This window comes from Miscanthus floridulus, chromosome 8, assembly GCF_019320115.1.
Source record: "Miscanthus floridulus cultivar M001 chromosome 8, ASM1932011v1, whole genome shotgun sequence".
Taxonomy (NCBI): domain Eukaryota; kingdom Viridiplantae; phylum Streptophyta; class Magnoliopsida; order Poales; family Poaceae; genus Miscanthus; species Miscanthus floridulus.
Window position 1 is genome coordinate 163,543,028 of NC_089587.1, and position 71,614 is coordinate 163,614,641.

Sequence of the window (71,614 nt, forward strand, 5' to 3'; positions counted from 1 at the left end):
CGGTGTTTACATTTGAAGCTTCAATACAGGAAAAAAAAAGGTTATCTTGCTACAAGATTTTTCCCTTCTCCACTTGAAATGATAAAGTTGAAAGCTGGCCATAGGTTTCGTGTTCTGTTCTATTATTTGGCTATGAATTTTCAGTGAAGTACATGGGGATGCAAATGTGATTGTGACTGCCTGTGATAACTACAGGTCCTAGAGATTACATATTGGATTTGTTTCCCATTATTGCATTGTTAGATCAAATCTCTTTTATGGACATTGAGTTTGTTCGTACCTCATAGTGCAAAGATATGGGAAACAGAGATTCAACAACTTGATTATTTTCCTTGATTATTTTCCTTATCTTCTCAGTGAAAATATATTTCATCACAATCTCTTATGTTTCCTTATCTATGACATAAAATGAGCGCATTATGAAAATATATTTTATAACATATCTAATGATACTAATTTAATGTCATAAATCTTGATGAGTTATTCTAAAAATTTGGTCAAAGTTTTAAAAGTTTGACTTAAGACAACTCCAAAAATCTATTTATTCATGGACAGAGAGAATAAAGCTTAATGGAGGCGGGCATTGCAACCGCCTCCAATCAAAGGTCACCGTTAATGGTGACCAACGGAGGAGATTACTTATGGACCGGCTCGCCGAGCCCATCCACGGGCCGCCGTCGCCTCATCCGCTCGCCAGAACTTGGACCGCGCGCACCGTTGGGAACCGGCCTCCTGCCGCCGAATCGAGTTGCCCACCGCGCGGATCTGGAGGTGGAGGGGGAGGGAGAGCGGCCCACCACCGAGATCTGGACGCCCTCCGTTGGGCTCCATGCCTGCTTGCCGGATCTGGCCTATCGCGGTCGCCGTCGCCGAGAGGCCTTCTCGCGGTTGCCGGATCTGGCTGTTGCTCGGGTGGGGGAGGAACGCGCTGCCTGGGACGTCCACCACCAAGGCGTGCGTCCGCACTCGCACCGTCGAGGCCGCCCGCCTGCTGAGGAAGGGAGAGGGGCAGCTGAGGGAGGGGGAGGGGCTGTGGCTGGCTGAGGGAGGGTGAGGGCCTGCTAAGGGAGGGAGAGACAGCTGAGGGAGGGAGAAGTGAGAGAAAGTTGGAGAGTGAGGTGGAACCCTAACTTCTGTTTATATATAAGCTCGATAGGTGGATTGGATACGGGCTTTTGCTGGGCCTCGTGTATATTTTCCGAGGCGGACCTTTTAAGAGGCCCACCTTGTATAAATCTATTTTAGGAGGCGGTTATTTATTTACTGCCACCATAAATCAATTTTACGAGGCGGGCAAGTTTAACTGCCTCTGTAAATGAAAACAACCACCTCCATTAATCGTCAGTCATTTTACAAGGCGGTTGGATTGTGTGACCGCCTCCGTTAATAAAATGGCACCGCCTCGCAAAATCATTTTTGTAATACTGCTAAGAACTTGTTTGATCCTTAACAATTACTCCCTCCGTCCTATAATACAACGCATTCTAATTTTTTTTAAACAACTTAAGTGATACTCAAATGATACATGTACCTATATACTAAACCCAATTAAAGAGTTTCTCAGCAAATCATTGTTTTGTTTTTAACAGACTATGCCAAATTTGAGCATGGATACAACGGAGAATGTTTTATATTTGAGTAGGAATTTTGAAACTCATAATACATTGTATTTCAGGAGAGTGGGAGTAGCTGCTAAAAATTAACTGTAGTTAGGGATGAAAACGGTCGGGAACGGTCGGGAAAATGTCTTAACCATTCCTGCTCCTATATTTTTTTGCCGGGAATGGGAAGGTCGGACGGGAAAACGAAACCGGTATTACGAGATATCGGGAACGGAATATTTCGAACGGGAACATGTCGATTACGATCGGAAAGCAATAACACAAAACGGGAACATCAATATAACCACTTAAAAGTTTCTTGTTCGATGTTGAACCCGTGATGCTGTTTCTCTGTTCTGAACTCAATCCTGCAGATTGAGAGCAGCTACAGAATACAGATCAATTGTTGTTCAGCTGCATTGATTTTCAGCCCTTCAGTTCAGTTTATAAAACAGCCGCATAGCAGCTTGCTTTCTGTTTTCGCTTTGCAGCAGTTGTTGCTACATCTGTTCCCTGCAGCAGGATTATTTTTTCAGCAACTCATTTCAGCAGGTAGCAGCAACTGAGCACGGCAGCTGACCCTCAACCAAACTGAGCACGGCTGGGCCTGTGGCACCGGCGAACGGGAGGTTTCGTGGGCTGCATCAATCAGTGGGGGTTGAATATGAGGTTTAGGTGTACAAAATACGGAAATACCATCGGGAATTTTTTTGTCCGAATACGGGAACCATGAATACGGTCGGAAAAATTCATTAACTGATTCCGTTCCCGTTCCTGTCTAAAATACGGTGTCGGTTTCCCGTTTCCTGTTTTTCCTGCAAAAATGGTATGCGATCGGTTAATGCGGTATATGGTGTCGGTCGGTTCGGGAATTTCCCGTCCCGTTTTCATCCATAACTGTAGTTTTGTTTGAATCACCAGCTAGTAGTTTGACTAGTATCTTAATTACTCTGAACTAGTTAATAGCTCTAAGCCAACCTCTCCATTAGTATGATTAGGTCCACATGACACCCTCACATGATCTTGGAATGTATGTAAGAGCCTAGCTCTTAATTAAGAATTAGTTTTTCTCTCTCTTCTATTAAAATATAAAAAAAATGCTTAGGCCAGTTTTAGTGGGGTTTTCAACCCACTCATATTTTAGAAATAGTATAGAAAAATTTCATCCTCATGAAACTTTTTCTACTCCCATAAAACTTTTACCATCTCCATGAAAAATTTTATCTCTATGAAACTTTTTCTACTCCCATAAAACTTTTACCATATCTCTTATCATCAATACAGTGCCATGTCAACATATTTAATACTCATGAAACTCTATAAAATGTTAGCCGGGTTGTTGGAGCCCTAACACCGCGCGTGTACACGAAGTACGAAGTGTGGGTAGGTGGCTGAAGCGTTCGTCGACCAATGGATTTGCGTGCCATGACTCCACGAGGGATGTAGAGTAACACATACTAGGAAGAATCGATACAGCATTAATTAGGCTACAACTGAAAATGAGAAGGATTAACTCATGGCCTTAGTTTGTGCAGCAGAAGGAAATACTCCGTTTGTGTAACACAGAGTATGGAAAAACGGAGGGAGTATCACTCCCTTGTGGAGCAGGATATCGATGGTCCCAATTTTTGCTGAAACCTACAGCTGTGTTAGATTGTTAGGCCACATTTTAGATTTATAACATTACCCATGTTGTCATATTTCAACGTGTATGGAAATTTTGTTAACCATGGATGCTGAACTTGTAATCTAGGCCTAAGGTGGCGTTTGGTTTAGGGGATGAGACAGTCCTGATGTTTGGTTAGAAGACATCGAGGACGGAGTCATCTCCTGAGGACATGTTCATCCCTGGCATTTTGATGTTAGTGCAGAATTCAAAATGAGGCCCAATGTATAAGAACAATTATTTAAAAACAATCTATTTTTTTGTTATGCTATAAATAGTATAACTTCTTGATTACATTTTGCCAGAAAATATATGAATTTCTTAATTACTCCCACTATCCTAAAATATAAGGCATTCAAGTATTTTCAAACAAAATAAGGAGTCTAGCAAAAAAAAACCACCTTGCTCCACACTAATTAGGATGGAATAGTTCAATTGTTACTTTTCTTTGCTAAGGGCCGGCTATTTTGGGTGATGCCAATTGTTACTTTATGGCAGGAAGTACTGAGATTAAACTTGTTTTGTTTACCACCGATAATTAGGATACCAATTGTTACATTATGCCATTTGCCATAAAGTAACAATTGGCATCCTAATTATCGCCCGGTTAGCAAGCAGCAAAGTGATGCTTTGCCCTCTTCTTTTTCATTCTCGACGAACATAAAACAAGGGTGACCTTATCTCACAACCAACGGTAACGCTGGGTCAGGATGTCCATCCGTCCCCGCGCCGTCCGGACGTGTCTCCCAGATGCCCAGTGGACCAGCCCAATGGCTCCCTCAAATTCCCCCGTCCGTTTCTAATAAAAAAAATTATCCGCTCGTTGCTCCTATCCGCTCGTCGCTCCTATCCGCTCACCTGCCGCCTTCGAGGAGCAGCGTTCGGCCACCGGACTGTCGGCCGGCCCTGCCTGCCAGGCGCGATGCTCAGCCACCGGACCGCCGGCCCTACCTGCCAGGCACGACACGTGGCTGCCTCTGAGCCGCGGCTGCCCTCTGTCTCCCTGCCCACGTCGCCTGGCTGATGCCTTGCTGCCGCACTCGCGCAGCCGTTGCCGCCAGGCCACCGCCTACAAGCGTCGCCGGGCGATGTCTCCGGCGAACTCCACACATCGACGACGTTCCATTCTCCCAAGCAGGAGATGTTGTGATGTGCTGAAAACGCATGTTGTAAGCGTATGTTTCATGTGTTTCAAGTGTTTCATAGGTATATTGCATCATGCGGATATTGCAAAAGTAGATCGAGAAGTTGCATATGTTGTAATGGTTGTACACGTATGTTGCAAAGGTTTGCTTCCAATGTTTCATATGTGTTTTCAGATGTATGTTGCAAGTGTGTTTATCTGGATGTTCCATATGTTTCACACATATGTTGCAAGTATTTTATTTGGATATTGCATATATTTTGCAATTGTTTTCACGTGTTTTTCTAGGTGTTTTCTGCAAGTGTTTCAGAAACATGTTTCAAGTAGTTCATCTGCCTCAGACGTATGCTGCAAGTGTTGCATCTCGATGTTTCAAAAGCAAACCAGGTGTGCCTCGATGTCTTCTCCTCTGAGCATCGGCTGGGCATCCGCCGCCCCCTACTCTTCCCGATGTTGGTGACGTTCGGGGCAGCGTGGGAAACTTACGCTAGAAGCGGATGGGAAGGGCACATGCGGTCCCCATGTGGCATGCGCGTGCCGAAAATGGAGGGGGCGCAGGCGGAAAGCGGGATGGGGCTCAGGTGTCCGGACGGCGAGGCGCGTGTGGGGGGGGGGGGGAGGCTCCTACGTGCGCGCGAACGCGTGCAAATGGAGCAGGATGCACGGCCCCACAATCAAATACAAAGATTGGACCATCCTATAAAAAACTAAGACAACACCGTCGCATCCTATCTTGCCCCAAACCAAATACAACCTTAGTGCATATATTTTGCATGAGTTGAGGTCTCTTTTTTCTCCTATTTTGCTTTTTGATATCATGCTTTATCAGCCGGGTGCTGCATTTGTAACGTAATGAATGGTTAGTACATACTTTCTCTGTTCCAAATTATAAATCGCTTTGACTTTTTTGATTCATTCTTTTTACTATGTATCTAGACATATTATTATATCTAGATATCGAAATGATAGTAAAATGGATGTACCAAAAAAATCAAAGCGAGTTATAATTTTGAACGGAGGAAGTAACCGCATAAATGAATGGTTATTAAAATCGTAATTATGCATATATCAGAATAAGTTTTTTTCTGAAAAAAACATTTCAACGTGCAAATATCTGTTCTTTTTAGTATTTTTTAGAAATGTTCTCATATTCATAATTTTCCTGGGCCAAAATTGGGCCCATGGGACAACAGGGTGCACCAGCAGTTGTAGAACTCCCAGAGTCGCAATCTTTGGCCGTACTAATTTGCAAATGGCACCCTAGACCTTTCAAACTAGGAAAATTTTGCTGCAGGACACCGTAAAAAACGTAATATGCCGATGAACACTGCAACGAGTGGAATTTGCCCAGTGCCATTACAAATTTAAGGTTCTTTGCCGTGACACACCGCAACCAATATTTTATTTATTTCTCAGATTCGCGGTGAGAGAAGGCGGAAGAAATGACATTTTTGCCCTCCTCTTCAACCTTCGACCGTTTGCTTATTTTTGCCGTAACACATCGCCGTCGCCTTTTCTTCTCCGGCGACGCCCACGACCACAACGCCGGGCATCTCCACCACGTCTCCGGTGGACGGCGGCCTTCTGCGAGGGGCGGACGAGGTAGAGGAGAGCACATAGAAAGCACCAGGGGAGGTCCTCTTAGGTGGAAACGGCTTGGGAAAGCGCTGGTGTCGGGTTGAGGCGGACGGTAGTGGCGGAGCTCTGTGGAACTCGACTACGCGGACATGGATCGATGACGAGGGGTGGGGTTGTGGCCTCTTTGTGCCACTGCGATGCCAACACAGGAGAAAAACAGGCAGGGGGTGACAGGATTTGGTAGATCGGAGCTCGACCTTGGGTCAGCAATGGCAGCGGCGGCGGCGGCTTTGGGCGCTGGAGAGATGGAGGAGGCACGGGGATGGCGGAGTGGTGGCGGCATACTTTTGCGGAGCACGGGTGCCCTTTATAGAGGGAGAGAGAGGAGAGGGCGGTCGCGGAGGGCTCAAGCACGCCGTCAATGGCGGACTCGGTGCGTGTGAGAACGGGTCGCGCTGCGTTGCAGCATCGTCAGCCGTTGTACAGCGACGCCACCACCACGTTACTGGAGACGAGCAGCTGTGGTGGAGATGCCCGGCGTTGCGGTCGCGGGTGTCACTAGAGAAGAAAAGACGGCGGCGATGTGTTACAGCAAAAATAAGCGAACGGCCAAAGGTTGAAGATGAGAGCAAAAAAAAGTCATTTCTCATGCCTTCTCTCTCCATGAATCTAATAAATGAATAAAATATTAGCTACGGCAGGACGAAAAAAAACCCAATTTGTAATGGTACTATGAAAATTCCGCTGGTTGCGGTTTCATCAGCGTATTTATACTTGGCCATCGGGCCGGCCCGTGCCAGGCACGGCCCGGAGGATGTCGGGCCGGCACAGCACGTGGGCCTCCCGGGCCGTGCCCAGCCGGGCGTCGTGCCTGACCAAGGGCCCAGGCATGGCTTGCTGGGCCGTTTTTCGAGCCGGGCCGACACGAGAAGGCACGGCCTGCCAAGCGTGCCAGGCTGGCCCGAGGCCCACAAAGAAGGGAAGGGGAGAGCAGGAGGCAGGGCGCTGTGGCAGGCGGCCGCCGCCGCCGGCGCGCTCGCCCTGGAGGTGGGGCCGCGCGGGGACGCCACGCGCGGGAGGAAGACGGTTGCGCGTGCTTGAAGCCTTGAACCCTAGATCCGCCACCGGGGAGCACGCCCACCCTCGATCCACTGCCTAGGACGCCACCACCCTAGATCCGCCGCCGGGGACCGCCACATGCCTCCTCGCGCGTGGATCTCGTCGTCCTCCGCCTCCTCGTGCCGGATCTCGCGAAGCCGCCGGATCCGGATCTCGTCGGGGCTGCGAGCTCGGTGGATGCGCCGCCTGCTCCTGGCTGCACCGCCACCGTGGTTGGAGGGAGACGGGGCCGCGCTCGCTGCCGTGGTCGAGCCGCGCGCGCCGTGGTTGGAGGGAGAGGGAGGAGGGGCGCCGCCATGGTGGGAGCGAGGAGGGTCGTCGGCATGGTTGGAGGGAGAGGGAGGGCCACCGAGGGAGGGAGGGAGAGAGGAGGTAGGGAGCCGAGGAGGCGGCGGCCGCATGGGGACTAGGGAGGTGACTGGGGCAAGGTCGCGAGGATAGGGTTCGGCCTTCGGGCGTGGCCGCGTCCGCGTGGGGACTTGGGAGGGGGCTGCGCTGCGCGGGCCGACTGGTGGCCTGGTGCTCTTAGCAGGTTGGCTGGTCGGGCCGTGCTGGCCCATAGGCTTGGGGGTCAGCCCAAGCACGGCCTGAGTAACGGGCCGGGCCAGCCCGGGCCCGAGTTTCATCGGGCCGTGTCGGGTTCGTGTCGGACTTTTTTTTCATGCTTCGTGTCGTGCCGTCGTGCTTAGTGCTGCATGGAAGTATAAGCGTATTACGTTTTTTTTCCTACGGCAAGATTTCCCTTCAAACTAATCGGAACCTCCCGTCCTCTCCGGCCCTCCCGTCCGGCATCCCCCTCCAAAAACCCTACGCCTTGGTCGCCTCGCCGGCGGCCAGCGATCCTAGGAATTCTACGAAGAGATTCATGTCCCTATCCTATCCCCGATTAGCTTCTCCCCGCGCCTTCTCTATCAGGTGATCTTTCCTACCTCTAACGCTTCTCCATCTCCGGCATAACTGCATATAGGCCGCTCGATTTTTTTCCATGCCGCGTGATTCTATATGCCGATTTGTGCTCCTGGAGTCCGCAATTCCTTACTCCAGTGGGTTATTCGATTTGTGACGCTGGCCGAAATTATATGCTTCATTTTGATTTTGAGGGCTTTATATGATTTAGCTAGGCTAGATAGCAAATGCAAGAAGGGACTGAAATGCTCAAACCTCAAATTGCATTGGTGTGTGCACGAATATTCTGATTTCTCATGGGGAGCTTACACAGTGCAGGTTTTGTTTTCGGGGCAAAATTCCTCGCTGAGTCGGTCGAATTTTGTATGTGATACTGAGGATTTGACCAGGCTATTTAGTTGGCTAGGCTGAAGCTCAGAGGATGTAAAACTATGAACTGCACAAAAGGAGGATTAGTGATCATTGAAGATCATGTTTTTCTAAATAATTGGTACAATTCATCCCACACATACACTATGGGCATTGAAGATTGTGCTATAAACTCCAGTGTAAGAATGTCTGACTCTGACCAAGGGAATGGGGGAAAAAACAAATTGTGTTATGAGCTTAATTGAGCCCTATGCTGAAAATAGCCCAGGTCAGCATATCGAAAGGTTGCAAACCTGCAATGCCAAATTAGACTTGAGTTTTGATACGCTTCCCACCAAGCTAGCCTAGTGGCTAAAGATGGCAGTTGAAAGCAAGTAGCATGGTTACAATCATATCAAACATTCTGAATGTCATGTGCATGTAACAGTGTAGTGTTTAATGTGACCCTTTTGTTTTCTAACTGTTAAAGCTTCTACACTTGTGGTGCAAAAAATCTGAATGATTGATAATGGGGGACCAATTGGTGAAGCAGGATCAACTAAAGTTCTTTTCTCTCCCCCACCCCTAAAAAAAGCTGCTAGCTTCGGGCCACTTTTCATGATTCAGAAATAATCAATGGAGAACCATGTACCATATTACATTACAACTTTTACACGTTCTCTCAGTTCATGTGCACATAGAATTAGCTAGCACACTGCTTAGGATGGACTTTGGGGCACAACTGCACAAGAGAAGCTCTATTTATCTGTAACATACCAAATATGTATACAACTGATTGGTTAAGAACTCTGAATGCTTCCAAGCTCTGACTGATATTTTCTGTTTTCATCCTACATTGATAAGTCTGAGTGTCTGACAGGATTGGGGTGAACTTACACTATGCATATCATAGGCACAATTAGTGCCTAGGAAAAAGTAGTAAATGCATGGATGTGTCCCCGTTGGACACTGCATCCACACATGATTAGATAATGTTATGTCACCATTGTAGGCAGATCATCTGTACTTTTTGACAATTACAGGCATTTAATCCATTTCTGGGTTTCCAAGTTGTCTATTTTTAACATGTTTAAAGAAAGTAGCCATATGGCTTTCAGAAACTTTCTAGAGATATGAGGTATGAGTTTGGTATTTTTTCTCCAATACACAGTTCATTTAATAATCCTTTGTTAATTGTCCCTTTCTTGGATATAGTGGCGATAAATGCAACGGATTTAAAAACTCATCTGTTGTTAGGGAAGTTCAATCATAAAGTTCGTCCATCGCAATGATTTCCCTCTCAAATGTTGACTGCTAACTCCAACAACGTGGAATTCACGGGAGATGTTAGGAGGGTACCTAAGTTTTGATACCTGTTGCACAACAAACAGCACTGTATGACTTCAAACTGCTAAGCAAGGATCTGTTTGTGGTCCCATGAATGAGCGTTTGGTTCTTTGCCTCTTTGGGCTACTAAACTAGTTAAACCAGCCATAAAAAAAACATTTGAGCTATGCCTCAAAAGCTATCTCAGTGCGCAACCTCCTGCTTATAAGTTGCATTCCTCTTACCAGAAACCAATATGGGATTGTCCCAACTCCCCAAAACTATGACCGTGTAAATGGGTTATGAACATAACAACTGAAGCTAGTAGGTGAGCTAATACAAATTTATAATTTCAAAAGTTGTTAGCTTTTGAAATGACTTCAGGGGCCCTACTTGCGAGTTAGGCATGTGTCCTCTTCAAAGTGTTGGGTAAATGATGTTAATATGGAGCATCTCGACTATTGGTTATAACATTAGCATCATTAGCTGGTTTGAGGAGGTAAAGTGATCTCTGGTCGTGTATACAAGTGAAGTGCAATGTGAACTATCAGATTTTAACCATGCCAATCTAGGTTGCAGGTTCAACTACTTTTCAGTTTTCAGACTGTTGCTAAAAGGTGCTGTTGCTATCTAAGGGTATGAATTGGATTTTTTATGTTTAAAGTTATGAATTTAGCATAGTTGCAGAAAACCAAAAAATCATTGCTACTGAACATTTGGGAAGAAAATGACATTTGTTCTTCTGTAAAAAAATAAAAAGGTCTCTTGTTTTACGTGGGGTCAGGAATCAGGATTCACGAACACTGCTATTGAATTATTATCCTGATATGGTTCATTCAAAGATAAGGTATTGGACAAATCCCTTAACTGAAAAGGTTCTTCGAAAAAAATCCTTTAACTGAAAAATACTAAGCTAACATATGCTGCTCTGCTGTAGGAATTTCTGAAGCACTAAATGTATTGCATCAACTCCACTCTCAAATTTAAGTGAAAAAAAATCCTATCGCAGTCCTTTGTATCCTGGATGTCTATGAAATTCAGGTGTTTGCCTCTGCAATTTGTGCTTGGCATGGTTGGTTTTATACTTTTATCACTGCATTGATGCTTTATTTTTGGGTTTGGTACTCTTTAGTTCTGCATGATTGATAGCATGCATGTTGCATTTAAGATATGATCACTCTTATGTTCTTTTGTTATTGCAAGCTGATATCATATATGACCCAAGCAAGATGCATCAGTTCTCAACACTGAGATGTGGACATGTGGTTTGTATACGTTGCCGATGCATATCTCAAAATTAGGAGTTATTGTATTGTAAATGCTCTATCTGGCTGAATATGTTAACAGACCTAGGCTCTCCTTTCAACTAGAAAGTCTGTTACATTAAAGGGCGTACCCAGTACAGAGAGCTCCTGCTCTGTGCGGGGTCTGGGGAAGGGTGTCAGTGGCAAGCCCTACCCTCGCCTGTGCAATGCGAGGAGACCGCGACTCGAACCCGGGACCTTCCGGTCACAGGCGGTAAGACTCTACCGCTTGCACCAGGCCCGCCCTTCAAAAAGTCTGTTACATTCTAAAAGAAAAAAGATCATGACGGAACAATCAAAATGATAGCATGTATATACCACTAACATAGCTATAATTAATCTTTTTGTTATTTATCCTTTGAAGAATTGAAGTGTCCCCATTCACTTATATATGTTGGACCTTTATCATGTTCGTGATGTCAGGAAAATTAGGACAATAGGACATGCATGAATCATGAAGAAGTAATATAAATTCAAACGATACAAGGGTTAGTTATAGAGGAAAGTCCTCGCATTCTGTGCACCAGTATGATCTAGGTGTTAAGCTTGAGCCGGCAAGGCGTTTGTGTAAAACAGTTAGCAAGGTTATCGTTACTGGTTTTTGGAGCTGTTTAGGCGGCTCTAGAGCTGTAAAAATCTTTTAGTCCTGAATTACTTTTTTTTGTGAAATTGGTCCTGAATTACTGTGTAGTGACTCGCCTGCAATTAGTGATCTAAAGCCATCATTAGGCAATGAGCAACCAATCATGCTTTGCACTTCAGTTTTGGCAAGTTTGGTCTGTTCATGGGTGCACTACTACTTCCCGCATGCAAACTTGCCTTGTGACCGCAATACCGCATAGATGTACAACCATATGACCTTGAAAATTATCTTATTGCTGACATAGATGGCAAGATGGTTGCGTATGCTCCAACCACCTTTTCGTTCTTAATCTCTGTTAAATAGAAGTATCTCAAATTCTCAATGTCCCCTTCTTTTCGTGAGTGAAACACCATTTTTCACATAGATGCAAAGGTAGGTTTCCGATAAATCAACAATCTGCTGGTCATATTTCTACATCAGTCTGTTCATCCACAAGTAGCAAGCAATGATCCACAGCAAATTAATCAAATTAAACCACCAAATGCTTGAGGAAGTTAGTTGATCTTTAGCTAATAAGTGGCTGTGTTCGTTCACACACATATGACACATGTCATGGTTACCAGACACAAGCTCAAGCTTTTAACCCGGCCATTGCATGATAGTTAATTACATGGTAATGATTTAGGATAGACTGGATTAAGTTCGATGCCTATCAGGCCATCTGAATCATACAAAATGCAACTTGCAACCACTTACGTAGATATCACCATCACAGTTATTAATTAAATGGCCTGATAGGCATAGAACCTATCGTGAGCTCTACTTTCTAGCTAGGGTTCTAATTATTTGGCAAACTCACTTCGTCGTAGTCATCTAACGACAAAAACACCTCATCTAAGCATGAAAGCTCTGTGCCCTCATCATGGAAGCTCACTTGTGAACTGCAACTTGATTCGAACACTCTACATATCACCCAGCTGTTGGACTCCTGCAAAAGGATCATTGATTGGTTTGTGCACCCCGTCAGTCGTCACACATATATAAGCTGCTGGCTGCCAAGAAGCAATATAATACGCTACAGCGAGATCACTCACCGTGCTTGAGTGAAGTCTCTTCCTCTGGGATTTCCTAGTGGAGCTTGAGCTACTTGGGGTGCTGCTACCGCTGACATTGTATCCTCCATCTTGAAGGTGGTACTCATGCATGATCCAGTTTGTTTTGAAACCTTTGAAAGGCTCCCCAGTGCAGAAGATGAGCGTCTTCTTCATGCCGACAATACAGCCACTGCTTGTTACTGTTTCATCGGCACCAACGGGGTTCCAGTACCCATTCGGAGAGGTTCTGCTTTGTGCGGCATGGCTAAAGAAATACCACTGGTTTCCAGCTTGCAGCGCCGTTCCTTGGAAGAAGATCATTAACTGTTGTAAGCACACGATTTCACCATGCATAACAATAGAGAGATGGCTGAGAGTGCAAACCATTCAATTCCCACGGATCGTAGCGGTGCAGAAGTATCGTCGGGACGATGTCAGGGCGGCATGGGAGGTTGGCCACTTTGCGACGGAGGAAATGGACGACGAGATCTTCATCTGAAGGGAAGAAATGGAAACCAGGAGGTAGGTTGGTAGCTCCTCCCATGCTAGCTGCGTGCAGTGCAACTTCCATTCGCTGGCAGCGACGATGACGAAGAGGGTGAAATGAGACGAGGTGAATATGAGGGAGGTAGTTCATGGCGGTCATAGAGTGGTGCTTTTATAGGGAGCATATGGGTGTGGGCTAGCTTAGGCTTAGCTCAGTGAGAGGGAGGGAGAGACGTGCAAGTCAAGGAGTGTTGAGAGGTTTTGGAGGCGGCTGCAGCTAACACAAGGAAAGAAATTCGTGGTTCGCCTTCCTCCCCCCTTTATTTCTTTCTTTCGTGGATGGAGCTAATGATACTAGGAGGAGACATTATATTCGTCGGATCATGATGGAGTCCTATGTATCTGCCCTGATGTGCAGTGTGCAGTAGAATGTAAATTGTATTAATTTTGAACTGAACCAATCATTACACTCTAAACAAAAAAAAAGATTATTAGGTCAAGAGGTTTATACATTCAAAATATGGTTAGGTTCTAATGATTATGATTTTTGCAAGGCCGGTCATAGAGAACTAGCTAGTAGCAGGAGTAGCTAGGCATCATGTTTGCAGTAAGTCTAGTGGCAACACCACCCTTCAATTTGTTCTCCTGAGAAGAGTAAATCTAGATATTGCAGTTCAGTTAATAATGCATGCTAGCTTTGGCTTTCTCTTTCCGGTTTGGTAGCCTAGCTTGATAAGTTCGTATTAGTCATCCAACTTTCTAATCTGCTGGTGAACCTCATCAGCATGCTGTTAGACTAGCTACGCGCAATGCAGCAATGGTCACATAAAGTGCCGGCACCCCAATATATAGGTACCCTGTAGGCCTGTACATGCTGCGGCTCTGCTGGTGAAGAGTGACGAGTGCCCTCTTCCCCATGTCATGCATTCGTCACCCTTGTCGATCGATCAAGCCATGCTCCTCCACGGTTCTTGACCACAGCATTATTATTATTATGACATAGGTAGATAGATAGATAGCACCCACAAAGGCTGCACAGCACAGTTTGTGTGGACTTGTGAGTTATTAGTACTACAAGAGCATCACTTGGTGAAGAAGCAAAACCCAGCGATTAGTACATCAATCATTTCAAATAATTCCATGTGTATCAACTGGGCTAAATTATATTCCTGTCTTTGCAGGCACTATATATCATCATCATTGCAAACTACAAGCACAAAACAAGATCTGTCTCTTGGATCATGTGAACAAGTTGCGCCACAAGTGGTAATAAGACGACCCCTCCTCCTCCTTCCTCTCTTGGCAACAAAAACAAGCCATCCCATTCTACAGAGATGAAGGGATCATGAGTGGAAGGGAGAAACAAAAGAGCAGAGAGATAGATATCAGAATGGAAGGCCATGCCATTCTTCTTCTTCAGTAATAGTATAGGCCAAATACATACATAATCAACTACCAGAACTGCTCTAATGGCCTGTTATCGAGATGCTTATCCTCATGAGGATGCCGAGCGTAATCATGGACACCGAATCTTCCAGCAAACTATGCATGCTAGCTCCCAGCAGAAAAAGATCTGGCTCCACCACTCCATTCCATTTTCCTTGGTGCACAATCACCAGTCTGCTGCCCCCACACCCACAGTGTCTCCAGGCACCACCCTGCTCCTTTTCCCTCGCGCTCTCGCTTTTGCCTTGCCTTGCCTTGCCTTTTGGGTGTCCCAACTCTCATGCATGCTCGCTCTCTGCTTCTTTATGGCAGGGCAGGCCATCAAAGGGAGAAAGATTAGGCTCAAGTCCACCACCAGAAGCCGTGCCGGTAGTACACGTGAGGGAAGGCCACCTAATCCCGGGACCCACCTGTCATGTGGGGGGAGTGGAGGGGGGCTTCTTTGGCGCCATCCCCATGGTGACGTGCCCATGACGCAGTTGGTCGTTCAATCTGTCGCAAGGTTGGATGGATCCTTGGAACGAAGAGAACGTGGATGGCAGATGCCCACGCGCGGCTGCACACCGTTTGCTTTTGCAGCTCGATCTGGAGATGTCGGGTGCATGCGGTGCGGCATATTATTTACAACATGATCCTGATCAAGATGATGTGCCAGCACGGACTCATGCTTTTTTTTTGGTGTGTGTGTTTGCATTGCAAGCCTGAAGATGTCGATCTCGTCGCATTTGATGATTGGTGACGTTATTGTGTTTTACTGAATGCAGCAGGAGGTTTCGGGGCGGATTTATTTAAGAAACAAGGCAGTGGCAGGGCAGCCGTTATGGGGGAGGACCGGAGAAGAGTCTGTGCATCTACAGTGCAGGAGCCCAATGATGAAGCACTCGTAACTTGCTGGCTCTGCCTTTCCTTTGCAGGGGATGGCTCCTGGCTGGGTTCATCTTCATCCCGGGAGCACTTTTGCAGGGATTGGGCTCATGCTCATTTCATCTCTGCGCCTGGACGCCTGGTGTCCGGTGAGCGTGCGTGCACACCGACACATGGGAATGAATATAAGAGGAATAGACACGGAGTGGCAGGCGTCCACGTTCCCCCCTCTCTCTCTCGGCATATGTATGGTCTCGCGGATACCGGCACGTTCTGTCTCAGCGCCGCGCGGGATAAGGCCAAGCCATGGTGCCGTGGTTGCTGGCCGCAGGCGCTGTGGATGCACCACAGACGCCAGGGGAGAGGAACGCCATGGCCGCTGGGTGGGTCGCCCACTCGTGCGCGCGCTGCTGGCCTCTACCGGCGTCAGGCGAAGAAGGTGAGCCGTGAGCGAGGGCAATGCCAATGCAGCAGCCCGGTTGGTGGCTGGCAGCGCCGCAGACTCACTCGCCTGGGGCGGGGCGGCGGGGCCTGGGTGAAGTGAAACCAACGGTGGGGAGTGAATGGGACGGAGAATGGCCGCGCCAACCCCCTTTTCCTCCTCGTGTCTGTCTTCATGGCTAGTTACTGCGTGTCTACATCACCTGTGACGATTGCTCCTCCCTGTACTCTTCCATTTCCTTCACAGTTTTTTTTATTAAAAAAAACAAAAGACACATCAACTCTTTGTTTGTTTCCTTTTTCATGTCACCAAGTTGTGCTTTTATATGCACTTCTCTTTTTCTCTCTCATGTTGTTACAAAAGTATCTATGTGATTTGTATAATGATGAATGGATGATGATCTGGTTAATCTTGATGGTGACTTGGTGAGAAGATTACCTCTAACTGGCCGTGGAATGTGGATTGCATGATTCTGTTGCCCTGTCAACACAGCACAGTGCCGCCCAATATATAACAGCCATCATCGCTCAATGTGTTCCTTCATCCATCCAGGCCCCTTCTTATCCAATTGCTGCGGCGTTTATGTGTGTACATCATTGCTTACATTTGTTGTAACTGTAGGATCATCTAAGAGTAGATCTAGCGGGTGAAACCCTTCTATTTGATATAGAACATATAAATCCGTCCTAGAACATAAACTAGAGAGAGGATGAGAGAGGGGAGGTGTTACCGACCATCAGTGGGCTTGGCGGAGGAGCTGGCCATGGCGTCGGTGAAGAAAGCGCTGTCGAGTTGGGGTCGATGGAGAGGGGCGACGCAGTCCAGTGACGACGGCGGCCAGGCGGCGGCGAGTTGAGGAGGACGGTGGCGGCGCTTCCTGCCGCTGCTACGCTCCCTTAGATCGGATTAGGGTTGTGTCGGTGGGGTACTGTGGCTGCGGTCAACCTCGTACTGCGAGCCGTCGACCCCCACCTCTTTATATAGCGCAGTGCGACGAGGGTCTACCAACCATATAGGGTTGGACGCCCTCGATCAGGGCGCGGGATCAAGGCCCAAGTTGGCCGTTGGGCCAATCTTGGTGGAGAGATCAACCTAACAACATTCTCTCCATGTGCCCCACTTCCATATTCTCTGCTGCTGCTGCTGCAACCAGTGCAAGTGTCCATCAACCTTCAACCCGGTTGGATGGCAACTTGCAGGCTTGCAGGAGTCACATTCGGCGCACGCTCAAACTGAGTGCCCGCCAGCAGCAAGTGGCAACTGTTGCATAGAACACGACAGATGCTTTACAGACCCCCTCTTCCAGCGCTCCAACACAAACACAAACGGCCTCTAGCTTGAAAGAAAGAGGCCGTCAAAATCTTTGAGCAATAGAACTCTTCAACCACAGCCCATATATTTTCTGCGCAGCAAATATGCAAGACAAGTTATCCATTCAGTGAACCATTCACACAAGATCTGGATGCTCAGAACTATTTCCCTCGATTTGTACAATAGATAAATCAGCTCACAGGGTGCCACGGCCACAAACTTAACTAAATCAGAATCTCTCTGAACCTTCTAACATAGAATCATCATTCTCAAGAATCAGTGTTTTTTTTCTTAAGGAAAGGGAAAGATCAGCCCAAGGGCGGGCCTGGTGCAAGCGGTAGAGTCTTACCGCCTGTGACCGGAAGGTCCCGGGTTCGAGTCGCGGTCTCCTTCGCATTGCACAGGCGAGGGTAAGGCTTGCCACTGACACCCTTCCCCAGACCCCAGCATAGGAGGGAGCTCTCTGCACTGGATACGCCCTTTTTTTAAAGAGAAAGATCAGCCGACAGCACAGTGCAGACGAATATATATTAGAGTCAAGGAACTCAAACTGCAATCGATCAAACTCTTGCAGCTTCTGCTGTGGTTGAAGCCTGACGGATTATGCCATGACTCAAGAGTTGGAACATTGAATCAACTGCAGGTCATTCTCTAGGTAAACCTCGTTGAGCACTTGAGCTCTCGAACTGAAGGTTCAAAAACTCTGCACGAACAGAAGCCCTGGACTCTGGAGCTATTTTTGCAGTCTCACAAGGTTTAACAGAGTGTATGACAATGAATGAGGATGCTGATGGCAACGCAGTGGACCTCGTCTACCATCGTCATACCAGAGTGAGTGTTCTGGCAACACCAGAGCAATGCTTTATACATGGGCGGTTTTCTCTCAAATGTCAGCAAAAATTGAAGCTGGTGTTCGGTAGGATCCTCTGCTATGCTCATATGGTCGAGAAGCTTGCCCAACATCTCATATATCTCGTTTGCATCGCAATGAGACATGTCATCAGCAATAAATACATGCTTTGCACTCCGCACCTCAATCCAACTATAAGCCTGATCCTTCTTAAGGTCCTTCTCCTTCATGAGCCCCCTGACTCGACGTGCATCATCCCACTGTCCTGCAGCTGCATAGATGTTTGACAACATGACATACCGACCACTGTTCCCGGGCTCTAACTTGAAGAGAAACTCTGCCACTTCCTCTGCAAGCTCGATATTTCCATGAAGGCGACATGCACCTAGGAGAGCTCCCCAGGACCCAGCTGTACCAGGACCGATCCTGGATGGCAAATCTTTGATGAACTCAGTTGCTTCTTCCAGCTGCCGATTCCGACCAAGAGCATCAATGAAGGCAGCATAGTGTTCAGCCCTTGGTTCAATACCATGGTCCTCCATTGATTCGAGAATGAGGCGTCCATTAGATACTAGACCCGGAATGGCTGCAGGCCGTGAGGACAGCCAGGAAAGTGACATGGGTTGGACGGACTCCAGCTACCAGCATCTCCTCAAAAATAGGCAAGTGACTGCTTTCCCAGGCCATTATGCGAGAACCCGGTGACCATGGAGTTCCAAGAGATAAAGTCCCTCTCAGGCATCCGGTGGAACACTGCCATGGCAGCCGTCACGTCCCCACACTTAAAGTACATGTCAACGAGTGCATTGTGGATGAAAATGTTGAAAGGGTCAGAACCAATGCTCCGTCGCAAGATGAAGCAGTGCAATTCCTTCCCCCGTGTGACAAGCCCAAGTTTGGCACATGCGCCCAAAGCTGACACCAACGCAAAAGGCGTTGGAGATGCTCCGTCGGCCAGCATCCGTTCAAACAGCTCAAGAGCGGTGTCCTCCTCTCCATTCTGCTCATGCCCAGAAATCAGTGCTGTCCATGCAACCCTATCTTTATCTGGCATCATATCGAACACCTGCACTGCCTCATCGAGCTTCTTCACTTGGCAGTACCCAGAAATCATCGACGTCCAAGTGACATTGTCTCGGATGCTGACCTGATTGAACAAATGTCTCGCATCCTCCACCCTCCCAGCCTTGCTGTAGGCGTTCACCATGGCATTGGCCAAGATGACGGTCAACTCCATCCCTGATACCACCACCGCGCCATGCATTTCCCGCAGCGGCCTCGCAGCTCTGATTCCCGCACATGCAGTCGCCACGCTGACCACCGTGAACCGATCCATGGCCAACCCTGGCCCCAAGAACCTGTCCCTGGCCAGCCGGGCAACCACGCGGAGCGCCTCCACCTGCCGCCCGTGGTGCACGAGGGACGACATGAGGGTGTTATAGGAGACGAGGTTGCGTGAGTAGGCCGGCATTGTGTCGAACAGGTGGAGGGCGCCGGGGAGGGTGCCCGGCCTGCGTAAGAGCGCGGCGAGAAGCGTGTTGTAGGAGTGCGCGTTCTTGTGTGGAAGGTCGTCGAAGGCCGCGACCGCAGCGGCCGGCGACGGGAGCGGGGAGTAGAGCGCGACGAGGCGATTGGACAGGCAGCGTATGGCTGGTGAGCGCCGTCTTGACGAGGTGCGCGTGCACTGCGCGGCCGAGACGGAGCACGTCCCCCGTGGAGATGGCCCGCTCCAGGAGCGGAATCAACTCCGGGAAGGCGAGGGCGCTTCCGCCGGCGGCGGCTGGAGGAGGTGCTGGGAGGCATGGCGGCGGGTGGACGGCGAGCGGCGGGAGAAGGCGGCGCATGCGTTCCGGACGCGACGAACGGCCAGCATATGCGCTCACAGACGCTGAAGCTATTTTACTGGGCCGTGTATGATAGCGGGCCTTTGGGCGAATGAAGCAGGCCAAGTCAGTACGTGAAGGCGAGCAAGCTCCCGAAGGCCGTAGCGTTCTTCTGTCTGTCGCCTTGCGAGTTGCGAGTTGCGATTCTAGAACTGTCCTTGGCTCGCCTCACCTCGCCACCCGCGGCCGCCCGCGCGTACCCCTGCCCGGCGAAAACCCTAACCTGCCCGGCGCCCGCGGCCGTGGATAGATAGATCGGTGACGAGCGGGGAACTCGTTGTAGGAGCAGAGGAGGGGTAGGGGATGGTGTTCGGTCAGGTGGTGATCGGCCCGCCGGGCTCCGGCAAGACCACCTACTGCAACGGCATGTCGCAGTTCCTCTCCCTCCTCGGCAGGTACGTACGCCGCCTAGTTCCTCACTATTGCTTCGGTTGTCCCTCACAAACTTCTCTAGCTAAGTGGAAGTGGAATGCGCTTGGCCTTGACTTTGCTGTTTACTGCATATATTACTTACCTGGAGACCCGCTGCGTGATTGCCTGATTGGATTAGTAAGTAGTAACTACGGAAGTCAGTAATAGTGCCTTCCTCTGCTAAGGTTGATCGTGAATGTTAACTGGTACCATATTGCTGGTACCAGAAATTGTGCTGAGACGTTTAAACTTCACCCTTGGTTTTGTTTTGGTTTTGGAGTGAAGTTGAAATTGATAGTTTGCTCACACGGATTGCTTCGTTTATGTGTTTTCTTGTTGTTGTTGCAGGAAAGTTGCGGTTGTCAATTTGGATCCTGCAAATGACGCATTGCCGTATCCTTGACTCTTTGAGCACCACCTTTTTCATCTGTACTTCACTCCCTTATATGTCTTAATGTCTTATAACATAGTCTCTCTCCTTGATGTTTTCTGGTTGCAATTGAATTTTTTTCTTGACAGTGATAAATAGATATGAGTGTGCCATCAACATTGAGGCCCTCATAAAACTCAGTGATGTCATGGCTGAGCATTCGCTTGGCCCAAATGGAGGTTGCTCCTGGTCCTCTTGCTAGTTCATTAACCTTCCTGCTTCTGTTCTAAGAATGTGGTTTCTTTCTCTGTGGTGTTAAAATCTATGTCAGGGCTTGTGTATTGCATGGATTACTTGGAGAAGAATATTGATTGGCTTGAAGAAAAACTGAAGCCTCTTATTGAAGGTGAGTAACGAATACCTCTCTGAAGTATGCAGATATCTTCAGTGGCAATATCTGTAACAATGGTCATATCCCAAACTGCAGAGCATCTGATGGAAAAAATTTAAATTGCTAATATCAATAAACTTGTTATTTTACACAGGGCTTTCTTTGTGCTTGGATCGAACCAATTATATACTAATACTAATAGACTAATCATCCAACTGGAATTAGAATTAGCTTTTTATGAACCCTGTTCTGTTATCCTGAGGATTGCACCTCAATTTGTTTAAAAGTATTTCTGCTGTTTATTGTGCTATTTCTTAGTGTTCAAAGTCATAGACTCATAGTAGGTGAGCACTGAACATTGTAAACAGTCATACTGCTGAAATTGTACTTCTTTTACCCATTATTGACTGGAAAACTTAACATTTTTGCAGATCACTATCTGTTATTTGATTTTCCTGGCCAAGTGGAACTTTTCTTCCTTCACTCAAATGCAAGAAGTGTTATTAATAAACTCATCAAAAAGATGGACTTGAGGGTATGAGTGTGCTCTTCGTCCTATTTAGATCATTCTAATGCTAATGAACTAGATTGTTCAGTGTTTTTTTTTTCTGTATTCTGCAGCTGACTGCTATTCACCTTATCGATGCCCATTTATGCTGTGATCCTGGAAAGTATGTCAGTGCTTTGCTTCTTTCACTATCAACGATGCTACACTTGGAATTGCCACATATCAATGTCTTGTCAAAGATTGACCTCATTGAGAACTATGGAAATTTAGGTATTTGGTGCTTTCGATCTTCCTATCATTTGAACATTTATTGTTGCTCATGGAATTGGATGTCCACACCATCTTTTATTGATCAATACTCCTATGTATTTACTATAGTATTTATTCATCTTCTTGATTGGCAGGATTCAACCTTGATTTCTACACTGATGTCCAAGATCTTTCTTATTTGCAATATCATCTTGAGCAGGATCCTCGCTCAGCCAAGTACAGGTGAATTTCTGAACACAAATGTTACAGCAACAGCTAGTAGTACGTGTACTTCAATTTGCTCAAAAATTGAACTTGATAAATTTTACATGAATTATTAATATGTCTCCAATTCACTTGACCAAATATTGAAACAAATGCAGTGCCCACTTTCTAGTTCTTGCTCCCTTGTGAGTTCAGGTTTAGCTACCATCTAATGTACCTAGATAAAAATCTTGCAGTCACCCTGTTCCACAAGAGATTTACTACTCTCTCCGTTCCAAATTATAAAACGTTTTGGCATTTGTAGATACATTAATTTTATTATGTATCTAGACATAGTGTATATCTAAGTGTGTAGCAAAAGCTATGTATCTAGAAAAGCCAAAATGTCTTATAAATTGAAACGGAGGAAGTAAGTTTTATTTCAGCAAAGGCGGAAATCTAGAACTGGGTTCAAGATATGTGAGCAAATGCTGAAATCTAGGTTGCTACAACAATAACAACAACAACAACAACAATAAAGCCTTTAAGTCCCAAACAAGTTGGGGTAGGCTAGAGTTGAAACCCAGCAGAAACAATCAAGGTTCAGGCACGTGAATAGCTGTCTTCCAAGCACTCCTATCTAAGGCTAAGTCTTTGGGTATATTCCATCCTTTCAAGTCTCCTTTTATGCCTCTACCCAAGTCAACTTCGGTCTTCCTCTGCCTCTCTTCACGTTACTATCCTGGCTTATGATTCCACTACGCACCGGTGCCTCTGGAGGTCTCCATTGGACATGTCCAAACCATCTCAACCGGTGTTGGACAAGCTTTTCTTCAATTGGTGCTACCCCTCTAATCTATCACGTATATCATCGTTCCGAACTCGATCCCTTCTTGTATGACCGCAAATCCAACGCAACATACGCATTTCCGCGACACTTCTAGGTTGCTAGTGGATAATTATTCATTCATTGCAAATCAATGACTACAGTTCTTGTCCACCAATAGGACCTTCAGATTCTGTAACCTCTAAACAGCTCACAGTATATGCCAATGTCATTGGTCATATGCTAAGATTTCTATTATCTGTTTTCAATGCGGAGCTTTTACATTGTCTGATTATAACCTTTTTGAGTGAACCTGCTAACAGGAAACTGACTAAGGAGCTCTGTGATGTGATTGATGATTTTGGTTTAGTCAATTTTTCAACTTTGGACATCCAGGTCTGTATTTGAAAGACTATTAAAAAATTTCTCATTGTTTTAGTTCTTACAAGCTTTTGTGGCCTCTAGGACAAGGAAAGTGTTGGCAATCTTGTGAAGCTGATTGACAAGAGCAACGGATATATATTTTCTTCTATTGACAGTAGCGCTGTTGAGTTCAGCAAAATTGCAGCGGCGCCTCTTGATTGGGACTATTACAGATATCCTTTACTTGTTCTTTTAATAATTTTCGCAAACAAGTCTTTTACCGCCTGTAATTTCTGTGTTATCTTCAATGGCCCAGATGCACACTATCAAACCACCTGCTTGCATAGGTATAATATACTGACAATATGGACTAAGCATTAGATTTCCTTTGCATATCATGTATTTGCATGCCATTAAATTTTGCAGCAAGCATGTGGTGACTGGATCGCAAGTCAAACTATGCGGAATTGCAGCCAAGTATGCTGAATTATTGTCAGCTTACTGTTTCTGTGTTGGGTTGTGAAATCTGCAGTAGTATTTCTCTGTTACATATGCCTTAGAATATATGCTGTTGCACTTGGTCTTGTGCACCAATATCTTGCAAATTGCCTTTCTTTCCTTGACGTGTGGATACAACAGCAGAAGTGCAGGAGAAGTACATGAAAGATGATGAGTTCGTGCAACAGACAAGCAGGATGCAATGAGGCTGTCGGTGGCATCCCAACTTTTGTAGCACTACGGGTGAACCACGTCAGTGTGGCACGTCGAGAACTTCGGTTGCTAGAACGACGTGAAACCCGTCTGGGAGTATACTTTTGGGCAGTATAAGAATGCACCTGTCACCTGTAATCAACCAATAATATGGCCATCTGTTTTGTTTTATCTTGTGGCCTAACTGATGCATGTTCGTTGTTTAGTTTGTCCTAATCCAATCTCAGATTCTTGAGCAAGTACTAGCAATTGAATAACCAAGCGACAGTTTGGTTGTGCGAAACGATTCGGATTCCCCGGGGAATCACTAGAAATGGCACCAAACGCTCTGGGAGTGAAATGTATTTTTTTTAAGATTTACATAGTACAACGTAGACGCCTACGACATGGATGCACACTCACTCTTATGAATATACGTACATAAATTTTACCCCTATGAGCACCTCGGCAGATCTCGAGATTCACAAACTCACCATGGATATCGACGGGGACGTCGTCTATCACTGAAAACATAACGTCGTTAAATCCTGAAATAAATTTAGAAAAATATGAACACTCATGCCAAGTCGATGACTTAACCCGGGTGGATAGGTTTCACCACCGTAAACCCAACCAATACCCAGAAATCGATCAGCCAAAGTGTAGTTTCACAGTGATTCTACTATGTTTCTTTTTCCCTTCCGCATGTGCTACTAATTTTTTTATAATATAATAAATTAAAATGTATTGTATTTAAGTTGTTCTTCACCTAAAAAATTAGATTTTTTGAACGTATTTTTATTTATATAATTTTTTAAAAGAAAAAATGTTTTCTTATGAATTAGAATCCAGTTTGCTAGCCAAACATTTTCATAATTTTTTTTCTTTTTTAATGGTTTCATAAAGTGGTTCTAATTCATCTCCTAAAACTTTTTTTTCAGAAAACCCAGATCCGAGCAAAACAGGTTGCAGGTTGTAATCTATGAGTGCACTAAAAATTGTGTTGCAAGTTGGAGTTTTCCCTGCATTTGCTGGTAGTCAGCACGAGAATTTCATAGCCGTGGCAGAGAAAATGAGAAATGACTATGACTTCCTCCACACATTGGATGCCAGTATTCTTCCACAAGGTGATGAGACTGTCAAAGGGCTTGTGGTTAGGCTATTTAAACCATTTGATGAGCTCTTTGTTGATTCCTGTGGTTTTGTTTACTGTTAGATTTATCGTGTATACAATTCCATGCAAGGATCAAGGTTTGTGTACATATTCTCCTTTATTTGTAAAAGCAGAGGTGTTTTAACTTCTGGTAACGTATGATCCCTTTTTATTGCAAGGACTTTGATAAGGGGCTTATTAACACCCGGACGACCGGACAGAAGCACACGTCCGGACTCCCGCAACACGCCCGCCGCTCAACCCAGCATGTGCTTGCACATGTAGCCCACGCGGTGCACTCACCCCTGCACACTCACGGACATGCGGCCAAACAGCCAACGGAGAGCACCTCCCTCAGCCGTCACCTAGGCCCGCCAGCGGCCAAAACGGATCGACATAAAACGGCGAAGCTCCAGCGCCCCTACCTCTGCGACAGGTCCCACATCAGGTGGCTGCCTCCCACGCACTCCCTCTGGTTGCTCCCACTCACGGACGCGCATCGAAGCATGCATGCCTGCCCTGCTACTCGTCGCGCCCTGCTCACCCTGTTGTTGCTTGCTCGCGCCCTGCTCCTGCTCGTATGCGCCATGCTGCGCACCTACAGCTACTTACCCTGCTGCGGCCCCCAGACGCTCGCCGCCTCGTGGGGACCACCTGCGCCTCATGAAACACTTGCAACATGGAGGACTTACTGCGTAAGTCTAAAACAGATAAAATATTTGGAACATATGCTTGCAACACATGTGTGCAGCCACAGCAACATATGCAACATTCAGATAAAAACACTTGCAACATATGTCTGAAAATAACTGAAACATTTGAAACACACACTTGCAACATGCTTCTGAAACACTTGAAAAAATACCTGAAAACACTTGAAAACCTCTGCAAACATACGCAACATTCAGATAAAACACATGCAACATCCAGATAAATACACTTGCAACAAACGTCCGAAAAAACATATGAAACATGGTAACAGACTTTTGCAACATATGTGTACATCCATTGCAACATATGCAACATCCTGACCGATTTTTGCAACATGCATCTGAGACACTTGCAACATACCACTGAAAACATCTGAAACACTTGAAACATACACTTGCAACATCCTACTTTTAGCAAAACCTGGCAGCCGAGCGGGCGGAGCACTGCATAGCGAGATACGGCTGTGCAATGGTGGAGGAGGAGGATGATAGTGAGCGCGTGGTTGCGCGGCCCCCGGTGAGCAGCGGTGCTACCCCGGGCGACAGGGGCGCATGCGGTGCCCACGGTAGAGCCGACAACAATAGTCGGGTAGGTGTGACTATCGGTGCGGGACCCACGGGATACCCCGCAAGGAAGGGAGAAGACCTAGTCTAATTAGGATTCTTCTCATGTAATCTTAGTAGCAGTATTACTCTGTAATCCTACTAGGAACTCTCATTATAAACCGATTAGGACTCTGGCCTCCTGACTACATAAAGGAGGGCAGAGCTCCTTGGATCAGGAGTTCAGAACAATAATCGTACAACACAACACTTTACAATCAATCCAACGCAAAGGCTAACGCCGACTGGACGTAGGGCTATTACTCGATCAAAGATCGAGGGTCCGAACCAGGATAAATCGACTGTCTCTTGCGTTAACCGTCGAGTTCCGCATACGCTGAAGCCCGAACATACTGCCCCGAGGACCCCCGTGGCAGGCTATCGGTGGTCAAACATCGATAGCTGGTGCGCCATGTAGGGGCCTTTCGGCGACTTTGCATCCGGGAGCTCGATGGACCTCGACAACATGATCTTCTCGAATGGATCAACCTTCATCTTCGATTCATGGATCTGCGAGGCAGGCGACGATGGCAAGCTCCAAGGCCATCTCCTCGAAGATTCAGATCATCATCAGGACTTTTTCATTTTGACAACAACAACAGATCAGCTGACCGGAAGATTCGCACAGCTCGTAATGTCCAATCCGACTCAGATTTCGTGACTTCACGCATCCGATTCAAGCTCAAGTTCCGCTTCCAAAACAAAGTCTTATCCGAGTTCTTTCGGAAAACCGAGTTCTTTTCTAACAAAGCTCCGGAACATGACATCAACCTGTCAAGAATACTACTCGGAGCACACCCAGAGTACTTCAAAGAAGTCGGGTCCTCTTCCGTTCAGATTCCACAACATGGCAACATCTTATCAGACATGGCCCGAAGGATCCACTTATCACATGCTTAGAATGCCGCTGAAGGGAGCCCAGGAAGGTCTCATTTTAACCATAACATCTCAAGACTGCATCATTCACTGGCCAGGTACCGTTCCTGAGAATGACGGCACCCAACTAGTCGACGATACGACAACAATTTTACCCTACCAAGAAGGAGATTCGATCTATGACTTTGAAACCTCTACTAAAATTATCAACAGCTCTGGCAGTACGGAAATCAACGACGATGACAGAACAACTCATGCTAGAGAAGTATTCATGATTCGCTATCCTCGATCACCATTGATCCCCCCAGAAGCACCTAACGTAAGGTCTTCAGATGAATCTGAGTCCAACATATCACCATTTATCCAGGGGCACGATGGTGAGACTGAGAGTCAGAGGCAAGCGAGAGAAAGAAAGAACAAATTGAAACAAGGACGTCAACGCCGTGCTAAACAGCGAAAGGATACTTGGATCAAATATGAATCAGACCTAGCTGAGTACAATAGAAGAAAATCAGAACGAGAGGTCGAAGAAGGACGAGCAACGAATACGCCCTACGATAAGATCCGAGAAGCACTAGAAGAACTCAGGGCGACTTCATATCCTAATGAAAAACAAGAACAGCTCCGAGATTTTCTCCGATCAACAGTCTTTAGAACAAACGACGAAAGGGCAACATCTCATGAACAGGAAGATCAAAATCAAAGGAAGTCCGCTTTCGAAAGACTTGGACCAAGTGAAAGTCACAACGGAGAGAGCCGAAGAAATCACAGTCAAAACAACCGAGTCGAGCAACCAAGAAAGGCCAGAAGCAGAGCACCTACTCGGACAGCCACACAAAACTACTCTCACCAAGATGACAGTTGGCAAGAGGGGGGCGCAGAATCAGAATATACAGAAGCCAGAACGCATGATAGATTCCCCTATTTTGCAAACAGACTTGTTTTAATACGACTACCTCACAAGTTCAAACCGTCCAACCACTCCAAGTACGATGGCAAGACCGAACCAAAGCAATAGCTCAGGATTTACTCACAATCGATTGAATTAGCCGGAGGAGACGATGACATCAAAACCTTATTCTTTTCCATGGCCCTAGAAACCATGCCGCTTCAATGGTTTGACAAATTGAATCCAGGATCAATCAGAAATTGGGAAGACTTGCAAAGAGCTTTTTGTGAAAATTTCACAGAAATTATTACACATCCAATCACCCACGTAGAATTAAAAGGACTCAAGCAGAAAGGAGGTGAAAGTCTCAGAAATTACTATCGACGATTTAGCAAACTACAAGCTCAAGTACATGACTTCACACAACGAGAAGTAATCGAAGCTTTCTCTCACGGAATCATGGCTAGGTGGCAATTTCAAGATTTCTGCAAAGAAAACCCAAGAAACAATGAAGAATTTAGACGGACAGTGGAAAAAATGATTACCACAGAGGAAAAACGAGAGAAAGATTCCTAGATAGAAACAACAGAGACAACCCAGACAGGTAAAATCCTCGAAGCAACAGACATCAGGAGAGAAAGCGAGGTCCAGACAACATAGTAGCAATGGCTAACAAATCAAAGAAATTTACCAAGCCCAGAAGATATGACGACATTGAGAACATACGTTGTCCCTTGCACCCCAACGGAAAGCACACCATCGGAAAATTGCTACACCTTCAACGAAAGATACACTAGAAAAGATAGCAAGGGAAACAATAAAGAAGACAATCAGAAAAAAGAAGGAGACAACCATGAAGACAAGGGATTCCAAAAATCTAGAGGGGCGGGTGGCAGTAATCTTTGCCGGGGTTCCAGATTCCAGAAGCAAACATCAAGAAAAACTAGCATTACGAACCATCATGGCAGCATAACCTGCTACACCAAGATATCTCAACTAGTCAGAGTATACAATCCAATTTTCAAGAGAAGACCAATGGACCAGCATAGGAAACATAGGCCATTACCCATTGGTTCTAGATCCAACCATCGCCGGTATGACTGTCACGAAAGTACTAATCGACGGAGGAGCCGGACTCAACATTATTTTTTTAGAAACTCTAAGGAAGATGGGACTACAACTCGTCGGGATGATCACACCAACAAGCACACCTTTTTATGGCATAGTACCCGGCAAGGCAGCAATGCCACTTGGACAAATCACTCTACCAGTTACCTTTAGAACGCCCTCGAACTACCGTACAGAGTTCATCAAGTTTGAAGTCATAGATTTTGATTCATCATATCACGCAATCCTCGGGCGCCCAGCACTAGCAAAATTCATGGCAATACCGCATTATCCGTACCTGTTACTTAAGATGCCAGGGCCTAACGGTGTTCTTTCTCTTTGGAGTGATTTAAAGCGCGCATTTGACTATGACGTACATGCAATCCAAATTGCAGCAAAGGCACAGGCAAACGATGGAAGAAAAGAAATAGCCACTATCACCGCAAGAATAAGCCAAGAAGAACTAGAGATACCGGCTAAAAGACCAAGCATCCTAGCACCACCAAAAGAAGCTGATGTCAAGCAAATCAACCTAGGCACTGGCGATCCCTCAAAAACGGCAACCATCAGTGCCCACCTATCAGCAAAATAGGAACTCGCGCTCACCAACTTTCTTCAGGACAACAAGGATATCTTCGCTTGGAAGCCGACCGACATGCCAGGGGTCCCAAGATAGTTGGCTGAGCACGGAATTGATGTCAATGAAGGCTCCAAGCCTATGAAGCAACGACTACGATGATTCTCTCCCGACAAGAAGGCAGCAATTAAAAAGGAAATTACAAAACTAATGGCAGCTGGATTCATCAGGAAATTCTCTATCCAGATTGGCTAGCAAATCCAGTTCTGGTATAGAAAAAGAATACGGACGAGTGGCGCATGTGTGTTGACTACACAGATCTCAACAAACACTGCCCAAAGGATCCATTTGGGCTACCACGCATTGATCAGATAGTTGATTCAACAGCAGGGTCTACCCTATTATCTTTTCTTGATTGCTATTCCGGATATCACCAGATCGCACTAAAAGAACAGGACCAAAGCAAGACATCTTTCATCACTCCGTTCGGCGCCTACTGCTACAGGACCATGTCGTTTGGACTTAAGAATGCTGGAGCCACTTACCAAAGAGCTATTCAAACATGCCTTAGTAATTAGATCGGCGAAAACGTAGAAGCATATGTGGATGATGTGGTTGTAAAAACAAAGAACCCGGATACACTGATTGAAGACTTAAAACAAACCTTTGAGAATCTAAAAAGGTGGAGGTAGAAATTGAACCCAAACAAGTGTGTATTCGGAGTTCCTTCAGGACAACTACTCGGATTCTTGGTCAGTCATCGTGGAATCAAAGCAAGCGCCAAGCAAATTCGAGCCATAACAGAGATGGGCCCTCCTCGAAGCGTCAAAGATGTACAAAAACTAACAGGCTGCATGGCGGCACTCAATCATTTCATTTCAAGACTCGGCGAAAAAAGATTACCTTTCTTTAAATTACTAAAGAAGACATACAAGTTCGAGTGGACAGAAGAAGCCAATGAAGCTTTCAAGAAACTTAAGGCATACCTCACATCCTCACCAGTCCTCACACCTCCAAAGAAAGACGAAGATATGATGCTATACATTGCGGCAACTTCTACTGTAGTTAGCACGGTGATAGTAGTGGAAAGAGAAGAAGAAGGGCACGTGTATAAAGTACAACGCCCAGTATACTACATCAGCAAAGTACTGTCAGAATATAAAATCTGGTACCCGCATGTGCAAAAACTACTCTGCGCCCTACTGATCACTTCACGCAAGCTTCATTACTATTTTGAAAGCCACAAGATTACCGTGGTGATAGATTTCCCACTAGGAGACATCTTACACAACAAAGACGCAACAGGACGCATATCCAAGTGGGCGGTTGAACTCGGTGCTCTCAACATCGATTTCACCCCACGGAAAGCAATTAAATCTCAAGCCCTTGCTGATTTTGTTGCCGAATGGATAGAAATTCAACAACCCGTGCCAAGCACCATCCTTGATCATTGGAAGATGTACTTTGATGGATCACTCAAGCTAGGCAGAGCCGGTGCAGGCGTCCTCCTAATTTCTCCAGATGGAAAACAACTAAAGTATGTCCTTCAGATATTATGGCAAGCTACCAACAATGAAGCAGAATACGAAGCTCTCATACACGGGCTAAGAGTGGCTATTACCCTCGGAATCAAGCGATTACTCATATACGGCGATTCAGCAGTAGTCATCAACCAAGTCAACAAAGATTGGGATTACACCAAAGAAAACATGGGTGCCTACTGTGCTGAAATCCGAAAACTCAAAAAACATTTCCAAGGATTAGAAATTCTACATGTCCTGTGGGATTCCAACATTGCAGCAGATGTCCTTGCCAAGCTTGGATCAGACAGGGCAGAGGTCCCACCCGGTGTTTTCATAGAGGAGTTATCAGCCCCCTCTATCAAACAACCCGGTGAAATAACCCCTCAAATCTCAGCAAAAGGCAACCAGATCTTGGTAATCACCACTTCATGGACCCAAGTTTTTATTGATTACATCAAAGAGAATAAGGTTCCAGCGGAAAAATAGGAAGCCACACGAATCGTTCGCAGAAGTAAGAATTATGTTCTAGTAGGAGACAAGCTATACAGAAGAGCCGCATCATCAGGAGTACTCCTAAAATGCGTCTCATTTGAAGAAGGCAAACAAATCCTAGACAAAATACACTCAGGTTGCTGTGGAAATCATGCCGCTTCAAGAACACTAGTCGGCAAAGCATTTCGCACTGGTTTCTACTGGCCAACCGCTTTGAAAGACGCAGAAGAACTCGTCAGAAGATGCAAAAGTTGTCAGATGTTCGCAAGATAGGCTCATGTGCTAGCCCACAACCTCATCTGCATCCCACCCGCTTGGCCTTTCTCCTGCTGGGGGCTAGATCAAGTAGGATGTCGATGCGGGACCCACAGGATACCCCGCAAGGGAGAGAGAAGATCTAGTCCAACTAGGATTCATCCCATGTAATCTTAGTAGTAGGACTATTAAGTAATCCTACTAGGAAATCTCATTGTAAACCGACTAGGACTCTGGCCTCCTGACTATATAAAGGAGGGCAGGGCTCCTGAGACAGAGAGAGAACAATTGTACGACACAACACTTGACAATCAATCCAACGCAAAGGCTAAGGCTGACTGGACGTAAGGTTATTACTCGATCTACGATCGAGGGCCTGAACCAGGATAAATCGGCTGTCTCTTGCGTTAACCATCGAGTTCGGCATACGCCGAAGCCCGAACATACTGCCCCGGGTACCCCCGTGGCAGGCTATCGGTGGTGAAACATCGACAGCTGGCGCGCCAGGTAGGGGCTTTCGGCGGCTTTGCATCCGAGAGCTCGATGGACCTTGACAACATAATCTTCCCGACGGGATCAACTTTCATCTTCGGCTCATGGATCTGCGAGGCAGACAAGAACGGCAAGCTTCAAAGCCATCTCCTCAAAGATCCAGATCATCTTGAAGAAGTTCCTATTTCAACAACTACAACGGATCAGCTCACCAGAAGATTCGCGCAGCTCATAGTATCCGATTCAAATCAGATTTCACGACCACTCGTATCCGATTCGATTTCAAGCTCCAAGGCGAAGTTTTATCCGAGTACTTTCTGGAAACCGAGTTCTCTTTTGGCAAGATTCCAGAGCACAACCCGAAACAACTCAGATTACCCCCAGAGTTCTCTTAAGAAGTCGAGTTCTTTTCCATTTGGGCTCGACAACATGGCAAAATCCTATCAGGGACAGGTCGAAAGATCTTTCAATCCTAGATTCGGGATACCACTGATAGGAGCTCAGGAGGGTCTCGTACTAACGATAACATCGCAGGACTGTATCATCCACTGGCCGGGTTCTATTCCTGAGGGTAGCGGAACCCAACTAGTCGGCACAACAACAACAGCTATTCTACCTTACCAAGAAGGAGACTCGATCTACGACACCGAGGCATCTACTAAAGTTATCAGCGACTCTGATAGCATGAAAACTAACGCCGATAACAGAACGACTCACGCACAAGAAGTGCTCATGGTTCGACATCCGCGGTCACCATTAAATCCCCCAGAAGCACCCGATGTCAGATCATCAGATGAATCAGAATCCAACATATCACCCTTTGCCCAGGGCTACGATGGGGAAACCAATAGTCAGAAACAAGCTAGAGAAAGAAAAAACAAGTTGAAGCAAGGGCGCCAACACCGTGCTAGGCAACGCAGGGAAGCCTGGATCAGATACGAGTCAGAGTTGGCTGAGTACGACAAAAGAAAATCGCAATGAGAAGTTGAAGGAAGACGCACGGCAAATACGCCTTACGATAAGATTCGAGAAGCATTAGAAGAACTCGGGGCAACATCACATCCTGGTGAGAAGTATGAACAGCTCCAGGACTTGCTCCGATCAACGATCCCGAGAACGCATGAAGAGAAAGCTCGATCAAGACTACCCGCCAGATCAACAACCCACCGGCAAGAAGATCAAAATCAAAGGAAATCCGCTTTCGAAAGGCTTGGGCCGGGTGGAAGCCATGACGGAGGAAGTAGGAAGGAACATAATCAAGGCCACCGATTTGAACAACTAAGGAAGACTAGGAGCAGGGTACCTACCCAGACAACCTCGCAAGATTGTTCCCATCAGAACAACAGTTGGCCAGAAGAAGGTGCCGAATCTGAATTCAAAGAAACCAAGGACACACGACAGGTTCCCCTGTTTCGCGAACAGGCTGGCATTGGTACGACTACCTCACAAATTCAAACCGTCTAACCACTCCAAGTATGATGGCAAAACTGAACCAAGGCAATGGCTCAGAATATATTCGCAATCAATTGAACTGGTCGGAGGAGACGACGATATCAAAACCCTTTTCTTTCCCATGGCGCTGGAGGCCGTGCCCCTCCAATGGTTCGACAAACTGAACCCAGGATCTATCAGAAATTGGGAGGATTTGCAAAGAGCTTTTTGTGAGAATTTCGCAGGAATCATTACACACCCAATCACTCATGCAGAACTAAAAGGACTCAAGCAAAAGGGAGGTGAAAGTCTTAGAAATTACTATCGACGATTCGGCGAACTACGAGCTCAAGTGCATGACATAACAGAACGAGAAGTAATTGAAGCTTTCTCTCACGGAATCATGGCTAGGTGGCAATTTCAAGACTTCTGCAAAGAAAATCCAAGAAACAATGAAGAATTCAGACGTACAGTAGAAAAGATGATTACTGCAGAAGAAAAAACACGAGAGAGGTTCCCGGACAGAAGCAACCAGGACAACTCAGATAAGCAAAATCACCGAAATAGCAGACATCCAGAAAGAAAACGTAGACCAGACAATACTGTGGCAATGGCCGACAAATCAAAGAAGTTTCCCAAACCCAGAAGATATGATGACATTGAAAACATACGTTGCCCATTGCACCCTGGTGGGAGGCACACCATCGGGAATTGCTACACTTTCAATGATCGATACATAAGAAAAGATAGTAAGGAAAACACCAAAGAGGACAATCAGAAAAGAGAAGAAGACAACCACGAGGACAAAGGATTCCAAAAAACCTAGGGGAACGGTAGCAGTGATTTTCTCAGGGGCTCCGGATTGCAGAAGCAAACATCAAGAAAAACTAGCACTATGGACCATTATGACAGCAGAACCGGCTACACCAAGATACCTCAATTGGTCACAGTACCCTATCCAATTTACCAGAGAAGACCAATGGACTAGCGTGGGGAACGCAGGCCATTACCCACTGGTTCTAGATCTGACTATTGCTGGTATGACCATCACCAAAGTACTAATCGATGGAGGAGCTGGACTCAACATTATTTTTTCAGAAACTCTAAGGAAAATGGGGCTACAACTCGCCAGGATGATTACACCAACAAGCACACCTTTTTACGGAATAGTACCCGGCAAAGCAGCCATGCCACTCGGACAAATTACTTTACCTGTTACCTTTGGAACTCCTTCAAACTACCGAACAGAGTTTATCAAATTTGAAGTCGCCGACTTTGATTCGTCATATCATGCAATCCTCGGACGTCCAGCACTGGCCAAATTCATGGCAATACCACATTATCCGTACCTACTGCTTAAGATGCCAGGACCCAACGGTATCCTTTCTCTTCGAAGCAATTTGAAGCGCGCTTTTGACTACGACGTTCAGGCGATCCAAATTGCAGCTAAAGCGCAAGCCGACAATGGAAGAAAAGAAATAGCCGCAATCGCTGCAGAAACAAGCCAAGAAGAATTAGAAATACCAGCTAAAAAACCCAGTATCATCGCACCACCAAAAGAAGCCGACGTCAAGCAAATCGACTTAGGCACAGGCGATACCTCCAAGACAGCGACTATCAGTGCTCACCTCTCGGCAAAATAGGAACTCGCGCTCATCCAACTTTCTTCGGGACAACAAAGATATCTTCGCTTGGAAGCCAGCCGACATGCCAGGAGTCCCAAGGGAGTTGGCTGAGCATAGAATTGATGTTAACAAAAGCTCCAAACCTATAAAACAACTGGCTACGACGATTCTCACCCGACAAGAAGGCAGCAATTAAAAAGGAAATAACTAAACTGATGGCAGCCGGATTCATCAGGGAGATCCTACACCTAGATTGGCTAGCAAACCCGGTCCTTGTACAGAAGAAAAACACGGACGAGTGGCGCATGTGCGTCGATTACATAGATCTCAACAAACATTGCCCAAAAGATCCGTTCGGGCTACCACGCATTGACCAGATAGTTGACTCGACAGCAGGATCTGCGCTATTATCTTTTCTCGATTGCTATTCAGGATATCACCAGATCGCACTAAAGAAGAAGACCAGAGCAAGACATCTTTCATCACCCCGTTCGGTGCCTACTGCTACAAGACCATGTCGTTTGGACTAAAGAACGCTGGCGCCACGTACCAAAGAGCTATCCAGACTTGCCTTAGGAATCAAATCGGTGAAAATGTGGAGGCATACGTGGACGATGTGGTGGTGAAAATAAAGAACCCAGACACTCTAATTGAAGATTTAAGGCAAACCTTCGAAAACTTAAAGAAATGGAGATGGAAATTGAACCCAAATAAATGTGTATTTGGGGTTCCCTCAGGACAACTACTCGGATTTTTGGTCAGTCAGCGCGGGATCGAAGCCAGCACCAAGCAAATTCAAGCTATAACTAGAAATGGGCCCACCTAGAAGTGTCAAAGATGTGCAGAAACTAACAGGATGCATGGCGGCCCTCAACCGATTCATATCAAGACTCGGCGAAAAGGGGTTACCTTTCTTCAAACTACTAAAGAAGACAGACAAGTTCGAGTGGACAATAGAGGCCGACGAAGCTTTCAAAAAACTTAAAGAATACCTCACTTCGTCGCCTATCCTAACACCTCCAAAGAAAGATGAAGATATGATGCTATATATTGCGGCAACTCCTACCGTAATCAGCACAGCAATAGTCATAGAAAGAGAAGAACAAGGGCGCGTGTATAAAGTGCAACGTCCCGTATACTACATCAGCGAAGTACTGTCAGAATCCAAAATCCGGTACCCGCATGTACAAAAACTACTCTACGCTCTACTCATCACCTCACGGAAGCTTCGCCACTATTTCGAAAGCCACAAGATTACCGTGGTGACGGATTTTCCACTCGGAGACATCCTACACAATAAAGATGCCACGGGACGCATATCCAAGTGGGCAGTCGAAATCGGAGCTCTTGACATCAATTTCACCCCACGAAAAGCAATAAAATCTCAAGCCCTCGCCGATTTCGTGGCCGAATGGACAGAGATTCAACAGCCTTTATCAGATACAATCCTTGACCACTGGAAGATGTACTTTGATGGATCACTCAAACTAGGCGGGGCTGGTGCAGGCGTTCTCCTCATTTCTCCAGAAGGAAAACAACTCAAGTACGTCCTTCAGATATTATGGCAAGCTACAAATAACGAAGCAGAATATGAAGCCCTCATCCACGGGCTACGAGTCGCGATTACCCTTGGAATAAAAAGATTACTCGTATACGGCGATTCAGCAGTGGTCATCAACCAAGTCAACAAAGATTGGGACTGTACCAAAGAAAACATGGGTGCTTATTGTGCTGAAATACGGAAACTTGAAAAACACTTCCAAGGATTAGAAATTTTACACGTCCTACGCAATTCTAACATTGCAGCAGATGTCCTTGCCAAGCTCGGATCAGACAGAGCAAAGGTTCCACCCGGCGTATTCATAGAAGAGCTATCAGTTCCCTCTATCAAACAACCCGGTGAAACAACACAAGAAATCCAGGCTAAAGGCGTTCAGATCCTGATAATCAACACTTCATGGACCCAAGTTTTCATTGACTATATCAAAGAAAACAAATTACCAGTAGATAAGGCAGAAGCCACCCAAGTTGTTCGCAGAAGCAAAAACTACGTTCTAGTAGGAGATAAACTTTATAGAAGAGCAGCATCATCAGGAGTACTCCTAAAATGTGTCTCATTTGAAGAAGGTAAAGAGATCCTAGACGAAATACACTCAGGTTGCTGTGGAAATCATGCCGCCTCAAGGACACTGGTTGGCAAAGCATTTCGCACCGGATTCTACTGGCCAACCGCTTTGAAAGACGCAGAAGAACTTGTCAGAAAATGCAAAGGTTGCCAAATGTTTGCAAGACAAGCCCATGTACCAGCTCACAATCTTATCTGCATCCCACCCGCTTGGCCTTTTTCCTGCTGGGGGCTAGATCAAGTAGGACCCCTGAAAAAAGCAAAAGGCGGCTTCGAGTACATCTTTGTGGCAATCGACAAGTTCACCAAGTGAATTGAATACAAACCACTCGCGAAATACAGCGCAACCAAAGCAGTCGAGTTCATCCAAGACATTATGCACCGCTTCGGCATGCCCAATTGAATCATCACAGATCTAGGCTCCCCCTTCACAGCTATAGAGTTCAAGAGCTGGGCACAAGATTGTGGTTTCAGTATAGACTATGCGTCTGTGGCACATTCAGAGGCCAACGGACAAGTAGAAAGGGCTAATGGACTCATACTAGCCGGATTAAAACCAAGATTATACGAAGAGCTAGTGGACTATGGGTCCAAATGGATTGAAGAATTACCAAAAGTAGTATGGGGACTACGAACTCAAATAAGCAGAGCAACAGGCTACTCACCTTTCTTCCTAGTTTACGGGTCAGAGGCCGTACTGCCCGCCGACTTGATCTGGACATCCCCAAAGATAGAACAATACGATGAAGGAGAAGCAGAACACACAAGAAGATTAGAACTCGACAGCTCAGAAGAAGTCAGAGTAAACGCTACCCTCCAATCAGCCAGATACCTACAAGGTTTAAGACGGCATTACAACAAGAGTACCCAACCTCGATCACTACAAGTCGGAGACTTGGTACTAAGAAGGATACAGAAGACTGACGGACGACATAAGCTACTCAGTCCATGGGAAGGTCCTTTCATTGTCACAAAAGTCACCGGACCTAGGCACATACAAGTTAATAACCGAAGATGGAAAAGAAGTCAGCAATACATGGCACATCAGCCAGCTAAGAAGATTCTACGCGTAAAAACAACTCAAGAAAAAACAGATATGCAAGCCACAAGGGACCAACGTTCACAATCGACGAAAAGCAAATACTCTTCAGCAACATATGTAGTAGTTTATACTCATGATCAATAAAGATGACATTCGTCCACAGCATGTCTTGTCATGACTTTCAACGAGTTGTTTTCATGAAACAAAAAGCAAAATGGCTGAAAACATGCCTGAGCATCCCGGCCGAGAGCAAAATAGCTGAAAAGATGCTTGAGCCCGCCGATGAGGGTAGCTAAAAGCTAACACCCGAAACAAAAAGCAAAATGGCTGAAAACATGCCTGAGCATCCCGGCCGAGAGCAAAATAGCTGAAAAGATGCTTGAGCCCGCCGATGAGGGTAGCTAAAAGCTAACACCCGAAACAAAAAGCAAAATGGCTGAAAACATGCCTGAGCATCCCAGCCGAGAGCAAAATAGCTGAAAAGATGCTTGAGCCCGCCGATGAGGGTAGCTAAAAGCTAACACCCGAAACAAAAAGCAAAATGGCTGAAAACATGCCTGAGCATCCCGGCCAAGAGCAAAATAGCTGAAAAGATGCTTGAGCCCACCGATGAGGGTAGCTAAAAGCTAACACCCGAAACAAAAAGCAAAATGGCTGAAAACATGCCTGAGCATCCCGGCCGAGAGCAAAATAGCTGAAAAGATGCTTGAGCCCACCGATGAGGGTAGCTAAAAGCTAACACCCGAAACAAAAAGCAAAATGGCTAAAAACATGCCTGAGCATCCTGGCCGAGAGCAAAATAGCTGAAAACACGCTTGAGCTCACCGATGAGGGTAGCTAAAAGCTAACACCCGAAACAAAAAGCAAAACGGCTGAAAACATGCCTGAGCATCCCGGCCGAGAGCAAAATAGCTGAAAAGATGCTTGAGCCCGCCGATGAGGGTAGCTAAAAGCTAACACCCAAAACAAGTCGACCGAAATTTAACTTCAAAAGACCCTCCAGCACTTCGTTCCGAAAAGCAAGAGGCTCGGGGGCTACATCCAGATAGGAATAGGAATACTTTTTTCTTCAGAAAAGCACGAGCGCCACTCAAGAAAGCACTCGGATGCCGAAGTTTGTCAAGGCAACATTCTATTCCGAGTCGTTTTACATGGCGCAGGCGAAAGGTTGTCAACGCAAAGATCTACATCTAACAAGTCATAGCACAGACAAAGCACTCGACCGATCACAAAAGAGGAAGAAAAGAAAAGTACTCGACAAATCGAGGGGTCTCGTCAGGATAACACACAGAGTTGTTTTTGAGGAGCAGAGGCGAAAACGGGACAAAGTACTCAGCAAGTCAAGTAACTTCAACCGCACCCAGGCAAAGAATACATCAACAAAAATAAAGAATCTTCATTTAAAAAGGAGTGTAATATTACAAGGGGATGTTCAATCAAATCAGGCATTGTCATCAGGAAGGGAAATGTCAATATTTAGACTATCTACAACCCTACTGGCTAGACCTTCGACCTCAGACTCCATCCTCTCAACGGCGTCAAGATATTCTTGGTTTTTAGCTTCCTCTGCTATCTTGGAGAGAGGCGCCTCTGGAGCAAGGACCCGGACCTGGGCCAGCACATTCTTGGTACATACTTGGGCACACTTCTTCGCGAACTCTTGGAAACGAGTCGGAATTCGGGGAATGAACTGCGCCCAAGATTGCCCATCATCCGCTGGAGTCCGGAGGACATCGGCTACTGAACGAAAAGATTTCCACAAAACATTCCAATTTTCAGTAGCCGTCGCCAGTTTCCCGGACAAAGCCTTCAATAGTTTTTTGGGCCTGCACAAGATCTCTGTCAGCTCCATGCCTAATCAGCTTAGCAAGGGCGAGTTCTTCCTCAGCATGAGTAATTACCTCCTCAGCTTTATTGTGACTAGAACGGACAAGGGCCTTCATTTCATCGATACTCTCCGAGAGCTTCTGCTTCTCAACTCGGAGAGCTAAGACAAGACACCCAAGAACAAGTCAGCGGGAAAAGAAGTCAAAATACAAGAAGAAACAGGCAGAACCCACGGCACCTTTGCATTCATTCTTCACAGACTCCACCGCAGCATCTCTCTGCTTCTCCGTCTCCACTACCCGGGCACGAAGGGTCTTCTCCTCCTTTTGGTGCATTTGACGCTCCGTCTCCAACTCAGCCCGAAGGAGGTCAAGATCGGCTTTCAGAGCGTCCACCTCCGAGGACAACTTCCTCTCATTCTCAGATGAGAAAAAGAAGCCAGAATGATCACGAGAGAAAGACTGAACAAAAAGAGGCAAAGAGAAACAAGATGTAAGGATAGAAGAGAAACAAGCATGCAAAAAGGGAGTGGCAATAAAACCTACCTGGAGCTTTTCACCAAAAGAAGACGCAAGGGTCGACAAGCTCCCCCAGGCTGCGGTCAGCTCCGATAACCGATGAGTGGCATCGAACTGTTGCACCACGTCACCGGAAATCGAGGGGCCACCGGAAGCAAGAGAAGGGGAAGGAGAGGCCGGCTGGGGCGAAGAAGGAGCGACCAAGGCAACCTCTAGGGAAGCCGGAGCCAAATCCTCAGAAGAACCCGGCACGACGGCCAAAGTTACCTCCGGAGCGGCCAAGTCCGCAACTCCGCCAGGTAGCTCTGAAGCCCCCCGCGGCGACTTCATCAACATAATGTTGTGAGTCTCGAGGCTCGGAACTCGTTGGCACGGTGGGAGGCAGAGAAGAAGTCGATGAAGAAATTAGAGAAGACGAAACACTGAAAAGTGATAAAAGGAAACACCAATAAGAACCAGAGGAAGGAAGATAAAAGCCAAAAAGATAAAGCTAGAGTCTACTCACCCGGCTACTTTTTTCTTCGCGAAGCCAAGAGAAAGCCTCGCAGGGGGAACCACGACGGCGAAGACGTCCCCGCCACCCGACGACAGGAGCGGGACAGCAGACAACGGAGCTACGGAAGAAGCCGGGGCTGGAGCCGTGGAAGAAGCCGGGGCTAGAGCCATGGAAGAAGCTGGAGCTGGAGCCGTGGAAGAACTCCGCACCGGAGGAGCGTTACAGCTCGGGACAGAGGCAACCAAAGAACTCGACACCAGAGCTTCAGAAGAAGTCGGCGCGGGAGCATCAGAAGAACTCACACCCGACCTCCGATTACTTCAAAAAGTTCAAGACTAAAATTCAAAACAAAAAAGGAGAAAATTCAATGCAACAGGAACATGAAAAACAACTCACCGCCGCATGATGAGGGGGACTTCATCATCCTCTTCTCCCTCAGCCAATGAAACCAGAGCACCTGCTGAAAAGGAGATGAAAAGTACTTGGTTCAAGAGAGAAACATGAAAATAAAAGAACAAAGAGTATTAAATGTGCTCACCTAAGAGCATGCTAGCAACAACTGGAGTACCTGAAGGAGTACTTGGTTTGCGAGGCTTCTTGGAGACAGGCAAGCCAGATGAAGACCCATCCATTCGCCCCCTCTTCGGGACACTGCGAGGACCGCGAGGGACTAGACGAGGAACATATTCTTCATATACATCAACAAATCTGAAAGAAACCCCAGGAAGAGCTGTAAAGGTTTGAGACTTACTAATTGCAGAAGTACCAGCTAGACGATCCCCAGTCTCCGCCATAGCAGGGAGAACATCAAGGGGGATCAGATCGACAAAGTTCCACCCAAGCTCCTACGAAAAAAGATAAAACACCAAGACAAGGAAAGGCTAAGCAAGAACGGATGCAGCAAAAGTACATAAAGAACTCAAACAAAAAGATAGACAACTCACAGCTGGGGGCGGATTAATGGTCGAGAACTCAGAGACGGCAGGAGGAATGACGCTCACTCCTTTCAGCATCTTCTGGAGACGCTCGAGAACCTCCTCACCGGTCAGCTCAAGAGCTGGAACCATGCGTGAAGGATCCTCGGCACCAGAATACTCAAAGCCGAGATGTTCCCGCTCCTTCAAGGGCTAAACCCAGCGACGAAGGAAGCTTGAAACAATACCAATGCCGGTCAAACCCTGCTGTTTTAGCGTGCTAATCCTATCAAGGAGTGGCTGGATCACTTGAATCTCAGCAGGTGACTCAAGCTTCTTGTCCCATCGGTCATTCACCACAGGACCAGATCCGGAGTGGACGACAAGGGAAGGGATCAAATTGGCAGCGTAAAACCACTCAGCACGCCAATCTTTGACAGAATCGACCAAGTCATAATCAAAAAACTTAATTTTGAGACCCGGCGAAACTGAATCCCGCAACCGCCGAGGGCGCTGGTTTCTTCACGGTGGGGTTGAGGTTTTAGACGAAAGAAAAAGCGAAAAAGAGATAGAGAAGGAGGGATCCCAAGGAAGGCTTCACAAAGGTGAACAAAAACAGAAAGATGGAGAACGGCATTAGGGGTTAGATGGTTCAGACTAACCCCGAAATAACCAAGAAACTGATGAAGGAAGGCGGAAGCTGGAAGACAAAGTCCAGTGTGGACAAAGGAAACAAAAAGGACAATCTCACCAGGACCCAGAGCCGAAACCCAATGCTCGCCTGGAACTCTCCATTCAGCGATGACTTTGCTTTAGATCAAGCCGTCGCTAACGAGCTCGCGCAGCTGGTCTTCGCTTGTTGTGGGAGCCAGCCAAACCTTCTGAGCTGCCCTCATGGCCACGAACTCCTGGTTTTCGATCAAAGAGAGGGATGACTCCTCATCCACGAAGGTCGCCTGAGACTTGCTTGCGGTTTTCTTCTTTCCCATGAACTGGTGGAAGCAAAAAAGGCACTAAGGAAGACGAAGCTAGGATGATGGAGCTCGGGTGATGGCGACAATGACGGCGGCGGATTTCTGAGAGCTAGGGTTTAAAGGCAAGAGCTGGGCAGCAAGGGAAAGGAAGATAAAAGGTCTTTAAATAGATTTTTCAGTGATACAAACGGCCCACAAGGCCCGTTAAAACACAATGTGGGAACGCAACGGTCCATTTACCGACGCAGCTAAAATGACGGAGGGCACAAATCCACACAATAGTACAAACCAACGGGCAGATTTCAGACTTATCCGTCCAGCGCCACGGCAGGGTTATCAAATTGATACAAGAACAACCCGCCAAACCAAGAAGAAAGAAACAAGAAAGAAAGGGCTACCTCACGAGGAACAAAAGAACCTGGTTATATAAGAAAGAACTCGGTAGTCTCATGAACGACAGGGATCACAACAGAAAAGTCAAAGACAACTCAGGAGACAAGATTCGTTACATTACAAGCGACTTCAAGAATAGAAGATTACAAATCTTACAAGACCCAACGAACTCGGCACCACGAAAAGCAAAGTAGCAAAGAGGAACACAGACACGACTAGGCTCTGGAATGACTACGTGTCCCGAATTGCTACTCGGAAGGACGGACCGCCATCAGCTACACTGTTTTCTTCAAAGGATGGACACAGTGCATCCAAGGCGGAAATCGACAGCACGGCAGGGCAACATGGAGCATAGAAGGCCGGCAGGCATCTGTCTACCCAAGACCTGATGTGATGCTGGATATGGTGTTGATCTGCACCGGACGGTCTCAAGACAGGCGACGAGGATCAACCCAGAACTGCCGGATGAAGGAACGAAGCCCACATCACAAGACTTCCCCCAACTACCACCACGTACATCCTAGCACAATGCTGTCACGGGATTAGCCTACCTCTAATCCCTATCACAAGACTTCCTCCAGCTACGACAAGACATACAGGAACTACAAAATATGCCAGGGGGCTGCTCTACTTCACAAACGACCATGTTCACAACCGCGAAAGTTTCAACAGAATGTCCAATGGATGAAAACAAGCACTCCGGGATAGTATTTATAGACCAAAGGATCAGCGCACATGGACCAGGAGTACCAACGAAATAAGCCTAACAAAGGACACAGTGAAAAGACAGGACTCAATAATGGATAACTCAGGCGAGAAGAAACAGTACTCGAAGACGGGCATATTCGGAAGAATATACCAGCACAGTACAACCCGTGAACAAAAGGCATTTACACTCAACCACCACCATACAACTACATCTGACAACAGCAGACTATCAAAGAATACGCCAAGACCTCGCATCCGAGTTCTTCCTGAACAAAACAACACGGATATGCACCCGGGGGCTCGGCTAGCATCATAGCTTAATCAACACTAAGCTAGGGAGCTCGGCCTTCATTTCAACTACTCCCGGAGGCTCGGAACCAAAGACAAAGGACCAAGAATACAAGAAACTCAAGACTACAATGACAACGACACATCAAGACTCTTCATCCGACTTCTTTTCCAAAAGAGAAGAACTCGGAGAAAGCAGGATACATAGCCACATAATTTTTTGAAGACAAGAATCTGGACCCTCCAACTTTTGCAAGCAAAAGCAAGAGGCTCGGGGGCTACTCTCAGTGAGTGCAATTTTTACGAAAAATTGCACCCAACCAAAAAGAACCCGGACATAAGCTCGGAGGCTGTATGCCGCGAAACTACTCGGATGATGAAATAATCCAAGTCTCGAGGACTACTTCAGAACACAAATTTTCAAACAACATAAAGGATCAAGACCCTCCAACTTTTTGTTCCAAATAGCAAGAGGCTCGGGGGCTACACTCAGTGAGTGCACTTTTTCTTCGAAAAAGCGCACGTCACCAAAAGACTTCCTCAACGCAGACCACTTCAAGACATTACGACAAAAAGAACCCGGAACGAGCCATATTCGAGTTTTTAAAAGAACAATCAGAGCAACTTCAAGACAAGATCCTCCAGCTCCTTGTTCCAAATAGCAAGAGGCTCGGGGGCTACAACCAGATGGATGTACTTTTTCTTCAAAAAGCACTCACCACTCGAAGATCCTAAGAAGCGCTACAAGGTTTCACTCCAGAAAGCACTCAGATGACATTTTGTTCCTACTCAACAAGACTTGAAGGAACAAAGCGAGACTTTCAGAGCTCAACCATGAAGTGCTCGGGGGCTTGTCGATGCGGGACCCACAGGATACCCCGCAAGGGAGAGAGAAGATCTAGTCCAACTAGGATTCATCCCATGTAATCTTAGTAGTAGGACTATTAAGTAATCCTACTAGGAAATCTCATTGTAAACCGACTAGGACTCTGGCCTCCTGACTATATAAAGGAGGGCAGGGCTCCTGAGACAGAGAGAGAACAATTGTACGACACAACACTTGACAATCAATCCAACGCAAAGGCTAAGGCCGACTGGACGTAAGGTTATTACTCGATCTACGATCGAGGGCCTGAACCAGGATAAATCGGCTGTCTCTTGCGTTAACCATCGAGTTCGGCATACGCCGAAGCCCGAACATACTGCCCCGGGTACCCCCGTGGCAGGCTATCGGTGGTGAAACATCGACATAGGACCTCTCAAGAAAGCAAAGGGCGGTTTTGAGTATATCTTTGTAGCAATTGACAAGTTCACCAAGTGGATCGAATACAAACCACTCGCAAAATACAGCGCAGCCAAAGCAGTCGAGTTCATCCAAGACATTATGCACCGCTTCGGCATGCCCAATCGAATCATCACAGATTTGGGTTCTCCCTTCACAGCTACAGAATTCAAAAGTTGGGCATAGGATTGTGGCTTCAGCATTGATTACTCATCAGTCGCACATCCAGAAGCCAATGGACAGGTAGAAAGGGCTAATGGACCCATACTAGCTAGATTGAAACCAAGACTGTATGAAGAACTAGTAGACTATGGATCAAAATGGATTGAAGAATTACCCAAGGTCGTATGGGGGCTACGGACTCAAAAAAGCAGAGCCACCGGATACTCACCTTTCTTTCTGGTGTATGGATCAGAAGCCGTACTACCCGTAGACTTGATCTGGACGTCACCAAGGATAGAGCAATACGACGAAGGAGAAGCAGAACACACATGAAGATTAGAACTCGATAGTACAGAAGAAGTCAGAGTAAACGCTACCCTGCAATCAGTAAGATACCTCCAAGGACTAAGGCGCCACTACAACAAGAATACCCAGTCTCGATCATTACAAGTTGGAGACCTAGTACTAAGAAGAGTACAAAAAACCAACGGACACCACAAACTACTCACTCCATGGAAAGGTCCTTTTATAGTCACAAAAGTTATCGGACCAGGCACATATAAGCTCATAACTGAAGACGGAAAAAAAGTCAACAATACATGGCACATCAGTCAGCTATGAAGATTCTATGCATAAAAACAACTCAAGAGAAAATATGTATACAAGACACAAGAGATCAATGTTCATGATCAACAAAGATAGCGCTATGTATCGTTGTAACACATCAATATTCATGATCAATAAAGATGATTATCTCTCGACAAACATATGTCTCATGGCTCTCTCCGAGTTGTTTCTTAAATGCAAAATGGCTGAAAAGACGCCTGAGCATCCCGGCCGAGAGCAGAATAGCTGAAAAGACGCTTGAGCCCGCCGATGAGGGTAGCTAACAAGCTAAAACCCGAAATAAAATACAAAATGGCTAAAAATACGCCTGAGCATCCCGGTCGAGAGCAAAATAGCTAAAAAGACGCTTGAGCCCGCCGATGAGGGTAGCTAACAAGCTAACACCCAAAATAAAATGCAAAATGGCTAAAAATACGTCTGAGCATCCCGGCCGAGAGCAAAATAGCTGAAAAGACGCTTGAGCCCACCGATGAGGGTACCTAACAAGCTAAAACCCAAAATAAAATACAAAATGGCTAAAAATATGCCTGAGCATCCCGACCGAGAGCAAAATAGCTAAAAAGACGCTTGAGCCCGCCGATGAGGGTAGCTAACAAGCTAACACCCAAAATAAAATGTAAAATGGCTGAAAATACGCCTGAGCATCCCGACCGAAAGCAAAATAGCTGAAAATATGCTTGAGCCCACCGATGAGGGTAGCTAACAAGCTAAAACCTGAAATAAAATGCAAAATGACTGAAAATACGCCTAAGCATCCCGGCCGAGAGCAAAATAGCTGAAAAGACGCTTGAGCCCGCCGATGAGGGTAGCTAACAAGCTAACACCCAAAATAAAATACAAAATGGCTAAAAATACGCCTAAGCATCTCGGCCGAGAGCAAAATAGCTGAAAAGACGGTTGAGCCCGCCAATGAGGGTAGCTAATAAGCTAAAACCTGAAATAAAATGCAAAATAGCTGAAAATACGCATGAGCATCCCGGCCGAGAGCAAAATAGCTAAAAAGACGCTTGAGCCCGCCGATGAGGGTAGCTAACAAGCTAACACCCGAAATAAAATGCAAAATGGCTAAAAATACGCCTGAGCATCCTGGCCGAGAGCAAAATAGCTGAAAAGACGCTTGAGCCCGCCGATGAGGGTAGCTAACAAGCTAAAACCCAAAATAAAAAGCAAAATGGTTGAAAAGACGCCTGAGCATCCCGACCAAGAACAAAATAGTTGAAAAGACGCTTGAGCCCGCCGATGAGGGTAGCTAACAAGCTAACACCCAAAATAAAATGCAAAATGGCTAAAAAGACACCTGAGCAAAAGCAAAACGATTGAAACTAAGCCTGGGCATAGACCAGAGCAATTTCAAGACAAGACCCTCCAGCTACTTATCCCAAATAGCAAGAGGCTCGGGGGCTACACTGGAGATACCCAAGAACACAAAGACATACATATAACGAGTTGTTTACATGGCATAGAAGAAGGCCAGACAAGCACTCGACAGATCAAAAAAGGTTGTCAGCACAAAGATCTATATGTATAACGAGTTGTTCACATGGGACAGAAAAGTACTCGACAAATCAAGAAAGTTTGTCAAAATAACACGCAGAGTTGTTTACAAGGCAAAGATGAAAGCAAGACAAAGTACTCGGCAAGTCAAGTAACTCTGACCAATTAGACAAATCATCCAAGGAATAAACAAGGCATCCAGGCAGAGAAGACATCAACAAAAATCTTCATTCAAAAGAAGCATAATGTCATATTACAAGGCACGGGCATAAAATACATCAAGCCTCATCATCAGGAGGAGAGATAACAATATTAAGATTATCTACTATTCTACTAGCTAAGTCTTCAACCTCAGGCTCCATCCTCTCAACGGCATCAATGTATTCTTGACTGTCAGCCTCCTCTGCTATCTTGGATAAAGGAGTCGCTAGAGCGAGAACTCGGACCTGGGCTAGGACATTCTTGGTACACAATTGGGCACACCTCTTCATGAACTCTTAGAAATGAGTCGGAATTCGAGGAATCAACTGAACCCAAGATTGCCCATCATCCGCTGGAGTTCGGAGAATGTCGGCTACTGAACGAAAGGATTTCCACAAAGCTTTCCAGTTTTTAGTAGCCGTCGCCAACTTGCCAAACAAGTCTTCAATTGTTTTTTGGGCCTGCACAAGATCTCTATCAGCTCCACGCCTAATCAACTTAGCAAGCGCAAGTTCCTCCTCAGCATGAGTAATTACCTCCTCAGCCTTGTTATGACTCGTACGAACAAGAGTCTTCATTTCATCAACGCCCTCTGAGAGTTTCTGCTTTTCAACCCAGAGAGCTGGACAAGGCAATAAACAACAAGTCAGCAGAAAGGAGAGTTTGAATGCAGAAGGAAACAAAAAGAACCCACAATACTGTTGCACTCTTTCTTCACGGCCTCCAAGTTCTTCACGGCCTTCGAAATCTTTTAGGCCTCCTAGAAAGCAGCATCCCTCTGCTTGTCGGTCTCAACAACCCGGGCACAAAGAGATTTTTCCTCCTCCTAATGTGTTTGACGCTCAGCCTCCATCTCGGCCCGGAGGAGCTCAAGATCAGTTTTCAGGGCGCTCACTTTGGAAGACAACTTTTTCTCGTTTTCAGACGAGAAAAAGAAGCCGGTATGATCATGAGAGAAGGACTGAGCAAAAAGAGACAAAGAAAAACAAGGCATGAGGACAGAAGAAAAGCGAACATCTAAAGAAGGAACGGCGAAAAAACTTACCTGGAGCTTTTCTCCTAAAGAAGTCGCAAGGGACGATAAGCTTCCCCAGGCAGCAGTTAACTCCGATAGCCGATGAGTGCCATCAAACTGCTGCACCATATCATCAGCAAAAGACAGACCACCGGAGGTAAGAGAAGGAGAAGGAGAAGCCGGCCGAGGCGAAGAAGGCACGACCAGAGCAATCTCCCGGGAAGCCAAGGACAATCCCTCAGAAGGACCCGCCGCAATGGCCACGGTCACCTCTGGGGCAACCAAGTCAGCAGCGGCATCATCGCCAGAAAGCCTTGTCGCCCCCACAACCACTTCACTAACAGTGTGCTGCGAGTCCTGAGGCTTAGTACTCGGTGGCACAATAGAGGGTTGAGAAGAAGTCGATGGGGGGACGAGAGAAGACGAAGGCCTGAAAGTTGATAAAAGAACTCGCCAATGAGAACAAGAGAAAAGGAAAACAGAAGCAAAGAGACGAAACTAGAGTCCACTCACCCAGCTATCTTCTTCTTCGCAAAATAAAAAGAAGACCTCGCAGGGGGAACCACGGCGGCAAAAATGTCCCCACCACTTGGCGGTAGCAGTGGTATAGCCGGTACCAGAACCTCGAAAGAAGTCGGTACCAGAGCTACCAAAGAACTCAACACCAGAGCTACCGAAGAAACCGGCGCAGGAGCCTCAGAAGAACCCATATCCGACGTCCGATTACTACAAAAAGATCAAGACTAAAGTCAAAACAAAGAGGAGGAATTCAATGGCAGGAGAATATGAAAACAACTCACCGCCGCATGATAAGGGGTACTTCATCATCCTCTTCCTCCTCGGTCTCAACCAAGGCCACCAGGGCACCCGCTAAAAAAAGAACAAAAGTACTCGATTCAAGACAAAAATAACAAAACAAAGTGACAGAGAGTATTAATATGCTCACCTAAGAGCATGCTAGCTACAACTGGAGTACTTGGATGAGTACTTGGCTTGTGAGACTTCTTGGAAGCAGGCAGACCAGATGAAGAACCATCCGTTCGCCCCCTCTTTGAGACACTACGAGGACCTCGAGGGACTGGACGAGGAACATATTCTTCATATACATCAACAAATCTGGAAGAAACTCTAGGAAACACTGTGGCGATTAGGAACTTACTGGTTACGGAAGCCCCAGCAAGGTTCTCCCCAGTATTCACCACGGCAGGGAGGACATCAAGAGGGATCGGGTCAACAAAGTTGCACCCCAATTCCTATGAAAAGAACAAAACAACAAGACAAGGAAAAATTAAGTAAAAATGGATATAGCAAAAATACAGAAAGTACCCGAACGAAGAGAAAACGACTTACAGCTGGAGGCGGGTTGTTGGCAGAGAACTCAGAGACAGTAAGTGGGACAACGCTTGCTCCTTTCAGCATCTTCTGGAGATGGTCGAGTACCTCCTCGTCGGTCAACTCAAGGGCTGGGACCATGCATGAAGGATCCTCAACCCTAGAGTACTCGAAGCCAAGGTGCTCTCGCTCCTTCAGAGGCTGAACTTGGCGATGAAGAAAGCTCGAGACAATACCAAAACCGGTCAAGCCCTGCTATTTTAGAATACTGATTCTATCAAGAAATGGCTGGATTGCTTGAACCTCAGCAGTCGTCACAGGGTTCTTATCCCATCGGTCATTAACCAAGGGACCAGATCCAGAGTGAACAACAAGAGAAGGAATCAGATTGGCGGCATAAAACCAGTTGGCACGCCAATCCCTCATAGAATCGACCAGGTCATAGTCAAAGAACTTGCTCTTAAGACCCTAGCAAAATTGAATCCCGCAGCCACCAAGAACACTGGTGTTTTCGTGGCGGGGTTGGGGCTTCAGACGAAAGAATTAGCGAAAGAGAGAAAGAGAAGGGGGAATTCCAAGGAAAGTTTCGCAAAGATGAACAAAGACAGAAAGGTGAAGAACTGCATTAGGAGCAAGATGATTCAGGCAAATCCCAAAGTAGTTGAGAAATTGATGAAGAAAGGTGGAGGCAGGAAGGCAAAGTCTGGCACGAATGAAGGAGACGAAAAGAACGATCTCACCAGGACCTAGAGCAGGGACCCGATGCTCACCTAGAACTCTCCATTCAGCAATGGCCTTGCTCTGGATCAAACCATCGCTGACAAGTTCCTAAAGCTGGTCTTCGGTCGTCATCGGCGCCGGCCAAGCCTTCTGGGCAGCCCTCATGGCCACGAACTCTTGGTTTTCAATCATGGAGAGTGATGATTCCTCGTCCATGAAGGTTGACTGGGACTTGCTCGCAGCCTTCTTCTTACCCATGTACTAACGGAGGCAAAAAAGCAACTAGGGAAAGAGAAAGCATGGACGGCGGCACTAAGACGGCGGCGGCAATGGTGACGGCGGATTTCTGAAAGCTAGGGTTTCAAGGCAAGAGAAGGGCAGTAAAGAAAAAGAAGATGAAGGGTCTTTAAATAGATTTTACAGCGATAAAAATGGCCCACCAAGCCCGTTAAAGCACCGTGTGAGAACGCAACGGTCCATTTACTGACACAGCTAAAATGACAGAGGGCACAAATCCACACAACGGTACAATTCAACGGGCAGATTTTAGACTTATCCATCCAGCACTACGGCGGAGTTATCATATTACTACAAAAAACAACCCGACAACCATGAAGAAAAGAAGGGCTATCTCACAAGGAACATAAGAACTCGGTTATTACGAAAAGAACTCGGGAACCTCATGAACAACAGGGATTACAGCAGAAAAGTAAACGACAACTCAGAAGACAAGATTCGTTCCATTACAAGCGACTCCAAAAATAGAAGATTACAAATCTTACAAGACCCAACGAACTCGGTACCACGAAAAGCAAAGTAGCAAAGAGGAACACGAACATGGCTAGGCTTTGGAATGACTATGTGTCCCAAATTGCTACTCGGAAGGATAAACCGCCATCGGCTACACTGTTTTCTTCAAAGGACGGACGTAGTGCATCCAAGGCGGAAATCAGCAGCACGGCAGGACAACATGGAGCAGAGAAGGCCGGCAGGCATCTGTCTACCCAAGACCGATGTGATGCTAGATATGGTGTTGATCTGCACCGGACAGTCTCAGGACAGGCGACGAGGATCAACCCAGAACTGCCAGATGAAGGAACGAAGCCCACATCACAAGACTTCCTCCAACTACCACCACATACATCTTGGTACAATGCTGCTGCGGGATTAGCCTACCTCTAATCCATATCACAAGACTTCCTCCAGCTACGACAAGACACACAGGAACTACAAAACACGCCCGGGGGCTGCTCTACTTCACAAACTACCATGTTCATGACCACGAAGATTTCAACAGAATGTTCAATGGATGAAAACAAACACTCCGGGAGGGTATTTATAGATCAAAGGAGTGGTGCACATGGACTAGGAGTACCAACGAAATAAGCCTAACAAAGGACACAGTGAAAAGACAGGACTCAATAATGGAAGACTCAGGCGAAAGGGAATAGTACTCGAAGACGAGCATATTCGGAAGAATATACCAACGCAGTACAATCCGTGAATAAAAGGCATTCAAACTCAACCACCACCATACAACTACATCTGACAACAGTAGATTATCAAAGAATACGCCAAGACCTCACATCCGAGTTCTTCCTAAACAAAACAACCCGGATATACGCTCGGGGGATGCAAAAGGAAAGATATGCAGTTCTTTTGAACAACTCAGATTCAAGACCCTCCAACTTTTTGTTCCAAATAGCAAGAGGCTCGGGGGCTACACTCAGTGAGTGCACTTTTTTCAAAAAAGCTCACGTCACTCAGAAGACTTCTTCAATATAGACGACTTCAAGGCCACAAGATAAAAGAACCCGGACATAGCTATATCCGAGCTCTTTTCAACAAAAAGAACCCGGACATAGCTAAATCCAAGCTCTTTTCAACAAAAAAGACGGGTATATACTCAGAAACCTTTCGACGAAGAGTCAGGGGGATTTCAAGAAAAGACCCTCAAAGCTCCTTATGCCAAACAGCAAGAGGCTCGGGGGCTACATCCAAATGGGAGTATTTTTTTTCTTCAAAAAAGTACACACCACGCAAAGATCTCACGAAGCGCTACACGGGTTCGCTCAAGAAAGCACTCGGACGACGCTTGTTCCTGCTCGACGAGACTTGAAGGAACAAGACGAGGCTTCCAGAACTCAATCATGAAGTGCTCGATGGCTTGTCGGTACGGAACCCACGGGATACCCCGCAAGGAAGAGAGAAGACCTAGTCTAATTAGGATTCTTCTCCTGTAATCTTAGTAGCAGTATTACTCTGTAATCCTACTAGGAACTCTCATTGTAAACCGACTAGGACTCTGGCCTCCTGACTATATAAAGGAGGGCAGGGTTCCTTGGATCAAGAGTTCAGAACAACAATCGTACAACACAACACTTTACAATCAATCCAACGCAAAGGCTAACACCGACTGGACGTAGGGCTATTACTCGATCAAAGATCGAGGGTTCGAACCAGGATAAATCGACTGTCTCTTGCGTTAACCGTCGAGTTCTGCATACGCTGAAGCCCGAACATACTGCCCCGGGACCCCCGTGGCAGGCTATCGGTGGTTAAACATCGACAGTGACCTCGCGCGACGAGGCGGCGCGACTGTGCGGGCGTGGGGGAGCACGTCGCGGTGGTGCGGGGGCAGTGGTGGTGGAAAGGAAGGCTGGCAAGAGGCGCGGTTGAGAGGAAGGCGTGCAGGAGGCACGATGGAGCACGGTCACGGAGTGCAGTAACGATGATGCGTGAGTTTTTTTTAAACTGCGGCGACTGGAGGGGAGCAGAGGGAGCGGATAGGAACAGATAGGATAGATAGCCTTCTGGGCGTCAGGTCCACCAACAGGAGCGTCCGGCGCTGAGTCGCGGACAGCCGTCTGATTCCTAGCATTACCATTTTGACAAAGATACACTGCCAAAATTCGTTGAAGTTTCAGGTTTCTCAACTGTAGTTGCTTTTAACAGTATCTCCTGAAATACTTCGAGAATGATGGTATCAAAGTAAATTGGAAGAGTTGTCCGGCTGATGGTTTTTGCGGCTGATAAGCCGGCTGATGATGTTTTGTTGTGAGAAAAATACTGTACCATGGCTGGCTAGGTTGATAAGTTCAAAAGAAGGTTCTTCACAATTAGAATCTCCCGGCTTATCAGCCGTGATACAGTGTTTTTCTTTCACAGTAAAACAGCATCAGTCGGCTTATCAGCCGAAAAAAACCATCAGCCGAACATTATTGAAAAAACGCGGATGAAATAATCCAACACGGGGTGATTTCTGAAAAAAACACAGATGAAAGAAATCAGCACGGGGTGATTTTAGAAACATTTTGCTATTGGAGAGGTTGAAACTAAATGTTAGGCCATTCATGTGTTTTAAGAGTGTCACATGAGCAAGAAGGTGGCCTTTAAGAGTCACTTTTATGAAGCTGCAAAGCATTATGGTGAGAAGAACATAAGTTTTCTGATTGGTGATGTTACGGACACACAGGGTGCTTTCCTGGTTTCCTTTAGAAACTTGCACTATTTTGCCTTGTAGCTTTTTAGTTCCTACGGTTTTCATCTAATCACTTTCTAGTGGAAACCCTGCAGTATTTTGGGCTGAAAGAAAGTGAAGTGCCCTTCCTCTTCATACAAGCATCTTCTGCAAGATATATCAAACCAACTGTGGAGCCTGATCAAATCTTACCCTGGTTGAAAGAGTACACAGTAAGGCCTATTTTGATGCGACATCCCTTATCTTCTGTTTACCATGCATCCATATTCTTATTAAGTGATCTTGTATTGGCTTGAAGTCATTTTTTCCCCACGATTCTACGGAGGTTTGTTCATGTAGGATGGTACCTTATTTTTTAGTTTCTCTTAACCTGTCTTTGGCTTTTTGTTCATGTAGGATGGTACCTTATTTTCAGTTTCTCTTAACCTGTCTTTGGATTTTTGTTCATGTAGGATGGTACCTTATTGCCACACATTAAGTCAGATCCGATTCCAGCGGTTAAAGATCCACCGGTTAAGGTTGTTGTTGCCAATAGTCTTAATGCTGCGGTTTCAACTCTGGAAAAAATGGTTTGTTGTTTACAACTGGTTTCATAAGGAAGTTGTTGTTTGCATAGTCAAGTCTTTTACTAATAAGGGATGCTATCCGTAATTGGTATATTTTTCTGTAGTGCTGCTTGAGTTATGCGCCATGGTGTGGCCATTGTCAGAAGCTGGCCCCAGTCTTGGATGAAGTTGCAGTTTCTTTGGAGAAGATGAAGATGTGATCATTGCTAGATGCTGATTTGATCGTGTTTTCTTCATTGCTTTGCTTCCATTTCATATATATTTACAATGAGCATGCTTTATAGTGCTTCTTGTGCAGCTATTTTGCAATTCAGCTGTAGCCTGTAGAACAATAAGAAGATATATTATTAAGAATGAACTTAAGAAACCGTAAATCTTAGATTTCATTTTAGGATCTAGAACCTTAAGACAATACTGCCGAAGATCACAGGATCCTTTTGCCATTTTCAAAACTAATTCCATGCCTGAAGCTCAGGTTGATATTTGTTTTGCTTGGGTACATTCATCGACCTAAATTTCTTTGCCTCCGCAGGATGGCACCACTAACGACATACCATCGGATTTCGCAGTTGAGGGCTATCCAACCATGTATTTCTACTCGTCCGCTGGAAACCTCCTTTCATATGAAGGCGGGAGGACAGCTGCGGACATCATTGATTTCATAAAAAAGAACAAAGGCTCCAGACCAGGTGAAGCCGCTGTAGTGGATGGTGTAGTTGAAAGTGTTGCCGTGGAGGATGAAGGAACAGCATCATCAAGTATTACCAAGGTGCGTATCGCTCAAGATCCTACATCTGGAAGCCCCTGTATTTTGCAGTGCTTCCCTTGATACCCAACTAATCGAAGCCTAAAATGTAAAATGCATGTGTTTAATAGGGGAGACTGAGGAGCTTTTCACCAGCAATGTCCCTGTTTAAAGCTGGAGCTAGGCGTGTAAAGTAATGAGACGCAGCACACGGCAGTTTCAGGACACACAGTTCACAAGTTTCAGAATTGCAGGAACACGAGATGTACCCACTGGTTCTTTGTATCTTTTGCTAAAATTTTGATGTCGTAGCGTCAGTACATTACTTCGGTCCGATTTATGAAGTCAGGTGGACCTTTTTCAGCCCTTGTTTAGTTGGACCCTAAAATCCAAAAAGTTGCTACAGTACCTGTCACATCGAATGTTTGCGGCCCGTGTATGGAGCATTAAATGTAGACGAAAAGAAAAACTAATTGCACAGTTTGGTGGGAAATTGCGAGACGAACGTTTTAAGCCTAATTAGTCAATGTTTGGATACTATTTACCAAATAAAAACGAAGGTGCTACAGTAGCCTTAAAATCCAAATTTCGCGAACTAAACAAGGGCTTAGTCAGCCTCTGCCAGACTCAAATTAAAAGGTCCTGAAAAAGTGAAAAATTCCAAAGGTGAGCTCGTTTGTTGAGACTTGAGAGGATACTGAATTGTCTGAATCGGTGAGCAATCCAATCCGCTGGACTCGACCAGATTGTTGAGATCTCAGCTACTGCCGTAGTGCTGTACCTTTCTGACTCCTCTGGTCCCCTATTATCAGTACGGCGTCCGTGACAGTGATGCACTCTGAATCTACACCCGGGAAATGCTTAGCTCTCGGGTCTTCTCGTGAGTAAATGGTATGCTCAGGTGCACTCTCCTAGCATCATTTCTGGACAAGAATCACATGGTGTGGCCCATGCGTTTTGGCCCAGACGCACCATTTGATCTAGATGAGGGTTTCTGAAACAAGATTCTTTGACATTTGGGAAAAATCAAAACGACTAATGGCAGGGATTGCAAGGTATATACGTACTATTAGCCTATTCGGCAGACCGTGGTTTGGTATGAGAGAAAAATATTATTCCAGCACGATCGTATACGAGCAAACGAACAGGCTATATAATAGTAGTAGCAAACTGTAAGGCCTGCTAGAATTTCCTCGAATGCCTACTATCTATTCTACTACTTCTGTTTCTAATATGGACTGTTGCAACAAATGCAGCATCGCCTTATTAGTTATTAGGTAGCTTCTTCCAATCTTCCGTGCTTCCATGTAGCAGCACTTTGACTGGCGGCGGCAAAGTGCTCCGTCAGAAAATAATCCCACTAATGAACACGCACTGATGGGCATGGCCCTGCTGCGTGCTGTACTGCTGCCGTCGCCGGCGGGCCACCGCTTGCGCTTGGTGATGGCGAAATCATTCACAGGCAGGCTTGCGTTGCGCTGGCGGCTGGCTTGGCTGGCCGCTGGCGCCGTAGAACTAAACGTACCTAGGCCATGTTTTTCAACCTGATGAATAGTACTACTTTTGTCTTATTTGGCAAATATTGTCCAATCGTGGACCAACTAGGCTCAAAAGATTCATCTCGTGATTTCCAACTAAACTGTGTAATTAGTTATTTTTTTTTACCTACATTTAATACTTCATGCAAGCGGCTAAAAATTGATGTGATGGAGAGAGAGTGAAAAAACTTGGAATTTTGAAGGGAACTAAGGGCGTGTTTAGTTCCGAAAATTTTTAGCTTCGGCTACTGTAGCATTTTTGTTTGTATTTGACAAAAATTGTCCAATTATGGACTATTTAGGCTTAAAAGATTCGTCTCACGATTTCTCGACTAACTGTGTAATTAGTTTTTTTTCGTCTACATTTAGTACTCCATGCATGTGCCGTAAGATTGGATATGACGGTTACTATGCAAAAAAAAAATTTACTTTTGGGTGGAACTAAACGGGGCCTAAACAAGGCCCTACAGCTCCGCCGTCGCAATCACGCCGGTCGTTGGCTGTCGCTGTCGCTGTCCCCTGGCCATTGGCCTCCTCTTTCCCACTCTAGTGCTAGGCCTTGTTTAGATTACCCCAAAATTCCAAGTTTTTTCACTCTCTCTCCATCACATCAATTTTTAGCCACTTGCATGGAGCATTAAATGTAGGTAAAAAAAAACTAATTGCACAGTTTAGTTGGAAATCACGAGATGAATCTTTTGAACTTAGTTGGTCCACGATTGGACAATATTTACCAAATAAGACGAAAGTGCTACTATTCATCGGGTTGAAATTTTTCTCAATCTAAACAAGGCCCTAGTTAGGCCTAGTGCTAGTGCATGAGAATCATTCATTCATCACACACACTGACACAGCTTCTTTCTCGCCACTACTTGTGTTGTGCATTATATTCAGACAAAATTAAAGGAGGCACTTTGTTTATCATTGCCACATAACAACGCTGGTGGTAGCTGCCGCTTTGTTTTGTACTATATTATCTTGACAAATAATTAGCAATGCTGTCTTTCCCTTTAATTACCACACACACATCTTATCTACAGTTTGCACGGATCTGCTCACGCGCTCTCACACATGTGACATGCCAATATGCCATGCCAGCACCTCATCAAAAGATAAAAATACATGCATCAGATTCACTGTAGATATTTACTAAACCCTACTCTGTTCTTGTTCATGGAGAGGAACAGCCGAACAGGTAGTACAGACACTTTTGTTAACTAATCATGCATCTAGCTAGGTTTTGTTGTTGACGAAACAAAAACAAGGAACTGTAATTGCCGTACGTACGTAAAAAATCTGCAAATCAGTGAGCAGGAAATCAAGTGAGCGGTCCTGATCATGGCACGTAGAGGCTGCTGTGGCTGCGGGACGACGACGGCGCCGTCTTGTCGACGGCGAAGAGCCTCCGGAACAGCCTGAGCAGGAGGGCCCACCCGGCCGCCGCCCCGCGGCCGCCCCGCCGGCGGCGGGCGGCGCCGCAGAACTGGCCCGCCCCGCCTGCGCGCGACGACGCGCGCAGCATCGTGGGCGCGCACCCGTACCCGCGCCGCTGCTCCGCGGGGGACGACGCCGACGTCTCCTGGTCGGACGACTCGTCGGCGGCGGCGCCCGACGACGGCGGCGAGTAGTTGCAGAGGTACCAGCGGTCGTCGTCGGACGGGTCGTCGTCCGGACCTCCCGCTGACACCTTGATGTTGATGCCGGCGGCGGACTTGGAGCGGCGGCCTCGGTCCCGGTGCCGCAGGACGAGGTCCTCGTTGAAGCTCTCCCACAGCTTGTCCATCCGCTCCGCGTCGGCCAGCGCCGCGGCGCGCTGCTTGTCGTCGTCCACGTCAGCGGCCGCCACGGCGCGCTGCTTCGGTTGCGGCGGCGGCCCCGCGTGGCCGGCGACGCTCCTTGACTCCGGCGCCGGCGCTGTCGCGATGGACCTGGTGCTGCTGGTGGTGGTGATTGTAGCTTCCCATAGCCGATCCATCCTGTCCTCGTCAGCAGCGACACGATGGTCCTCCTCCTCTGCCACGGCGCTGCGCTCTTGTTCGTCGTCCGCCGTCACGGTCGGGGACGACGGCGGCGCCGTGGTCGTCGTCGTCGTCTTGGGAACGGAGCCCGCGAACGGCCACAGAGGGGAGGCCGCGGCGAGGTTGGGAAGCGCAGGGAGCTGGAGCAGGTGCGGCACCGCCGTGTCGTCGTCGCGGCCGAGCTGCCTTTCTGGCGCCGTTGTCCCCGGCGCGGCGGCGGCGGCAACGGTGGGGAAGGTGAAGTCGTCGTCGTCGTCCATCGCGCGATGGGAATATGGCGTATGGGTATGGGTATGGACTGCTCCTGCTGCGTCGCTCGCGCGCTGAAGGCAGAGGCAGAATGAGTGAGAGTGGCTGCTGTTGAGGACTGGACTGGCCGGGGGCTGGTGGTACAGGCTTGGTCGATGGAACAGTGTACGGCAGATCTGGCATGCGGGGCGGGGCCCAGCAGAAGTGCACGGCGGCGGGTGGGCGGCCCGCGCGTGTCACTCGCCGTGGAGGAGCACAGAGTACTCGTGTGGACACTGGGCACTCGGAGTCAGAGCCAGAGCTAGAAGGAGTGCCGACTGCAGTCTGCAGAACCAGCTCATGGAACCTTCTTCGCCGATCTGGCAGCAGCATCTCAGCGCGTGTTTAGTTTAAGGAAGTTGGAATTTGGAGCTACCGTAGCACTTTCGTTTTTATTTGATAATTAGTATTTAATTATAGACTAATTAGGCTCAAAACGTTCGTCTCGCAATTTCCCACTAAACTGTGCAATTAGTTTTTTTTTTGTCTACATTTAATGCTTCATACATAGGCCGCAAACATTCGATGTGATAGGTACTGTAGTACTTTTTGAAAATTTAGGGCGCGTTTAGTTGGTGCCTGATTCGGGGCCGACCGAATTGGTGGAGACACTGTAGCTACAGTACATTTTGTTTTTATTTGGTAATAATTGTCCAACTATTGACTAATTAGACTCAAAACGTTCGTCTCGTAAAGTACAACCAAACTGTGCAATTAGTTTTTAATTTCGTCAACATTTAGTACTCCATGCATGTACTGCAAGTTTGATGTGATGGGAATCTTCTTTTTGCATAGTGTCAAAGTTGGGAAATTGGGGGAACTAAACAAGGGCTTAGGGTGAAACTAAACAAGGCTCGTGCTTCGCTGATCCCACCTGGAGTCTGGAATCTGCAGTTGCTTGTCTCTGCTCTGCCAGGGCCCAGGGGTACGTTGGTGTACGACGCATACACGCCTGGAGCAGGATGCGGTGCATGCGTACGAGTACTGCGTGGTACAGTACAGGTAGCAGACTCGACGCCTGGGCGTCGGATGGTTGGCCGCACGTACTACTCCCACATCCGTCGGCCGTCCAGCTGGCGTACAGGTGTCTCCAATCCCGACGGTGCGCCAGCTCGGCGTTAGTCACGTCGCGATTTCGCACTGACTGACGAGAGACGACAGTTCGGCGGCCGCCCACAATCGCCGCCTGCCAAAAACAGGAGCTGGCTGATCCACGGTTGATGCATTCCTGGAAAATGGAAATACCCAATAATTTGTAGCAAAAAATAGTGTATATACTCCGTAGTAGGTATATACGTATCTCTAGTGTATATAATGAGGCTTACAATTCTCTTCATCTATATATGTTGTATGCAAATGCAGGATATGATATGAAATTGGTAAAATCCAGTGGATATGTATTGTCCTCAAATTTTATGTGGATAATCCAATGTTTGAAGTAGGATATCCGATTGCCTAGACTAAAAACCAAAAGAATTCATGAAAGCTTCTTGCTAGTTGAGATATCTCATTTTCTAATGTGGTTGTTTTATGAGCTAAAATATGAATTGAAAACTTGTTGGCTAATAACTTATCAGTTGTGAGTGTGTATACCCTGGTATGTGCTAATTGTGTCGGTATGATAAACACAAAATGGACCGTAATGCAAGATTTTGTGTACTAGTTGCCATTGCCACTTTACTAAATTATTAATAGTTCTTGATAAACATATAATACTCATATTACTTGACTATTTAAATCCGTCTTGGATCCGATTTCGCTTCGTCTCCGTACCATTTTGGACATTAAAAATAAGTTAGATCTGCATCCTTATGTTATCTACTCCAATTCAATTACCATAAAAGAAAATAGATTAGGATATGTGAGAGAATATTTGCTTCGATCCAAAGCGTTTTCATTTTCATCCTTACTAGCGCGCAACCATGCAAGGGCAAATTGCCCATGAGCTGCCGCTCATTTCTAGGCTTGGTCGTCAGGTGTCTAAGGACCATTGTTTGCCTAAAAGGCCATTTAATCCGTTTAAACAACATTTAAATGGTAAACAAAGACCACCCGTGTCTTTTAAGCTCTAAATGGAGAATTAAACGATTGGACCATTTAAACCTGTTTAAACTGAAACGTGATTAGATGAGCTAAAACCATTTAACTCACCATTTAGTCTATAGAAAGATTATGACTACCTCATTTGCCACCCAATTAATTAACATCGTAAGTATATGAGGTAGAGTGGGATTTAGTTTTTTTTACAAAAAAAAAATTGGGTAGAATACTTATTTTTTACATGTGTAAATATGTATATGTATACTTTCTAGCACATTTGACTTTTACATAAATGAATATGTATATTTTAGTGTTACTATACAAAAGCGTTTACCTCCATTTAAACACCGTCTAAAAGGCTTAAACACTACCCAAAGGGTGCCCGATTGTTTACCGTTTAACATTTAGGACAACGTTGCTAAGGATATATTTGTTTTAGCTTTTCACTTGCTTCTGTCATAAGTTAAAACAAACAACCTATAGTTGTTGAGCTGACTTTTAAAATGGTTATTTGGACTGCTGCCATTACAATTTTTCAACTTTTGAGATATGTCATTACAATTCATCTATTTAGAACCGTGCCATTATAATTCTTTGGTTACATGAAATATACCACTTTGTACGCTTTCCAAGACGTTAGGTCCACCTGGAGTTAACTGTATTCTTGTATTGCCCTAGATACCCCCACCACTTCTCTCTTTCTGTATTCACTGACATACCGGCCCCACACGTCATCCCCTTCGTCTCCATCTTCATCCATGACGACAAGGGTGACGTCCACAAGATAGAGCGACCTGTCTTCATCCCTACCGATGTCGGAGGAGCTCGGCCTCGACTACCCGCCTACCTAGCTACGCTCACGGGTCTGGCACGTGGCAGCGTGGGTTCTACGGTTGTCGACCTCACGTCAACGTCATGCCTCCACGGCGCCATGACCGATCGCGACAAGTTCTTCCACGCGACATGCCACTGCAGAGCACAGCATCACGCGGCAGCTGCCTGTTCTCACTTGTGCTGCTTCCAGCGCTGCCGCACGTCGCTCCACATCGAGCTCAGGCATAGCCGCCGCCATGCTAGCTCTCCGTGCCGGTCATCGACCTCTCCTCGACACGGCACCCGCGGCCGGCGTGCAGTGAGGTGGGAGGCTTCCGCTGGGGCTGGGAGTCGCAGAAGCGGCCGACGGCACGGGGTAGGCGAGCTGCGAGTTGCGGCCATGGCGTCAGACCGTCAGTGTTGAAAGCTCTAGTTTGGTTTTGGTGAATTGATGAAACCCTAAGTGCTAACCTAGTTTATCAAAAGTGGTTATGAGATAGGTAGCACTAGTCCAAGTGGTGGAGCAAATGAAGATCATGACATGATGATGGTGATGCCATGGTAATGATCAAGTGCTTGGACTTGAAAAGAAGAAAGAGAAAAACAAAAGGCTCAAGGCAAAGGTATAAATGGTAGAAGCCATTTTGTTTTGGTGATCGAGACACTTAGTGAGTGTGATCACATTTAGGATCGATAGCCATACTATTAAGAGGGGTGAAACTCGTATCGAAATGCGGTTATCAAAGTGCCACCAGATGCTCTAACTCATTGCATATGCATTTAGGATCTAGTAGAGTGCTAACACCCTTGAAAATGCTTGTGAAAATATGCTAACACATGTGCACTAGGTGATACATTTGGTGGTTGGCACATTTGAGCAAGGGTTAGAAACTTCACCGGCGGAGTGTCCGCCCGTAGAGTGTGGATAGTCTGACGGTACCACTGGCGCCCTATACAGAAAAGACAGGGGTTCACAGAGTGACCAGACGCTGGTGGTGCAGTGACCGGACGCTGGGTTCAGAGTCCGGTCAGTGACAGCAGTAAGCACACGGTCTCGGTCTTGTGACCAGACGCTAGCGTGTAAACTGATCGGACGCTCATGGTCTGAGTCCGGTCAGTGCTGACGTACGCTGACGTGAGGCGCACAGAGGAAACGTTGAGTGACCGGACGCCGGGTGAGTCCGGTCGAGCATGACCGGACGCGTCCGGTCGTGAAATTTCGCGTTTGGAACCTTACTGGAAACGACCGGATGCTGGGGTCCTGCGTTCGGTCACTTTCTAACTGACACGTCCGGTCATCACTTGACCGTTGAGATCAGGCGATCGGCGTTTGAAGCCGATGACACGTGGCAAGCATCGGGCGACCGGACGCTGGGGTCGAACTAGAAACTACCCTAATGCTTAGTCTATTCTAAAGCTACAAAAATTATAGTGAGCACATAATAATACAATGAAGTTACCATAAAAATTTCAGGACTAAAGCTATCACCAATTTACCACAAAAATTCCTACAATAATTCTCCTAACAATATTAATCATTTTTAAATGATTTAATAGCTCCTGGTATCAACATGTACATATATGAACTAAATATACTAGCAGATAGGGCATAATTTTTAGAACTTAATAAAATTTATTTCATAATTTTTGGACACCTACATGATTTACCAAAGATCAGCTCAAAAATTATATTAGAAAACTATTTCTAATTCCTTATGAAAAAGAAAATCGAATTCTCCCGCACGGCCCACGTGACGTAGCGCACGGGCGCGCGAGCGCGCTGTGGCCCACGCAACACCGATCCACGCACGCGAGGCGGCCCGCGGCGAGGAAGCCCACGCACGCTGGTGTTTTTACAGAAATGCCCTCGTGTTATCCTCTATTAACACGATGACTATGCGTACTATTTCTACAGATAGCGTTTATGCAAAAAGACCATCGTATTAACCCCTCTACGCATCAGAGAGGTCCCCGACGCCTCCACGCTCGTCGGTGCGGCATTGGCCGGCACTGGGCCGCTACGCCGGCTAACTGGGGATCCCCTCGACCCATCTAGAGGACAGATGCTCACCTACGGGACAACGCTCAATAATGGGCAACGACTCGGAGATCGGAGACGAAGCAGAGCGACCTCCCCACGTCGGCGAACAACCTGCGGTGGCGGCAATGATGTTTCGGTGAGCCACGACACTAAGGGAGTAGTAGAGGTAGTAGTTGAGCATCAGTGACTCACCAACGACCTAGCCGAGGCGATAGTTTGGCCGAAGACGCCCCGAGCAAGGCTGGCCACGTACGCGTGGTGAGCTCGGCGACGAGCCGCGGAGGACACGACCATGTTAGAAGTGTTGGAACAACTGTAGGGGTACGACTCAAGTGCACATGGCGAGGAGGGGTTCGAGGCGAGTCTAGCAGTGCAGCCAATTTGGCCCGAGGTGGTCAGATGAGGGCTGCCCTCGGTGATGGGCGAACTCGGCCCTATCGGCACATCGGCGGGGAAAAGCTCCAAAATTGAAGCTCGACCGGCACCATTCAAGTCGAGGTGGGGGTGGGTAGCTAAGCAGCTGTGTCACGAAGCCAGCAATGCGACGAATCAACTTGAGGTGATCTCTCCCTGATGAAATTAATGGCGTGGCTCGACGACGGCAGCAGAGGGAGAAAGAGAGAAAGAGAGAGATGGGGCTTGGCTCGTCCTTGCCTTGGGGGGACGTGAGCGATGTGATCATGACACCCACGCGTAGGCGCTGAAAGGATCAAGATGCCCAAGAGGGGGGGGTGAATTGGGCTAATTCTAAATTTCTTTGCAATAATTAAATCCAATGGTTAGCCTAATTAATCCCTTGTGCCTAGAAAGTGTTTCTAATGTTCTACCGCACAAAGAGTCTTGCAACCTAAGTTCCAATCCTACTCTAGCATGGCAATTCTATGAATGTAAAGACAAGTATTGAATTGCTCAAAGTAAATGCTCAAAGTAAAGAGAGAAGGAGGAACGCGGCGATGTTTTGTCAAGATATCGGAGAGTCGCCACTCTCCACTAGTCCTTGTTGGAGCACCCACGCAAGGGTGTAGCTCCCCCTTGATCCATGCAAGGGTCAAGTGCTCTCTACGGGTTGATTCTTTGACACTCCGTCGCGGTGAATCACCCACAACCGCTCACAACTTGAGTTAGGTCATCCACAAGCTCCGTTGGATGATCACCAAGCTCCCAATCACCACCCCAAGCCATCTAGGTGATGACGATCACCAAGAGTAACAAGCATGAACTCTCACTTGACCACGACAAGTCTAATAAGAAGGGTGGATGCACACTTTGCTACTCTTGATCTCACTAATGAGGGCTCTTTTTGGGATTCTCAAATCTCAAGCACCTCACTAGGACCTTGCTCTTCTTGGCACTCCCAAAGGTGTTTCTCAGCTGTTGAAATGAGCAAAAGTACCCCCACACACGAATGGAGGAAGTATTTATAACATGGGCTGAAAAATGAACCGTTATGTGCCTCTGCGGGGTGACCGGACGCTCCTGGTCAAGTTGACCGGACGCGCCGGTCAGTTCACCCTGAATTCCAGTGATCAAATAGTGACTGGACGCTGGACAGCGTCCGGTCAGCACTGACCGGACGCGTCCGATCAGTGATTTTCCCTCTCTGAACCTTACTGGAGTCGACCGGACGCTGGCCCTCAGCGTCCGGTCACTTCACCTCTCAGCGTCCGGTCACTTCTAGATGACTTCACCTTGATCAAATGAGCTGAACCGGACTCTGCGCCAGCGTCCGGTCACACCGAATCCAGCGTCCGGTCAGTATTTGACCCTCCATTCACTTCCAACTTTCGAACGTACGTGAATGAAGTTTGCTCCAATGGATCTAAGGGCTTTTTAGGAGCTACCTAGTGCTAGGTTTAGCAAGTGTGCACCACACCTAACCCACTAGACTCACCTAGGTCAAGCTACCCGTCCATACCCCCCTTAATAGTACGGCCAAAGGAAAAACAAAGTCCTAAACTACTCTAAGTGTCTCTTCAACACCAAACGACACTTAGAACTAGTCCATCCTTAACCTTGTCGTCCATCCTTTGAAAACCGAAAACGATTTCCATCGTAGGGGCATGACCACCATGATAGCCCAATCGATCTCCATTACCATGACCTAACTTAATTGCCTCTGCAAAACACACGTTAGTCATAGTAATCATAGTATTGTCATTAATCACCGAAACCCAACTAGGGGCCTAGATGCTTTCAATCTCCCCCTTTTTGGTGATTGATGACAATACCACCTCGAGTATGTGAAAGAGTTGAGGTTTTTAACATGCTTGGTTCATATAAGCTTTTGACAATAAGAACAAAAGAGTTAGGCAAGCTTATATGACCCAAGCCAACATGATGTACTCAAAAGATATGAAATAAGCATGAGTACAAGTAATAAAGCTCATTTGTATCGGAGTAAAACGCGGAAGCAAAGCAAATGAGCATAGCACAAGTGATATGACATATAAATAATTCAAAGTAGAGAGCACACATGTCATATATCACGGTCACGTAGATATCACTATCACATAAATATAGTTTGATGCATAAAAGTAAACACACGAATGCATAATAGTGTATCACACATAAAACTCCAAATGTAATAGATAATCTAATAGATAAACTAAGCTCCCCCTAGATATGTCGCTCCCCCTAAGACTAACATACTCGATCCCTCTCCCCCTTTGGCGTCAAACACCAAAACCTAAGGGTCGGTCGGCGGGGCTGCAGCGGATGAGTCAGGCGCTGAGGTACGCGGAGCAAGCTGGAACTGAGTGCCATCATCATCTAACCAGAGCTCTGAGCAGTCTGACCCTTATAGCTAGAAGCGATGCTGAAGCGGTCTAGGTCAGATCAACAACTGGAGCTGCTGTAGACTATGCAGGTATGACTGGAGCAGCTGGCTCTGATGATGCCACTGAGGAAGGGAGCGTCTCTGTAGTCCTCGGTAATAGGTGCAACTATAGAAGGACCTAGGACATGCAAATATGGCAGAGTAGGTTGCCCTGTCAACTCACTGAAAGTCGCTCCAAGACTCCTGGAGACTGAAGTATCTAGCACTAGTAGCGAGGAAGTCTGAGCTAGTGTGAAGCCCGTCTAGAGAGGTGTGAACTGCGGGGCTAACACGAGCGAAGCAAACCACTAGGACACCTGCTCTATAGTGAAGCAAACTATGTTGGTGGCTATCCCTGGCTCTGAAGCCCACTAGGCTATAAAGCTAGAGTCATACAAGTGGTGACAGGCTGACCAAGCTGGGGTGAAGGCTATGGCGGTGGAACCCCAATAGCTGTCACTACATGCTGCATAAATCCAAGAAGCTGCTGCTGCATGAGGAGCTGCTGCTGATACATGGCTTGCTGCTGCTACTACCGCTGAAACTCATCCTATCGAGTCTGAAACTATGCAAAAGTGGTGGTGGTCTTTTGAGCCTGGCGAGCCTGATCATGCCTCATCTGCTCAAGTATGGCAAGTAGAGCGGGGTCTGTCTGCGGTGCAGGTGGAGCTAAACTAGAACTACTGGCCTCATGGTCATGTCGATGTGGAGGCATCTGAGGAATGTCCCGGTAGTCCTCATCTGAGCTGTCACTGGGGTCACTCTCGACCATCCCCTCCTACTGAGCATCAAGCTGCTCCTCCTCTATAGCTACTATGCCCCTGATAGTCTCATCCTGCTGAGCTACAGTCTTTGGCACCTTTGGACGTCGGCTCGGCTGGCTGGGTATCCTCACTGCACTATGGCGGATCATCTAAGTCATGTTATATGCAGGGAACTCTATAGTAGCACCACTGTACTCTACCAGCATCTCTGGTGGCCTCACAGTAACTACCCTGTGGATCTAGAAAGTAATCTAGTGAGCATATGACAGCTGCCTGTGCCCCCTGAACCCCTCTACAATAGTATCCTCCATCTCTGATAGAAGGAGATCCCAAATGTCAAACATTGTCTACTGCTATCAGAGAGTTCAGTAACCATAATTGTATGCGAGTCAAGCCCTCGCGATACCCCATCCTCGGAAGCAGTGTCCTCCTCATAATGGCATCAAGCACTCTAGCAGTGGGAGTGAGATCACTAGGTGTCCTGCTAGACCCCTCTCTGAATGGCTCTGTGAAGTAGTGGCGGACTAGATCTATAGGGGGCACCATACCACCATGAGGGCGTCTAGGGGGCACTGTCTATCCATAGCAAACCTCATGTAGCCAGACGGGCTGCTCCTGAAGCCTGAGTATCTCTCTAACCCTAGTGCTTGTCAGCCTGTAATCTCTGCCACTGAATGCAAAGTGTATAAATCTGTGCTGTAGGGTCAATCTAGAGAGAAGCATAGAACTAACGGACCCAAGATGGAATATATAAGCATATCCGTCCAAGTAAATCTGTCAGCCCTGGCAGGTAAGATAGGTAGGGGTGAATGTGCTCTCCAGCTGCTACAACAATGGTCTCAATGTTACACACCCTCTGAGATCTGAATACAGCCCCACTATTAAGATATGCATTATAGAAATCTTCCTGCAGAGGTGTGTAGAAACCCTCTGAAGCATGCTCATCCTGCCTCGGTGGAAACCACTGCTCAAAATCCACAAATCTGATCTGCTGAACCTGCTTGGCCATGGTGGCCCTCAAATCCAAGTGGGTCACTGGGGGTGGACCCTATGGTCTGGGCAGTGGACGTGAACCCCTCCACTAGGTCTCTAACCTTGGAGTGATTGGCACACGGGTACGACCAGAGTGGCAAAGCTGTGGCTAAGGTGTCTGCTCTGTCTCCATGGCCTGCTCTCCCTCCTAAGTCTGTGCTGCTGGCTGTGACTCCTGTTGTGACCCCCCCTAAGGCTGACTCTCATCCAAGACAACTCATCGTCCTGCAACCATGACAGTCCTAGCTGGACCACCATGACGGCACTCAACCTGCTCAAGTGCGGCCCTCGTAGATGGAGAGAGCTAATCTATGATCTGGACTCCACTCCTAGCACCTCCTACCTTTGTACGCTCCGCTGCTGCTGCAACTACGGCTGCTCTAGCTATATCTGCATCTAGATACTTCCGCTTCTTTGTTGCAAGCTTCTTCATCGCCTTGCCTTTTGGATCTACAGGCAAGCAAGGCGGGTGTCTCGGATCCTCATCACCGGGACCACCTCCAACATTCTTGACATGAACCATCTGATGGATCTGAAAAGAACAACTGCCGCTGACGAAGATCAACTGCGAACTGTCACTTCTGTGGCTTAGCCTCGATCCGTACTCGCGAGCTTGGCCCCGAGTTGACTGACAACTGCAAATAGGACCACAACGGCACCGACTTGCTGCACGATAGAATAGAGGGTATACAAATAATTTTAATTATTCGTCTAGAGATATGAAACCCTAAGAAAGCAAGCAATTAGATGCAAAATTAGAATCGAGGGCTTGCTACCTAACGAACCGGTGATCCGAAGAGAAGAGGAACGACACGCGAGGAACCACCGAATCGGCTAGGGTTAGGGTTGTAATGCGGCGAGGAAATGGCCATGGAGAGTGGTGTGGGCACAGGCAGCATTAGGGCAGGGCCTTGGTGGTGATAGGCGTGGACGACGCGGCTGCTGTGGGGGCACCATGGCTCGGGAGAGCGGGGAGACGCTGTGCGGCGGCGTGGAGCAAGACAGCGGTGCAGCTAGGGCAAGCGCGCGCGGTGGTGCTGGCGAGCTCGGTGGCTAGGGCACAGGAGTGCTGCGGCGTGGGCTCGGCTACTCTGTGGAGGAGGCACTGGCGCTGGGAGGTGAGTGTAGGCGCGGCGGAGCAAGATGGCGGCGCTAGAGGCGGTGGCTCGGCCAATGCAGCGTGGGCAAGGAAGCACGGTGGTGCGGCAAAGTCAGTAGGTTAGGTCAAAAGCACGCACGGCGATTTGGGTTATATGGGGGTCCCCTGACATGTCAAAAAAGGAAGCGGGGAAAAGAATTGAATCCCGCATGATTTCTACTGACCGGACTGCTCCGGTGTCAGCGACCGGACGCTGCCACCCTAGCGTCGGTCGATTCCAGAGAGGTCCAAATCCCCTAGAATCGCGACCGAACGCGTCCGGTGAACACCGACCAGACGCAGCCTAGAGTCCGATGCAAGCTGCCTTCATCGTCTTCGATCGACCGGACTGCTGGAATCACCATCTGACCGGACACTGGGAGAACACTGTTTCAGCGTCCGGTCACTCCTTCTCAGCAGCAGTTCACCTCCTGTGAACTGACCAGACGCTGGACATCAGAGTCTGGTGCAGTGTCCGATCACCCTTTTTCTAGGCAAATCTTCAAAGTCCTTCGTGCTGC

At 46.8% G+C, this 71,614-nt stretch overlaps 3 protein-coding genes, 1 long non-coding RNA gene and 2 pseudogenes across 5 annotated transcripts; 3 read left to right on the top strand and 3 right to left on the bottom strand.

Annotated features, from left to right (window-relative positions):
• The first annotated feature begins 7,874 nt into the window (after positions 1–7,874).
• LOC136473897 (uncharacterized) lies at positions 7,875–15,463 on the top strand. 2 transcript variants are annotated; one of them, XR_010762780.1, is made up of 4 exons: positions 7,875–8,023; positions 14,337–14,421; positions 14,914–15,279; positions 15,366–15,463. It is a non-coding gene; the product is annotated as an uncharacterized lncRNA (long non-coding RNA). The 2 variants fall into 2 exon arrangements; XR_010762781.1 differs by having other exon boundaries at positions 14,919–15,279.
• On the bottom strand, positions 12,174–13,536 carry LOC136473896 (NAC domain-containing protein 104-like). The gene is made up of 3 exons (XM_066471529.1): positions 13,054–13,536; positions 12,670–12,974; positions 12,174–12,563 (listed from the first exon to the last, which is right to left on the bottom strand). The coding sequence occupies exons 1-3, from the start codon at positions 13,313–13,315 to the stop codon at positions 12,414–12,416; spliced, it is 717 nt and encodes a 238-aa protein (XP_066327626.1). The 5' UTR covers positions 13,316–13,536; the 3' UTR covers positions 12,174–12,413.
• A 383-nt stretch (positions 15,464–15,846) lies between the features above and the next one.
• On the bottom strand, positions 15,847–19,989 carry LOC136477465 (pentatricopeptide repeat-containing protein At2g21090-like; annotated as a pseudogene).
• An 81-nt stretch (positions 19,990–20,070) lies between these two features.
• LOC136477466 (GPN-loop GTPase QQT1-like) lies at positions 20,071–24,318 on the top strand. Its single transcript, XM_066475636.1, has 10 exons — positions 20,071–20,346; positions 20,711–20,755; positions 20,892–20,971; positions 21,064–21,138; positions 21,555–21,658; positions 21,745–21,901; positions 22,036–22,123; positions 23,234–23,306; positions 23,376–23,506; positions 23,908–24,318. The coding sequence occupies exons 1-10, from the start codon at positions 20,255–20,257 to the stop codon at positions 23,975–23,977; spliced, it is 915 nt and encodes a 304-aa protein (XP_066331733.1). The 5' UTR covers positions 20,071–20,254; the 3' UTR covers positions 23,978–24,318.
• Positions 24,319–55,187: 30,869 nt separating this feature from the next.
• LOC136470107 (protein disulfide isomerase-like 1-3) lies at positions 55,188–56,803 on the top strand (annotated as a pseudogene).
• A 2,279-nt stretch (positions 56,804–59,082) lies between these two features.
• On the bottom strand, positions 59,083–60,573 carry LOC136473898 (uncharacterized). Its single transcript, XM_066471530.1, has one exon. It carries the CDS (start codon positions 60,420–60,422, stop codon positions 59,481–59,483), a length of 942 nt encoding a protein of 313 aa, XP_066327627.1. The 5' UTR covers positions 60,423–60,573; the 3' UTR covers positions 59,083–59,480.
• Positions 60,574–71,614: the final 11,041 nt, after the last annotated feature.

Coding starts and splice junctions, on each gene's coding strand:
- LOC136473896 (XM_066471529.1), bottom strand. CDS start 13,315: ATGACCGCCATGAACTACCTCCCTCATATTCACCTCGTCTCATTTCAC. Junction 12,975..13,053: donor CGATCCGTGGGAATTGAATG/GTTTGCACTCTC, acceptor TCTTCTTCCAAG/GAACGGCGCTGCAAGCTGGA. Junction 12,564..12,669: donor AGAGACTTCACTCAAGCACG/GTGAGTGATCTC, acceptor ATCCTTTTGCAG/GAGTCCAACAGCTGGGTGAT.
- LOC136477466 (XM_066475636.1), top strand. CDS start 20,255: ATGGTGTTCGGTCAGGTGGTGATCGGCCCGCCGGGCTCCGGCAAGACC. Junction 20,972..21,063: donor TTCGCTTGGCCCAAATGGAG/GTTGCTCCTGGT, acceptor AATCTATGTCAG/GGCTTGTGTATTGCATGGAT. Junction 21,659..21,744: donor TCAAAAAGATGGACTTGAGG/GTATGAGTGTGC, acceptor TGTATTCTGCAG/CTGACTGCTATTCACCTTAT.
- LOC136473898 (XM_066471530.1), bottom strand. CDS start 60,422: ATGGACGACGACGACGACTTCACCTTCCCCACCGTTGCCGCCGCCGCC.